The sequence below is a fragment of the Hibiscus syriacus genome, unplaced genomic scaffold, assembly GCF_006381635.1.
Source record: "Hibiscus syriacus cultivar Baekdansim isolate YM2019G1 unplaced genomic scaffold, ASM638163v2 tig00015426_pilon, whole genome shotgun sequence".
In the NCBI taxonomy this organism is placed as follows: Eukaryota; Viridiplantae; Streptophyta; class Magnoliopsida; order Malvales; family Malvaceae; genus Hibiscus; species Hibiscus syriacus.
In genome coordinates, this window is record NW_024062362.1 from 139,185 (window position 1) to 211,273 (window position 72,089).

Here is a 72,089-nt window from a genome sequence, read left to right on the forward strand (position 1 = left end):
AAAAGTCCTGTTCTGTAGCGGCATTTTTATAAAAACGCCGCCAAAAGTATTCTTTAGCAGCGTTTTTCGAAAAACACCAAAAAAAAGTCTTATTCTTTAGCAGGGTTTTGCAAAAACGCCGCAAAAGGGACTTTCTATAACAGCGTTTTCGACGAAAACGCTGCTAATACTGATATATATAGTGGCGTTCTGTACAAACGCCGTAAAAATCACGTTTGTTAGTGGCGTTTTTTTATTAAAACGCCGCTTATTTTGTACCCAATTAGTGGCGTTTTTCATCCTAAAATGCTGCTAATCGCAACTGATTTTCGAATTATTTTTTTCTTACTTTGTATACCCAAAATTAACCTATAACAATATGAAATAACAATCTTGAAATATAATTATGCTTCAAATAAAGTGAAAATACATAAAATATAAATAAGTCAAAGTTTACAAACATCCAACTAAAATGTAATGTAATTCAATAATATTCGCAAGAATAAGCAAAGTATTAACCTAAGAAACTCAAGCCAATGGCCAACCGATGGGTCATGAAAACTCTAAAAGAAATGGGAATGTTAACATCTGAGGTTATGAGCTAGTATCATCAATAGATTAAGTACTTTTGGAATTTTAGGACATAGCAGATAGAAACACAGGCAGAAGAATATATATATATATGGCCTAGGATCCAATTATATAGTGTAAAATTAAAAAGTTTCACACTTTTTAGGAGATTAACATTGGAAAAAAGAGAGAGTTAATCTCAGCCTTTGATTTCCCCTCATCCAACGATCCAAAAAGGGTGTAAAACTAAAAGTTTTATACTAGGTGTAAGTGGATCCTAACCCTCTATATATTTATTGTTGGGGAAACCAGAAAAAAAATGGAACCAGATATTGAGGAGATTAACTTACAACTGCTCTGACGGTTTGTTCCCTTGATATTGGAGAGGAATCCTAGAAGGGTACTAAAAACTCCAGGAAGCTTCTTTCTGATTTGAGTGATCTTAAATGTCTCTGATTGAAAAAGAAAACTGAAAAGGATTAGACAACACAATCAAACAGGTATTTACATTTTTTTAGAGACAAATAATAGAGAAATATCAAATTTTAAGAAAGACCATTAGCCTCCTTTTGTTAAATAGAAATAAAAACACATATATAGCATTAAATAATAGCAATACTGATGCAATCACTTTTACAATGATAATAACAGTTACAAGAACTAGAACTTGAGCTGACATCAAAATTACCTGCATGCGTGTTGTTCTCGCAAGCTCAATCGGGTAGCATGTTGCACTTGCTATTGATCTAGCCAATGAGCCAGCAACCAAAGGAACATATGGAGTTGCATCAGGGACAGGCATATGTTCTATTGCACGCCCCTCCATCCAGTTGCGGAATATGTCATAGCAAGGTAAATAGATTCCCACCTGTACAGAATGTGAGAAATCACCACAAAAGCTTTACAAATATCTACTACAAGTGTTAAGGGTGAGCATACGATTGAGTCGAGTCGAGTAAAATTTCGAGTTATTCAAGTTGACGAGTCGTATTTTACAACTCGAACTTAACTTGAAATTTTTTTCGAGTCGAGTTATTCGAATTTCTATACTAATTTTATTAGAATTATTTATAGTTTTATGACAATGATTTGTTCCAATTTTTTTACTTTCTTTAACCATAAATATATATATATATGGTTATATGTGTGTGCGAGTGCGCGTGTAACATTATAATGTTATTTAATATATCAAGAAGAATCTAAAATTATGAAATATATTCATAATATTATATTTTAAAGAAATTATTTTAAGGGTAAAATTTTGATGAGAGTATAAAAGAGTCAAGGAATTGATAGGAAGAAAGAATTTGCAAAACACTGTAGTCAAAAGACCAAATTGAGTAAAATGTAAAGTTAAGGGACTAAATAAAAAGAGAGTACAATTTTAGTAAAATAAAGTAAGAATTGAAGTTATATAGGTATTCTATTGTGGTATATGAATACGTGGTTCAAATTTGATAAAAAAATAGACTTAAAATAAAGGATGAATTGAAAAAATAAGGAAAATATAAAAAATTAAGAGACTAAATTGAAAAATAAAAAAATTGTTATAAAAAAGAGGAATTGAAAAGTACATATGTATTATAAGATGGTTTATGAGCATGTGGTTCAAATTTTGGTAAAAATAAACTTAAAATGGAGGTGTAATTGAAGGAATATTGTAACAAGAGACTAAATCATAAAAATGTCAAAATAGTTATTCAAATGTTTGGTTTTTCTAGTAACGAGAAATTTCAAAATTTTAATTCGACTCAAACTCGAAAACTGAATTTATAATTCGAGTTGACTTGAATAACTTGATTCGAATAACTCGAAATTGATTTTTTTCGATTTTCAAATAGAATCGAGTTTAGCTCACACCTAAAAGTGTACCCAAAATACTTTCTATGACTGGATAACTAATCGAAAGAGGAACTCACAGTTGGTACTGCCAATGCCAGACCTGCATTAGTCCCTCTCCACAACCTAGAAAATCCCTCCTGTAGAACATTCTCTATTAGGTGGTTGAAAACAGTGGAAAACACAAAGGGAAGCACCTAACATACAACACTCGGGTCATGACGAGCACTACACACCGACCTGGCGAATTATCTTGTTGAAGACATCGAATGTTCCTTTGTACTGAAAGATGGTGATTGGTGAACATCTTAAATCCGCGAACATCTAATCCAAAAATCAAAGATGGCAAAATTTAGTACAAATCTAACACCTAAATAGAAGGATTAAAAGAAGACATAAAAATTTCATCATTAATAGAAATGCACCCATACTGTGTTTGGCCCAAAATCTGCTATTTGACCAATCGGATTACATAGCATTGTTTCAAAACGACATTCAAACAGTGAAAGAATCAATCCTATGAACACTTGAATAACAAACAATCAGGCGAACAAGAAGTGAAATTTTAATAAAAAGAAAACGCGTATCGATTATCATTGCAAACATCGAGAGGATTAACGATGATTGCGGTCAAAAAGGCAGCACCGGCGGCAGAGAAAGCCCGGTCTCCTATACCTGGATTGGAATTGGACGCATCGTCATTCTTCTGACGCTGAGGAGCACAGAATTCACTCCCGTGTAGATAGGTTATCATTGGTTCCGTGATGGACAAATCGTGACCGTTGATTTCACATCTCGAATATTTGGTCAGATCTCAGCCACTGAATCTTTGTTCGTTGCACTCCATTTCTTTCTTCTTCTCCATCGGCAATAAGTGTGGAAGCAGAATCAACCACGAACTGATTCCTAGATAATCAAATATCACGCCATCTTAGCTCCTTGGGGAAGAAGGAAATTACAAAATAAAAAAAGAGAGGAGGGATTTCCTTTGTTTTGGCGAAAAGGAAAAGAGAGACAAACAAGACCTCACATTTTTGGCGTTCGGTATTATGCGCTTCAAACAAGGAGATTACAAATATTGATAATTAGTACAACTATATGCTAATGTTTAAAGTAAAATAATATATAAATGAATAAATGTTAATTATTTAATGTATTTCTAAATATTTATAATTGTATTAAAATTTATTAATCATTAAAATATAATAAAAAATCTTTATGTCAAATTAAAAAGTAGGGTAAAGAACGCAAATGGTCCCCCGATTACAGGGTACTACTCTATTAAGTCCCTCGGCTATTAAAAGTTACATAATGGTCATTTGAATATAGAGTGTTCCTTTGTTGAGTTCCTCGACTATTAAAAGTTACAAAATGGTCATCCGACTATTCATTATGCTTCAAACTTGTTCTTTTTCGTTAAAAAATTGGTGTATGTTTAAGTTAGATGTTAACATTATGACTGGAATATGATAGTCGTTTGAGATTTTTGGATCAATTTTTTTCATATCACATTCAATAAGTTTAACTGATAGTATCTTCTATTTTTTAATTGAAATGATGAGTTTGTAACATAATGAATAGTTGGATGATCATTTTGTAACTTTTAATAGCTGAGGGACTCAACAAAAAACACTCTTTATTTGAAGGACCATTTTGTAACTTTTAATAATTGAATGACTTAATAAAGTAATATCCTATAGGCGAGAGACCATTTACGTTCTTTACCCTAAAAAGTAAAAAAGTAAAATAAATTTTACTTTTAGAATGATGATTGGAGTTGGGATTATAAAAGATGATTTTTTGGGGAGAAAATGAAATTTGAAGAGAGTGAAAATAATAACATTGTGAAAGTTCAAGATTAAATTATAAATTAACAGTTTTAGTAATGTTTATTTTTTTTTAAGACAACATTTTTAATAATCATTATTATAAAAGTAACACTTTATTCATATATTATATTAAAATCATTATTATAAAAGTAACATTATTAATAAAAATTTCAATAGATAAAATGGATAAATATTCATTTATATTTTATATTAATTTAGATTACATTTTTATTGAAAATTAAATTATTAAAATTTATAAATAAATAGTATATTAATATAAAATATTTCACTTAAATAAAAATATTTAAATACATTAATCGAAGTAGGGGTGAGCAAAACTTAATTTGACTTAAAAAATAATATTTTTAACTCGATTCAAATTGACTCGACCAGTGTGTTATAAACTCGAATAGAAAAAAATTTCAAATTCAAGTTTAGTTATAAAATAGAACTCAAATGACTCAAAATTTTTATTAATTAGTGGATTAGTTTTCAAGTTTAAGTCAAGTTCATGTATATTACATGTGAAAAATATGAAAAAAAATATATATGTATTTTTATATGATTATAGAAAACCCAATAAATTAGAGTAAAATAGTACCGTAATATTATAAATGTTTAAAACTAAATTTAAATAAAAACTCTAACAACTCGACTTGAGTCGAAAAAATAAAATAAAATTTGAGTTATAAAATAAGACTCGTAAATCGAATAATTCAATTTTTTTTAATTTGACTTGACTAACCCTGATTAGAAGAAAACTTGTAGGTATTAATTATGAACTAGAATATGTATTTCTTGTTTTGACACCGAAAGCTTGTAGAATATCCTTCATATTCCACAAATTTCTTGTTCTGACACCAAAGCCTTGGTATCAACGTCTGTATCGTTGTTGTGTTATAAAATGGGGCGCACGATCAGCAGTGAGATAAAGCAAGCAAAAGCAATGGCCTCAGGCAACAATCTAGCGGTGCTCGAAGCTCTCGACACGGCCCAGACGCAATGGTACCATGTGAAAGCCATCGTGATCGCCGGCATGGGATTTTTCACCGATGCTTATGATCTCTTCTGCATCACAACCGTGTCCAAACTCTTGGGCCGCCTTTACTACTACGATCCTCATGCAAACAAGCCGGGAAAGCTCCCACATGGCATTAACAACTTGGTCACCGGTGTAGCCTTGTTCGGGACTCTCAGCGGCCAACTGGTGTTCGGTTGGCTCGGTGACAAACTCGGCCGGAAGAAAGTGTATGGGATTACTCTCATCCTCATGGCGTTTTGCGCCATATGCTCGGGACTATCGTTTGGAGCCACCTCCGGTTCTGTGATCGGAACACTTTGTTTCTTTAGATTCTGGCTTGGTTTTGGCATCGGCGGCGATTATCCGCTTTCAGCTACAATCATGTCGGAATATGCTAACAAGAAGACTCGTGGGGCGTTCATTGCGGCGGTTTTCGCCATGCAAGGTGTCGGGATTATATTCGCCGGCTTAGTTTCCATGATTCTTTCGGCTATCTTTCTTAAGCTCTACCCAGCACCTACTTTCAAACAAGATCAAATCTTTTCTACTCAACCAGAAGCAGATTATCTATGGCGGATTGTGCTTATGTTTGGTGCCTTACCAGCTCTTCTAACATACTATTGGCGGATGAAGATGCCGGAAACCGGTCGTTACACCGCGATTATCCAAGGAAACGCGAAACAAGCGGCGGCCGATATGGGGCGAGTTCTCGAAATCAAACTAGAAGACGAATCGGATAAGGTTTCCCAATTCAAGGCGGCGAATCAGTACGAGTTACTATCACATGAGTTCTTTAGACGCCATGGGTATCATCTTATAGGTACAATGACCACATGGTTTTTATTGGATATTGCTTTCTACAGTCAAAACCTAACCCAAAAGGACATTTTCCCGGCCATGGGGCTCACCAATAAAGCTCCGGATGTGAACGCTATTAGAGAAATGTTTGAGACCTCACGTGCCATGTTCGTTGTTGCTTTGCTCGGTACATTCCCAGGGTATTGGTTCACCGTACTGTTCATAGAAAAGATTGGTCGGTTCATTATCCAACTAGTCGGATTCTTAATGATGTCCATCTTCATGCTGATTCTTGGCGTCAAATATGGTTACCTTAGGGACCATAATAAGTTCTTATTTGTCGTTCTTTATGGGTTAACCTTCTTTTTCGCCAACTTTGGCCCCAACAGTACGACCTTTGTGCTACCGGCTGAGCTGTTCCCGACCAGGGTGCGGTCCACTTGTCATGCGCTGAGTGCGGCGTCGGGGAAGGCCGGCGCCATGATCGGAGCTTTCGTGGTGCAAACATATACATTGGACGAGGATGTTAAGAAAATCAAGACCGCCATCATCGCTTTGTCCTTTACAAATTTGTTGGGATTTTGTTTCACATTCCTGGTCCCGGAAACCAAAGGTCGGTCTTTAGAAGAAATTTCAGGCGAGGATGGCGGCGGCGGCCAGAATGAGACTCAAATGGCCGCCACCAGATCGTTTGCCTTGCAAGGAAACGACAGATTTGAAGGGTGAATTATTTGCCTGCTTTGGTTACTTAAACTAGCTAGTTTAGAAGTGTGGAGGGAGAAAGATTAAAAGAACTGTTGAATAAAAGGCGAGAAACAATAGGTTTTCTGCCTGGGTTTTCGTTTGGTTTTTAACTAAATTAACTGTTGAATAAGACCTGCAACCGCTGTTATATATCCAGGTCAATACAGAGCACCCAACGGTAATTCCTCCTACTACCTTTATGTAAATGTTAAAGCCAAGATTTCATATATATTTAAGGGTAAACTACAAGCTTATTACTTAAAAGTATTATTTTTGTTTCGTTTTATTATCTAAATTTTATTTTTTCTAAAACCATATCTAAAATTAGTTCAAGTTTTATTTTACTATCCGCCATTAACAACTTAACGATGATGTTGGCTTGTCCTTATAAGATAATACCATGTCTTCATTGGAAAAATAAAAAAATGAAACTTGAACAGTTCTATTATTTTTTTTAACAACGGAATATCGAATTAAAACCTAAACTAAAAATTGAGAATGGTTTTAAAAAAAACAAAATTTAAGTATCAAAATGAAATAAAAGTAGTTATTTAAATATTAAAAATATAGTTTAAGGTTTATGGTTTATATTTAATTATCTGACAGACTAAGTATAACTAAATGATAATATATTAATTATGGGCTTCTAACATAAAAATTGTATGTAATGTTATCTTGATATGTATATTTTCAATTGATTCTCTTTAAATTTTAGCGAGATAATTTTAATCATAACTATATATACTAAGGAATATTAAAAGTTTTTTTAGTAATATTTTTGTATCTTCTTCTTTTTTTTGTTTGTTTAATCGAATATGACACCAATTTTAATATTGATTGTCGACCGTTAGTGATTATTATTTTTCTTATTTTTTATATTAACTCCTTTTTTTCTTAAGTTTTTTTTAATTTTAAATAATAATTTATGTACTTGTGACATGTTTTTCTATGTTCTTGTGACATGTTCCTTATAACTTTTGGTACTTCTTTTTGTATATCTTTGTGGTTATGTTGGTGTTCGCACAAAGATCCTCACAACATTTATTTTCTGATTGGTTTGTCGGTGGTCACGTTTTGTCAGATCCCCTCTTTAGTAAAAAGTTGTTTGCCGATATAATTAGAATTATGTATCAAAACAGTCTGCCAAATTGTTGGTTAGCTCACCACTCCTTTATCACTTGGTAAAGTGTCTAGACAAAAAGTTTTATGGAGATTACTAAGTTCTTTTGATGTTGGATGTCATTCTCAATAGAAGGTTTCATTTTTCTTCGTATATTTCGGTTTAATAATTTTATTTTATGTATGAGTTTTTTTGGTAATCGTTGTCCTCAATTTTCTCTTTAAGTGTGTTGTAATTTTGATTTCTTCCATTGTTTTTATTAATAAAATTCATTTGTCATTATTCAAAAAAATTAGTGAAATCAAATTTATTTAAAAATAAAGTAAGAATAAATAAAAAAATATTTCTATAGAAAATAATCTTAAAATATTATTAACTATAGTAATTACAACTACGTTTAAACAAACAAGCACTTTAAATGTAACTCCCACCAAAATTAAATTATTCTTAAATGACATTACATCCACATGGATAATGTGCTCATGAAAGACACGGGATAATAGTCTCTTACTAAATGTATAATCATTGAGTTTGTATTAATATATTATATAAATTCATGATCACTCCGAATTTTCTTTAACAATCAATGGTATTTGTGTTTCGACTTTGATGTGTTCTTATCGTTATTAGAATAAAAGATTATAAATTTATTATCATTAGTGATTTTTCTATTTCATCCATAATTAGCGGCTCATATGATATAATTTTTCATTCATATGTTAATAAAATTAGAGTTTATATACCGGATGATCTTTAATTTATTAGACATTTGATATGTGAGCATGTAATATTTTTTAGGATATCAAATTAATCATTTAATTGTTATTCAATGATCCATACTCAAATTATTTAAGTATCCGGTTAATATCCCAAAATCACATGCTATATTATGCGTACAAACTTAGGAATACATTAGAATTCCCACCACTAACACATAAGGAACCGTTTGCATGTTCATAATCTCAAAATTACTCTTAGATCTCTTACTTGTGTCTCTTTTAACAACAAAGGTGTCACTTGGTTACTCCCTTTGAACTTTTGTCATCGATTAAATTAATCTCAAAACCAAATGAGAAAATCTCTTGGTGAAATCGCTAATACCATTGATCAGAGTCATGTTCAAGCTCATAGATGAATATCATTAATTTGAATATTATTAGCTTTGTATCATCAGACATAAATTTTTTTATTATATTGTATAAATCGTTTTATCAATTTTAATATTGAGGAACACAATCTTGATATCTATTTGATACAACTTAAGATCAAATATGCTATTAAAGTCGCTAAAATCTTTTAAAAACTTTTAATGTAAAAGAAGAGAAATTCTCTTTGTAATTTGTTATAATATCGAAACGATAATCGGTAAATAAATAAATACAATTAAAAATAAAAATAAAGAATATCAAGATTTACATGAAAAACCCAAAAGGAAAAAATCATAGACAAATGAGAAGAATTCTACTAATATGAAGGAAGAAAACATAAGAGGGTTTCAGATAAAGAAAAGCTTGATATCTAACCCTTGTCCTTAGTATCTATTTATAAGGATATATATTTGATTAGAAAGGAAACAAAATAAAGCAGAAATCTACTTTAATAAAGTTTTATACTTTTAATTAAACTAAGTTTCCTACTTTCCTAAATTTATATATTAATTAATTTAGCCTATTTTGTATTTGAGAAAAACTCTAACAAATCTCCATCTTGACGCGAATTCTGAAAATGTGAAGGTTTCTAGACAAAATACCTAAATTCGATGAGGCGCCCAAACTCAACAAAAACAATTTTCATTTCAACGAACAAGTTCTCAACATCTTCTATAACACCCCTAAAAGGGGTAATCTTCATTAATGGATATCGACTGAATCAAGCTTTGTCTAATCTTGGATTTAGTCTTCACATTGACATGGTTATCGTAAGTGTCAACTTTGCTCACAAATGTATCACCACAAGCAGTTTCATGACAACACGATCCTAGTCATCAATGATAATTATATCTTCAAATTCGTCATGTCCATGAAATTGAACTCTTTTCTGCTTCACATAACAGTTATGTCAATGGCTATCTTGTTCAATAAAAATTCTTCTTTTGCCAGCAATAATGTTTTTACAAGTAACATTATCTAAAATTGTTGAACCTTGTAGAACATAAAACTTGGTAGTCTTTTTTTGCCTTTTCATCACAACAATAAAACCCTTTTAAATTTTCATAGCTCCACCTTCACTAGAGAATTTGTACCCTTTTGAATCTAGATTACCTATTGAAATTAAATTTCTGCTCAAATATGTAACATGTCTCACATTACCAAGTGTTCAAACAATCCCATAGAACATCTTAATTTTGATTGTGTTAGTACATGCGACTTTACAAATGACATTATTTCTTAAAAATATATATACAACCTTATACGTCACAAACCAGTCACGATTATAACTCATATGAAAACCGCTACTATAGCTAAGTATCCACTCATCAATTGTTATAAAGTTGTTTCCAGTTGCAACAAAGAGTTCTCTATCATCACAATCCTCCAATGCATTGGCCTCACGAGATTTTCTAGATTTATGCTATTTAGCTTCTCTTTTGATTTTATTTTGTAACCTATAGCACTCCATTTTAATGTGACCTTCATTTTTCAGTAGTGACAAGTTTTACCTCAGTTAGAACATTTTGATTTGTTATTTCCTTTACTTCCAAAAGAACGCTCGTCTTTTCTTTCACAGTCTGAACTAGTCGATTTATGCACCATGAGATCCTCTACTTGAGGCTCGGAACCAGATACACGATACTTCATATTGTCAAACGAGTGTAAGATATTGTACACTTCTTTAAGAGTGAGTGTATCACGATTGTACATGATCGTGTCTCTAAAAGATGAGTAGGAAAGAGACAACGAACATAGGAGGATCAATCCTAATTCTTCTTGGTCATACTTCACTTCTAAAGTCTCTAGATCAGAGACTGTTTCCTTGAATGCGATCAGTTGCTCTTCATGAGATGGACCTTCCGCCAACTTGAGCGAACAAAGATGCTTCTTTAAGTGGAACTTGCTTGTCAACGATTGTCACACCCCAATTTAGGGGTTAAAATTTTGCATGATATTTACAGAAGTAGTTTGATTAAAATGTTGGGTTAACAAAGAATTTTGAAAAATTTGAGGATTTTATGTATACTTTTGTATTCTTTGGTTTTAGTTTATTCTAGAATTCACATGATTTATCTAGATTCTGTTTGGTACGAAATTGTTATTATTATTATTATATGAAAAAAATGGTAAACTACATATCTGAAAGATTTGTTTTAGTGTAACAATGTAAGGATTGGTTTTAAAACAATTGTTGGAGTAGGTAGAACGGACGAATTATTAGGTGAGTGGATTAAATGAATGATAATGGTATTGCGTGGAAACTATTGGTTCCAGCTTTCATTTTCAAACTCCAAAAAGAGTTTTTGAAAAGTTGCATTATCATTGTACCCTATTTTCCTCCTCTTTCTCTTCCTTTCCCTCAAACCAAACGCTCTGTATCACTCCACTGGCCCCATGAACATCCTTTAAAGCTTCGGCTTCAGAGTTAACACCAAGCTCAACCCATAAGTTATGAGGTATGTCATCGCTAAAGGTCCAGATGACGACATCTCTACTCTTGACCAGCAGTTGCTCAGTTAGGTGCTGGGTGCTTTTGAGGCGTTGAATTGGAGTTTCAAAGGGTTCTGGGTGTGACCAAAATAGAGGTCGGGTATACCTAAGGGTTCATGAATAATCCGAGTTACGTGTTTTCTGGGACTACCAACCATAATGATGTTGTGAGGTTTCAGTATGACCCTAAAGAGTGCATCTTTGACACTTTGCTTGATGTCTTTTTGGGCTCACAATGATCTTACAACTCTTAATCGTCAGATTGCTCCTCAGCATCAAGGAACACAGCAAAGGTCATGTAACGATGCTTCTCATGTCCTGCAGGTCATCTTTGAAATTCCACCATAAGCCAAGTTTTGAAAAAAGATGGAGCTCAGTTTAGTAATGGTGTCGAAAATAATTGATTCTGTCAATACTTTGTGCTGCTGTTTCGAACTGAAATTAATGCAAAGTGTTGGAAAGTGATTTGGAGAAGATGAATCGCTCTTCGTTTTTGTGTGCATGTGAGCACAATGATAAGGTTTATTAAGCATGAAAGAAGGGAGGCAAAGAGGGAAGCCATCGCCATTTATCGACCATGTATGGGTTGGTCTCGCAGCTGGGAATCTCTACGGCTTTCTCCTTGTCCTAGTTGGTTTAGTGTTTATCATTTGGCTATCTCAACTCAGGTTTGAGAGCTGGTAATGGAAAAAAATAATAAATAAATGTAAATGGGTTCAGGGAGCACGTGGGTTTGAAAATGTTATTATGAAGAAAGGGCTAATCATGGCTTCAGTCATGTATTTTCGGTAAGATTCTAATTTATTTTTCACCTAGTTTTAGTATAATTTCAACCAAGCTTTGATAGTTTAGATTAGTTTGTTTTAGCCTTGATTTTAGTAATTAAATATTCTAGTAGCATCGTCAATTTTTAGTTTTACCATTTGGCTCCCCAAATTATTATTTTTAGATTCTAATAAGTTATTTTTATGGCGATGGAAATTATTTAGATACGAGTTAGTAATTTTGATGGCCTGGATCGTGAGGAAAATATTGGAAGTTGAATTAAAGATCGAGGACATTCGAATGGAAATTATATGGTCGATCAGTATGTCACGAAAATTGAGGTAATACTTTACTACATCTTTATGCTTTATAGAACATGTTGGTATTGGTAAATGCATGAATGTAAATGTTTGGTCTCATATGTGTAATTAATGAAGATCTACACTCGATTCGAATACGGTAGAAAGTAGGTAACTGAATATGGCTCAGATGACTATTATAAGAAATTGGAGGACAGTTGGAATTAAATTACAAGTTCTGGAATTAAGTGATAAAAGAATCAACCATGGATATGCAGATTTAAGTGATAAAAGAATCAGCCATGGATATGTAAATTATAATTCATCTCATTAAAGGTACTTAGATGATAAATTATGAGAATATTTCGATTAGGTAAAATTACGAAATTACCCTTATGTTGGAAAATGACAAGAATTATCCCCGGAATTGGATTAATAAATCTGAAAAGAATTATTGATATGATAAAACTATTGATGTGCATAAGAAATGTTAGTTTTACTTGGAAATTATGGATAACTGGTTTTTAACCCCAAGAGGGTTTATGCTAGATAGTAGAAGTCTTTTAAAGAATCATTTCAAGATCAAAGAATGTTCGAGGAAGCAATTAATCATAGGATCTCTATATTATATTATTTTCTTTAAGAGCTAATATCGAAATTATCTGGTTAAGAAATTACGAAAATACCCTTGAGAGGTAAAATAGTCTGAGTTGACCCTGAATGAGAAAGTACTTTGAGGATTTGTACTTAACTCGATTAATTACGAATTTAATTATTAAGATCCTGTTTTTGTAAAGAAAATTCATGATATTTCGTTTGTAAAATCTGAGAAGGCACTTGACCAGAAAATATCCGAGTAATGAGTAAATACCTGAAGAATAATTTATCGGGGTATTCTGCTGTCAGAATTGTTCAAAAGGACTGAAATAAATGATAAGATTGAATTTAATAGTAAGATCGGACGGAAGAAAATGATTAAAATACGCTGGATCTATAAAATGACCAAAATACCCCTATAATGGAAATGAACCAAGAATATCACTAAACTCAGGAATGAATAGATATCTTCAAGCTTTGATATGAATGGAATAAAACTGAACACCAAAATTACCAAAATACCCTTATGGCCTATACCAAGTAAGTGTCTTGGATTAATTAAGGAATCCAAATAAGCATGGGTATTGGACTACCTTTAAAAGTAATGTAACACAATTTAAGTAAGTAGCTCAACCCTAAAGCTATGTCAATACCTGAATGACATAGATATTACTGGAATGCATGTTCGTCTTCTCAAGTTTGACTCGATGATAAATTTTGGAAGTATTCAGCTTAGCTCAACTCTGGATCGCATTCAGTACTAAGAATTGAACGTTTGTTCGACAAATCAACCACAAAGACCAAATTGAATGGAACGGAAGTACAACATGTGTCTAAAATTCAGGAACATTTGAATTACTCTCGAAAATCCTGAAGTAACTGGAATGGACATGACTGTTAAATGAACTAGGTAACCTCAATGACTGAGGATTTAGTAAGTGATTTGGATAAGTCTGAAAACTCTGATGAGTTTATATAGTGTACAATTATAATGGTTTATGATTAAAATAATCAAGTACGTTAGCATTACATGATAGTGTAGAAGCATGGAAATAAAATAAAAACATTGAAAGATCTATTCAACGATGATTCCGAAGATGATCTCTGGACAATAATTTTTGGTATTAAAAAGTAAATACCCTAGAAGGGTAATGAATTGACCAGTCAATAAGTATCAGTTCTGGGAGTTGTTCAGCTTGAGTTGTTCGATATTCCGATAGATCGACACAAATCGTAAATGTTTTGAATCTTTGTTTCTTCCTTATCAGTTCAAGTTATATTCTGAATAATTAATGATTCCGTTAGTTATTGAACTATTCCTCTAGTGATTCTAAATTCTGACATTCTATCGGTAAACTGAAGATCATTGTTTCTCTGCACAATAAGATTATCCAGTATCTCTGAAGAATATCTGATAAATATTCTGATCCTCTAGTGTGTTTCACATGTACTACATGACAGTTTTATATGTTTCAAATGAGTTTAACGAAATTATTGATTTATTGGTTTATGAACCATGGCAACATGGTATGTGATATCTGATTACGGTTTTCATCGAAAAGTATGAATTGTACATGATTTATGAAATAATGGAATTTATTGGTTTATGAACTATGGTTACCTGGAATGTGTTATCTGGTTTCCTGTTTTCAATGGAAAATATGAATTGTTCCTGATTTATGGAATCATGGAATTTAGTAGGTGTGCAGGTGGGTGTAAGGTTCTATGGAACCTACACATTATGGAGTGTTGGTTGGAGGGAATAATATGATTTTTGACAAACGTTTATTGGAAGGGTGTTGTTGGAGGAAGTTATCGTTACTGCGGGCTCCTCTGCTTTGTGCTCAAGATAAGTCTTTACTTGGTGTATAGGTGGGTGTATGGTTCTGGGGAACCTACACATTATGGAGAGTTTGGTTGGAGGGATTAATATGGTTTTTGAATAAAAATATGTTTTTAAACTACTACTGTTTAAAAAGAAAAGATTTGTATCTCTTCACTGGTTTTATGGGAACACACTAGATAATCTATTCTGATCTCCTGAACCCAGTCATCTGAAATATTTCTCTAAACTGAAAGCTCATTGTCCGTTACCACATGAAATATCAGTAGGATCTCTGCTCAGCATAAAAATCTGTAAATGTTCGGAAACAATAAGGAAATATATATTTATCTGTATCTGCACGTTCATTAGCATCATCTGGTAGTTCTGTATTACTGAGCTTTCCAAAGCTCACTCTATTACTCAACATTGCAGGTTAAAAGAATTGTACTAGTGCAGCTATCGACTTCAGTAAGGAAGTTTTTCCAGTGCTGTTTGCAGAGTATGGTACATGTGATTAGGGGGCATGTAATTGTATTTTGTTTTATATACGAATATGAAAATCTATTTTATTTCGAATATTGATAACTTTTATTTTGTACTCATAAATGATTTTATGAGTTTACAAGTATTAAGAAAATTTTCAAATTTTCCGCTATTTTTACAATGGGTCGCTTCGGTGGCCCTAATATGACACTCCAGATTGGACCGGGTTATCCGCATCGGTCTGAGGGGGTTACAACGATTTTTGCATGCATAATTGCTCCAATTTTACTCACAAAGAAGTGATTATTTTTTCTTTAAACACATCCTGAAAGATTTGATTTAATACGTGTGAATGGGTCTGAGATAGGGCCTTACGATTCTTACATTTTTATTTGTTCGTTCAATCTGACGATGTCTTTTTATCAAACTTCCAATGTACCATCTAAGTCGAACTATGCAAGAACGTCCTGAATCTATACTTGCCATAATAAGAACATGATGTTTCGATTCAATAACAAAATACTATACTTCATTGTTGCCATAATCTTAAACCCGAAGCTCTGGTACCAATTTGTTATAATATCAGAACGATTATCAACAAACAAATAAACACGATAACAAAAGAAAAACAAAGAACACCAAGATTTACGTGGAAAACCCAAAAAGAAAAAACCACGAACAGAGGAGAATGATTTCACTAATATAAAGGAAGAAAATGCAAGATGATTTTGGAGAAAGAAAAACTTGATATCTAACTCTTTATCTTTAGCATCTATTTATAGGGATAGATACTTGATTACAAAGGAAACGAAATAAAATAGAAATCTAACTTAATAAAGTTCTCTACTTTTAATCAAACTTAGTTTCTTACTTTTCTAAATTTATATATTAATTAATTTATGCCACTTTGAATTCGAGGCAAACTCTAACATAATTAATACATTCTTTCTATGTAAAAACCTCAACGAAAAAAATGTGCTTTAAGGATTGTTAGACTTTATTTAATAGGTGATAGATTGAGCTATGTCTATCCATGTTGGTGTTGATTTAAGGGTGATGAAAATAGGCTTTCCACAAAGAAAATGAGAACAAACTGGCTTATGAATGACACAATTTGCCAAACACATTGGTGCATAGACAATCCATATATCTTATGATATTGATGATAGTGAGTTGCTATGAAATGATAACTATAATATCTGATTTTCAATAAGGATAGTTTAGTTAGGATATCAAACATCACATTAATTATTGAAGTGAGATTCACTCTTAGGGTTGTTATTTTTTAAAATTGGTATTTAAAGAATTTTTACTCCTTATTTAAATGATTAATTTACTCACATACATTATTTTTAATATTATTTATAAAAATAACACCCTTCCAAAATTATTTATGAAAAGAACATCAATTTCTACCACATAAGACAAAGATAAAGATGTATCCTATTAGTTGTAATTTTAAAAGACACATTTTTACCATACACGTCATCCTTGTCAACAAGTTTCTTGATTAACAAGAAATGCACACTTAGGGTGAAATTTAGGAGAATGTGGATTTATTTTATACACTTAGGGTGAAATTAAAAAAAAATCGAGAGAGAAATAGTCACGTGCTATGTGGGGAAAAAAAGGGGTCAAAGTCTTTATTAGTTGTCAATATTTTTTAGCGACGACAATTATTGATGACTTTGATTGGATTATAATTTTGTTCACTACAAAGGTCAAATTAAAAAGAAATTAAAATTATAAAACCAAAATGAAAAAAAATAAAAAAAATTATAGTTAAATTATATAAGTCAAATCCTTATAAATAGTGATATATTTATATATAAAAATTCTCTAAATCTTAAACCCTAAACTCAGTTCTCCTCTTGGCGAGAAGATATGCAACAATATTAGCCTCTCTAGTAATACGGTGAACCGAGACATTCTTAGATTGAACGATTGAAGCTATTTCCTGTAGCAATGCGATACCACAACGAATCATTAAGCTGTCTACGAACTGAAGATACATTACGTTTATCAAACTTTTATTCCGACCAACTAAGAATCCTGAGAAAAGCCCTCGTAGGCAGTCTTGGAAAGCATTCTATTCAGGCTCTCCCCTACAATGTTGAAAAGCATGGGAGAAAGAGAGCATTTTCGTCCGAGACCTCACGCTATCTTAAAGCGATCTATTCGAACCCTATTTACTAGTATCGAGATCGAGGTTGTAGAGATGCATTTCATGATCCAATCATACCATTTGTTACCGAAATTCATTTATTTCGTAGTTCGAATGAGGAAAAGCTAATCAACTGTGTCATAGGCTCTCTTAAAATTTATTTTGAACACTATACCCTTCACTCCTCTTTTGACCATATCATCGATGCATTCATTAGTTATGAATGAGCAGTCTAGTATTTGTCGTCCTTGAATAAAAGCAAATTGAGTCATGCTGATAATCGAATCCGCACAACACTTTAATCTGCTTACAAACACCTTAATCCTACAAGAAACTTAATTTTATTTAAATATTTATATTTTTAAATTTTGAGAGATATAATCGATCAAATATAATTTTTGTATAAATCAAATTATTTATTGAATGAGTTGTCACATAAAACAATGAACACTCTTATCTACATGATGAAAATAAATAATTTTGATAGAATGTTAATTTGGTAAATAAAATTAAAATATGTAAATTGAATTAATAAAATTTAGGGTAAAGTATATAAGTGGTCACTGAACTTTTTAGATGCTTGCATTTAGGTCCCCAACTTTTAAAACTTGCAATACAATCACCAAACATTTAGTTCACTTGAAATACGGTCCCTGACGCAACGATCGTCTCACTGTCGTTAGGGTAAATTATATAAATGGTCACTGAACTTTTCAGGCACTTGCATAGGCCCCCAACTTTTAAACTTGCAACACAATCAACAATTACATTCTAAACCCTAAAATTCAAAATATTTCAACTACATTCTAAACCTCAAATTTTAAAATACTTCAATTACATGCCCAACCCCAAATTCACAATCTATTCTCAAAATATGTCATAACAAACTAGACTTGAAACAACAACCCTAAACCCTTAAAACATAATAATTTCGAAAAAAATTAACCAACTATAAGTGAATAATAAATGGTTATGTTGGGTTTATGGTTATGTTGGACCTAAATACTCAATTCAGTTTATAAAATAGTTGACTCAAAATTTTTTCGATTTGAGTTTATAAAATTTAAATCAAGTCGAATTGAATTGAATTTTCGAGTTTCTATTTAAATTTAATAATAAATATTTATCATATTATAATATTATTTGATTATAATTCAGTTCAGTTTATAAAATAGTTAACTCGAAATTTTTTCGATTTGAGTTTATAAAATTTAATTCAAGTTGAATTGAATTTTCGAGTTTCTGTTTAACTTTAATTATAAATATTTATAATACTATAATATTATTTGATTATAATTTAAATAGTTTTTAACCATATACAATACATATATTTCTTCATATTTTTTCCATATGTGATATACATATATCATACAGAGTCAAGGGACTTGACTCAAACTTAAAAATTAGTCAACTAATTACTAAAAATTTTGAGATATTCGAGTTGTATTTTACAACTCGATTTTAACTTGATTTTTTTTAAGTTGAGTTTATGAAATTACTACTCAAAGTCGATTTGTATCAAACTTTTTGAATCAATTCAAGTCGGAAAATAATTTTTCCGAATCGAATTGAATATTGTTCACTTATAGCTGGTTAAATCTAACTTTTAAATCATAAACCCAACATAATCACTTATTGTTATGGTCCCAAAATGAACTAAATGTTGTTGATTATGTTGGGTTAATTGGTAGGGAAATTTAATATTTAGGGTTATGTCTTGAGGGTTTAGGGTTTTTGCTTCAAGTTCAATTTGTTATGGAAGATTTTGAGAATGAATTATGAATTTGGGGTTAGGCATGTAATTGAAGTATTTTTGGAATTTGAGGTTTAGAATGTAATTGAAACATTTTGGAATTTGGGATTTAGAATGTAATTGATGATTGTGTTATAAGTTTTAAAAGTTGGGGACCTAAATGCAAGCGCTTGAAAATTCAGTGACAATTTATATAATTTACCCTAATGATAGTGAAACGTAGTTACGTTGGGGACCATATTGCAAACGAACTAAATGCTTGGTGACTGTATTGCAAGTTTTAAAAGTTTGGGACCTAAATGCAAGCATCTAAAAAGTTAAGTGACCATTTATATACTTTACCCTAAAATTTAATTTCATCAATTATTTTAATATTTTTTTATTAAATTGATATTTAAAACTAGTGGAATCAATCTGAAACTTGTTCTCTCTGTGAAAAGCTATAGAGGATGAGTGCAGAGAGAGACAAATGAAATAGAATAATTACAGCCCAAGCACCACGGAAGGATGAGTCAGCCAACAAAGCTAAAAAGAGAAACTTATAGGAAGCAGAAGTAAAGAGGAAGGGGTAGGTCGGCCATCTCAAACCTTCGATGTCCCCCACAGCCAACAACAGCCCCACCGGAATCAACCACTTCGGCGGCGGCGGCGGGTTCTGGTCGACTCTATCGGTGCCGCCCTTAAAAACTGCCGTCGCCGTCACCGCTGTCGCGGGCCTCGCTGTGGTTGCTGCCGTTTTCTTCTCAACTACTAGGTAAAATAGAATTTTTATAAAAGAAAGAAAACTGATCTATCATTCAATGCTTAACGGTAAAAATAATTTCCGAAAACTCTAGTAACGGTATGTAATACGACTAGTTGATATGAATCAAATTCGAATAGATGAGAGCTATTAGGCGAAGTCAGACTTCATCTTCATCTCCAATTTCTCCCTCGCCCACCTTGTCATCGTCTTCGTTGTTACTTCTTCACTAGTTTCTAGTTCTTCCTCTGGTCGGTGAGTCCTGGCCTCTTTCTTCTCCCTCTTCCCCTCAAAACACTCGTTTGTTTTCGTTGCTCTTGTTAGATTTTCGATTCCGATCCCGATCTCCTTTGTTTAAGTTCGAAACTTCCTGTTTCCTCATTTGATCTACTTATTTTTTTTCTATTTATTTAGGTTCTTACTATTTCCCTTCAAACTTCTCTTTGACTAATTAGGTTTTAAGCTTCTTTCTTAGTATTTTCAGCCATTATTGCTTGTTTATTTCAAATCCTAATGTTTTTTTTGCTTCACGTATTATTACTATTATTATTTGATCTGTGTTAGACTTGGAAACTTTATTATAACCCTTTTTGCATTATTTTCTTTTATCGATGACCAAAATTGCCTTTAGATTGCTTCAATATGCGACTTTAATGTTGCAATAATTGAATATTAACTCTCATAATCAAATGAAACAGATAGATTTTGAAAGAAAAAAAAAATAACAATCTCTATTTTATGATGCGAAATCAGATTATTTTCTCCTTTTTTCTCAATCAGCAGCTGGATAAAATTGGAAAATTAGAGGCAGACAAGAGTCACTCATGACTTGCTACTTTATTTTTTTCTTCTTTTTCCCCCTCCCAAGCAAAATAGAATTGAAATGTAAATCTTTTCCTTCTGATGGGATCCTCATTGGTGCAACCTAGTATTCTTTGCTTGAGCCAATAAAAAAGAAAAGGGTATTATTTTCTTGTGAGAATGGCATCTGCTCTAAGGCTTGATGTGGGAAGACTAGACAACCTCTTGGTATTATGATGATTTTTATTGATAAATTGGTTCCCTTGATGCTATAATTTTGTTTACTCATCTCATATTCTTGTCATATTATTATTAATTTCTCATTTTCTATTTGTAATTTGACCTTTTCTAGTGGTCGTCTCAGATCACCCTGGTCTCGTTTTAGAAAGAAACATGCCCTCACGCCTCAGCAATGGAGAAGTTTGTTTACACCTGATGGTCGACTCCAGGATGGTGGGGTCAAGTTCTTGAAGGAAGTTCGCTGCAGAGTGAGTTACTGCTAAAACTAACCTATTGGTTTTCTTTTTTATTTGTTATGTTGTAGTTGCAATGCTTAATCTTGTACACCATTGATGCAGGGTGTTGATACTAGTATTAGGGCAGAGGTCTGGCCCTTCCTCCTTGGTGTGTAAGTACGCTGAACCTCTGTTACCCTTGTTGCTACTGCTTCAATTGCTGCTTTTTTATTCCTTCAAGCGGACATCAGAGGAAGTTTCTACTTTTTTCTGTAGAATGGTTTTTTTTTCTGGGGTAGCATCTTGGCCTACTCTCAACCCGTGAGTTTTCAGTCTCATGTCATGACATTTCTATTGTTCTTTTTCTCCGTAACAGCTATGACTTAAACAGTTCCAAAGAAGAAAGAGATGCTGTTAGAATTATGAAAAGGTTAACATTCCTTTTTCTTTATGTATTTTTTACGTTGTTATTCATTGTAGCTATACCAGTAAAACGCTACCAAGGATATCCTCTTTGGTTTGCTTCTTCACCTTTTTGTCAACCTTTTGTTTCAGGAAAGAGTATGAAAAACTTCGCAGAAAGTGTCGACGGATCCTAAGACACGACAGTGAGAGTTGTAAGTTATCTGAAACTGGTGGAACTTGTCAAAATGGCGACAGCGGAAGTCTTATTCAGGAGATGGACACATCTAGCTCTGAAGATGTTGTTAGTGCCAGAGAATCTCTCTCTAGGGAGGAAAGGAACCCGGTTGCTGAGTTATCTGATGAACCTTCGAGCACATTGTTGACAAATGATGATGTGTCAACATTGAACTCGTCAGATTCCGACTCTTCAGAAGACCCCGAAGTGACTGAGGGTTCCCACTCCTTGGATGGTAGAGAGGAGAATGATCCTGACATTGCTTCAGAAAGGAATGTTCCTCTCTCTTGCACTGAAGGGATATCAAAGCTGCGTGCAACTGAAGACTTTTCCACCTGGCAGCGAATCATTCGTCTAGATGCTGTTCGTGCCAATGCTGACTGGATGCCATACTCTCCTTCTCAGGCTTCAGTATCAGATGATAGGGCACGCCATGCTGCCGAGGCTGTTGGGTTAAAGGATTATGATCAACTAGAGCCCTGCAGAATTTTCCACGCTGCACGTTTGGTTTCTATCCTCGAAGCTTACGCACTTTACGACTGTGAAATCGGCTACTGCCAGGGCATGAGTGATCTTCTTTCTCCAATAGTTTCAGTCGTCCCCGAGGATTACGAGGCATTCTGGTGTTTCGTAGGTTTCATGAAGAAAGCTCGACATAACTTTAGGCTCGACGAGGTCGGAATCAGAAGGCAACTCAATATCGTTTCCAAGATAATCAAATGCAAGGACTCTCAGCTTTACAAGCACTTGGAGAAGATGCAGGCAGAGGATTGCTTCTTCGTTTACAGGATGGTGGTGGTCCTTTTTAGGACGGAATTGACATTCGAACAGACAGTGTGCCTTTGGGAGGTAATGTGGGCGGATCAGGCAGCCATTAGAGCCGGGATTTCGAAGTCGGCGTGGAGCAGTATGAGGCAGAGGGCACCACCAACAGATGATCTGTTGCTGTATGCAATTGCAGCTTCAGTGTTGCAGAGGAGGAAATGGATCATTGAGAAGTACAGCAGCATGGATGAGATTTTGAGGGAGTGCAACAGTATGGCGGGGCAACTTGATGTATGGAAACTCCTTAACGATGCGTATGACTTGGTGGCAACTCTTTATGACAAGATCGAGTCGTCCTTTTGATCATAATTTTTGTCCTCAATTTGGTCACAGTTAATAATATTTTTTTTCACACAAATGTTGTTTAATATTTAAAACATATTTATTAATAATTTTTGTTAATATGAGTAATTATTAAACACATATATTAGATAATTAAAAGTTAAAAATAAATATATTTTCAATATTTTAATAACTACAATTTTCAAAAGTAATAATACAAATGGAATTAAAAGCTTAATAATATCATCTTTAAACAATATAAGAGTAGTAATAAATAATATAAAAAGTAATTAATTATTAATATTTATAAAAAAATTATGAATAAATATATTTTAAATATTAAATAATATTTTTATGTAAATAAAAATGAAATTATATTAATTATTTGCAAGAATTAAATTATCTTAGTGGTTAAAAGAATCATTGTTATTCTTAAATGGATGAGAGTATTTAAAACATATATCATTTTATAATCATCTTAACTTAATAAAAATAATTACATTAATTATATATTAGTTAAAGTTTAAATTATATGTAATATATTTTAAATTTTAACCCAGTCTTGACTTAAATGTTTAATCATTCTTTCCTCTCAATAATCTGAGTTTAAATCTTCAATTTATTTTCAATTTTTCATCAATAAGATAACTTTTAATAAAAAAAAATATTATTAGATTACTTGTTTCAAGTTCATTTTGTTAATAATTTAATGGTTAATACTCCTTAATTTTTTGAATCAATAATCAGTTGGTCTAGTGAAATGAGGCATTAGATCCCTTAAGCAAGATCATATGTTCGAATTTTGACATTTACGAATGGAGCAAACTGAGCTAGGAGGGTCGCATTCGCCCTCTGCAGTACCCAATCTAAATTAATCGATCAATATATTAGATACTAATTCAAAAAAAAACTCAAATTTTTATTTGTTACAATGGTAGGCAGGAGCCTAATAAGCTATATCCTTTTTAACCTCCTGTTCCACTACAACAGGTGACATTGAGTTCATGCAATCACTTGGTGAGGCTCCACGCGTACTTTGCAAGCCCATCTGTTACTTTATTGCAGTTCTTGTCTACTTTCGCAACTCTTAACTTGCCAATCTTTAGCCAGGTAATCTTCCCTATGGTCTTAGGTCGTCTTCTTTTCTTCGACTGGGATTCAACAAGCAAAACCCATGTTTCAAGCAACGATTGCAGCGACATTGATTCCAACTAAGGGTAATGATTCCAGCGATCGTTTGTTGAAATCCGGGGTGTGGATAAAAAGGTTTGGCATTAGGATTTTAGGGGGTGTTTGGTTCAAGGATTGTGGGATTCTCATCCGATTCTCATGGGATGAGAATCCCACATTCCCATGTTTGGTTGGCCGGAAATCTCATTCCCGGTAATGTTTTATTACCAATAGTAAATTTTTTGGGGTATATTACCGGGAATGTCATTACCTCCATTCTCTTATGTATTATAACATTACCAGTGTTTTGGACTAAAATGCCCTTAAATTTTTATTTTTTTTTCAAAAATATCATTCTTCTGTCATTGAATAATAAAAATTCTACGAATGTTAAATTACAAATTTATCCTTAAATTATTTTAGATTTACAAAAAAAAAAATCTATAATTAAAATTTTATATGAAGTTCAGGGGTTAAAATTTTTTTTACCCTTTCATTAAACCTATTTTATATTTTTAATTTTGTAAAAAAAATTATATAAATATTATGAATTTAATTTTTTAAAGAAAATATATAAATATTTTACAATTTGTAATATTATACAAATATATAATAAGGACAATTTGGTCAAATATACATTCAAATAATCTTTTATTCATTTAACCAAGCACAATAATCTTACATTCCTGCTAAACCAACCAAACAAAAAATACAACATTCCCAGTAATCCTATTCCCTGATAATCTTTTATTCCCACTGGTAATCTTACATTCTGTGAACCAAACGCATCCTTAGAGTTTTAAGTTTTATTTATATTTAAGAAAAAATGATTTTTTAAATAAATAAATAAATCATATATCTTTTATTTTAATTTTTTTAAATTTTTATAAATTTGACATGTCATTTAACTGTTGAATTTGACTATAGACACTTAAAAGTATAATGTTAAAAATGTTGGACTCCAATTTTAATAAAAAAATTCTTTAAACACGTAAAGTTAACTTTGATTATGTTTTGTGCACTTATCATTATATTAAATCTTAAATTTTAACAACAAAATTGAAAAATAATATTATATATAATTTTAAAAAATATTATTAATGGTTAAATAAAAATAAAATAATGAACATGTGACTAAATATACTTTTAAAAAATAATTTTGATATATAAAAGAATTGTTTAATTAGTAAATTTTATTTATTTTACTTAAAAATGTAAAGATAAAATATACAAATGGTCTCTAACTAGGTATTATTTTGTTGAGTTTCTTCATTATTAATAGAGAAAATAATTTCAGTGACCGAAATTATTTTATAATATACGATTTTAACCAACTTTTTTTTAGATTTGTAAAAATAACCAACAAAATCGCAACGCGAACTCATATTTCGCAACACAGTTTCCAAATTCGCAACGCGAACATAGAAATTTTCGCAACGTGAATTTCACAACGCTAATTACCGATATAGGTAAACACAACTATCGCAACACGAATTTCACAAATTGAATTCGTCAATTTCGCAACTCAATTACCAACGTAGGTAAACACGGTAGAAAAAAATCTGAATTCAACAATTTGAAAATTGAGTTGCGAATTTGGCAAATTCGTGTTGCGAAATGTAAAATCTCGTATTTTAAAGAAAAAATTAAATGACATAAAATGCAAAGTAGTGGTTTTCAACCTGGGACATCCCAGTTGCTAAGTCCACATATGAATCACTCAGTTAAACCTACGCCTGTAAATGAATTGAACAAACACGAATGAGGGTATGTTCATGTTCGTTCGTTCTTTCGTTTAACTTTAACCAAACAAACGAACTGTCGAAATGATTTTTTCTTTAAGAGACGAGATTTTATATTTCACAACACGAATTTGCCAAATTCGCAACTCAGTTTTTAAATTGGCGAATTCAGATTTTTGATACCGTGTTTACCTATATCGGTAATTAAGTTGCGAATTTGGCGAATTCGATTTGTGAAATTCGCGTTGCGATAGTTGTGTTTACCTATATCGGTAATTAATGTTGAGAAATTCGCGTTGCGAAAACGAAATTCGCGTTGTGAATTTAGAATCTGTGTTGCGAAATAGGAGTTCGCGTTGCGATTTTGTTGGTTATTTTTGTAAATAAAAAAAATTGGTTAAAATCGTATATTATAAAACATTTTTTGTCACTGAAATTATTTTCTCTTATTAAAAATTATAAAATAATTCTCTAACTATAGTGTGTTGTTTTGGTGAGTCTCTTGACTATAAAATTTACAAAATGGTCACTATAAATACTATATATTATAAATTCATTCTTTGTTGTTAAAAATTCAAATTTGTTTGAGCTGAACATGAACATTAGCCTACTGATTGATATATGATAAAATTTGACCTTAGAACCATTTCAACTATATAGTCGTTTAAGATATTGAGATCATATTTTATCGTATCTCAGTCAATAAGTTAACATCTAACTTAGTCTACTATCTTTTTTAAATATAAAAGGACGAATTTGAAACGTTTGAATAATCGAATGATATTTTTTTAACTTTTATTAATCGGATATTCAACAAAGCAACACTTAGAGTTGAGAGACTATTTTACCACTTTTAATAGTTTGATGACTAAACAAAACAATACTCTATAATTAGAAAATCATTTGCATACTTTACCCAAAATATAAATGTAAAATATTTCTTATATAAAATAAAAGTGGAAAACCTGTAGAGAAAACCCAGTTTGCTTGTGATTCCTTCGTCTGGAAGGAACTCACAAAAACGAAGCAGAACCAAATAAAAGATCTCTAATCTGATCTTTTTATTTTTCCTCAAGACCAAAATATTTTCTCTCTATCATTAAACCGAAAAAACCCTAATTATTCTATGCATAAATGCTATTATTACTAGGTTTTTAGAGATACTTAGAAGCAAAAGATGGGTTCTTCTTCGTCGGAGACGAAATTCCTGCAAGAACTGATTTTATACGCCACCAGCGCCGCCCCTCAGTTGCTTGGTCCTCATCGCGGGGCTCAGACACCTCGATCCGAACCGAGAAGCTTCTAAAAAGGCACAAGAGCACAAGAAGGAAATTGCCAAGCGATTGGGTCGTCCTCTAATCCATACAAATCCGTATGAGGTACTTTTATTTGGGAATTGAAGCAAAAATAAGCGAATTTTTTTTTGGTTTTGGATATATATATATTCCTTTTAAAAGTCGGCTTATTTAGGTCAAATTCTAATTTCTCTGTAAGAGAGATTAGTTTCCCTAGTATTCTGTTGACTATTTAGTGTGTTTTTCACTTGTTTTTATTACTTGCGACACTGGAATTTGTTATTCAAAACCAGAAAATTTTTGCTGTCTATTCATTAAATATTGAAAAGGGTTATTAGGGTACCAACTACAACCAGGGGAAAAGGAAGAATTTTATGTTTGGGGCAAACTTATAAAATTTTAACAGGGTACGAAAACAGATTATAAAATACAAAGAAAATATCTAAAATATACTAGAATTTGAAATTTTAAGCAGGCAACTGTCGCATCCGCCCCTTTTGGTCCATCCCTGATTACAACTGTGGTAAGATCTTAGTGAACAAAGATTTCTTCCATTTCAATGGAGAATACATTAGCCAGCCAATTTCTGATAAAATTTGCAGAACCTGAATAGCTCATGGGGCATGCCTTTTTTCAGCCTCTGTTGCAGTCATTAGCATATATCTGATTGATGTCTTCTATATGCCAGTTTTTTCATTTTTTATTGAGGTGTATAGCATTAAATATAGTATCTCAGAATGCATGCCTTTTATAATAAATTTCTAATTCATGCATGGCACCTGCAGTAATAAAAAATATTGATTGTTGGAATATTTGCTTTTAGATATTGTGTAGCAAAAGCAATGGTCCCAATTGTTAACATCTGTGGTTGCCGCATGTGTTTTAAAAAGCGCGCCTGACTGTACTTATTTCATTTTTTAACAGGATGTAATAGCTTGTGATGTGATAAATCCTGATCACATTGATGTCGAATTTGATTCTATTGGAGGATTAGAAGCCATTAAGCAGGCCCTTCATGAACTAGCGATTCTTCCATTGCGGAGACCAGAGCTGTTTTCGCATGGAAAGCTTCTTGGTCCTCAAAAAGGGGTTTTATTATATGGACCCCCAGGTACCGGAAAGACCTTGCTTGCTAAAGCCATTGCAAAGGAGTCTGGTGCAGTTTTTATTAATGTTAGGATATCAAATCTGATGAGCAAGTGGTTTGGTGATGCGCAGAAACTTGGTATGCACTGTAACTTGTAACATCTGCACTATCCTTTTAGTTAGTGATAATTTTAGATTTCTTTGACTGTACTGGAATGTATATGGTTATACAGGATTACAATTGTACTGCAATCTGTTTTCCTCTCCCCTGCACAGTTCAATTCTAGTTAAAAATGATGAGATGTTATTTAGATAGAAGGAACATTTTTAAGAGAAGGTTAACTGATTTGACCAACCTAAGGTCACGCAAAGATGGTTTTGAACCATCTCTTTTGGATGAGGCCCAAAAATGGTTTTGTAATCACAACTACTTTTTATAGATTCTCTAATGGCTGTAATATCCATGCAAGTTTGTTTATTTTATGTATCTCAGATTGAATTGTTTAGTTACTCTTGTACATTTGCAGTGGCTGCCATATTTAGCTTGGCCTATAAACTCCAGCCTTCTATTATATTTATTGACGAGGTTGACAGTTTCTTGGGCCAGCGACGTAATACAGATCATGAAGCAATGGCAAACATGAAAACTGAGTTTATGGCTTTATGGGATGGATTTACCACTGATCGTGAGTATTTTTCTATCTAAAAGGCTGTTATATAATACTATCAATTCTCCAACAAAGTGCTGTATTCTATTTGTTTTTTTGATGAAGGGCTCCCTGAAGAATGTTGTAGGTTTTCTTATTAAATTTAAAATTGATGATTATATAATGTTATGCAGAGAGTGCACGAGTTATGGTTCTTGCTGCAACAAATCGTCCATCAGAACTAGATGAAGCAATACTCAGACGTCTCCCTCAGGCATTCGAGATTGGAGTACCTGACCGCAGGGAGAGGGCTGAGATTTTGAAGGTAATTTTGAAGGGTGAGAGGGTTGAACGAAGCATTGATTTTGACTACATAGCCAGTTTGTGTGAAGGTTACACAGGTTCAGATCTTCTTGAACTCTGCAAGAAAGCAGCCTACTTTCCTATCAGAGACATACTAGATAAGGAGAAGAAAGGAAAACCATCCAGAGTAAGTATATTTCGTGTATATATGTATAAGTTCTCGCACGTCATCTCAAATGTGAGATGAGAGACCGAATCAAAGTTTTTCTTGGTCAAGTACGTGATTATAGTTGGAATGAGAGATTCCAGGAAGATCATTTTTGTTATACCTAAAGCAATTTGCATGTGGAATTGATGAGAACTTGGGTATTTTAGCTCTAGCATTTTTTTAAGCTACATTATCATTCATATCAAGGTTTTTATTCATCTTCCATTTTTTGTTTTTCAGGCTCCAAGGCCATTATCACAGAATGATTTGGAGAAAGTTCTTGACACATCAAGGAAGACTGGGGTTGCTGCAAATTAATATAGCAGTTTAAGTTCACAATTATCAGGATGGTCAAGGCGAAGTGAATCAAATGATTATCAGGTTCAAGCTGCAATTAATGAACTCTCCAAGCTTGTAGTTTCTCAAATTGTTAACCTTCAATCAGATTCCCAGGATACCTGAAGTTCTCAGTTATGTGCTCGTGTGCTGCCCCGCGATCGGGTTCTAGCTTGTGAAATGGTTTTACTCACTAAGTTTAAACTTTCCAATTGGCTTTTGGGAGCCTAGGCTCCAATTCACAGAAAATTCAAGGGTGCTTGTGGAATTTAGGAAGTGAAATATTTTAGCTGGTTTGTGTTATTTATAAACTACCCTGTTCATTCAGCTCAATTGGGATGTCATCTGGTGGATCACTTTTTGAGACTGATCTAGTTATTGAGATCTCTATTATCCTATGTGTCATAACCATTTTTAGAAAAAATGATTAATTATTATTTTAAAAAGCGATTATGACTTTTATTTTGAAAAATTGGGTGATTTGGAATTGATTTGAATGAAATTGAATAGGAGTCGCCATCGATCTTTAGGTTAGGTAGGTCGAATATCTAAAAACGTTATTTAAATTTTTTTTAAGAAAAATCATTTTTTAAGACGAAAACTGGTTTGTGTTTACCGAAGATTTGATTTAAAATGGTTTTAGGAGTCGGTTATGCGTGGGAAATGATAAGTATTATCGCAACGCTCAAAATTGGTACTGTGTCATTTACTTATCATTATAAAATAACCCGCAAAAGGGATTAAAACAAAACAATAAAAAATTTAAAGGATCAAAATATGATTAACATAAACTTGAGTACTAAAATAAAAATATAAATAAACCAGATCCACAATCACCAAACAACAAATAATATAAATATCAGAAATGGAAATATCCCAAAAATAATTTTCATGGACTAAAATAAACTAAATCAGAAACATAGAGGAGCAAATAGCAATTAGTCATAAATACAACAAATATTAAACAGTGAACAAAATGAAACATGCATAAATTATGCGATCATATTTGAATATCAGTAAAAACACAACACATAAAATCATTGACTAAAATGAAAACTTTAAAAATTATGTGCATAAAGTAAAATATTAACATACACATATTTAACATTAAAGCTAGGACGAAAATACAAAGAAAAAAAACATGAGGCTCGAAGTCAAAGAGTTCAAAATTTCATTAATGACCAGTTACAGAACATTACAAACGTGGGGACTTAAACTGCAATTACCCCACGCTGAAACTCACAGGCCCCAGACCCTTAAACGATGTCGTTTTGTGCACACCATATATACCTAAAACATAAGTCAAATCACGCCATCCCCTCATTTTTGTTTCTATTTTTTTCCTCGAGAGAAAACTCCCTCAATTATTTCTTCCCAGCCCTCCGCCGAAGAAGAACCCAAAGCACTACGACCTTCGTAAGTCGGTGGCCATGGGGAGTGAGCATCTCCAAAATAACCCCTCTTTACTCTTCCTCTCTGTCTCTATCTAAAAAACCCACAAATCGAGCCCCCAAAACCACAACCAGCTTTTAAAAAACAAGCCTTTACCTTTGAAAACAAAGGGTCCTCGGTCTGATGAAGCAATGACGTTCGGATCTTGTCACCAGGGAAAGTTTCCTTCTTTCTTTCGAATAGGTTTTTTTTTTCTCTTCGAATGCTCCCACCCTCGTCTCTCTCTATCTTATTCTTTCTTCCCGAATGGTTGTTGCATGTGTTTTAATGTTGCCTTTTGGTTGAGATGATGATGTCTAAGAATAGGGGGAATGAGTTTATGATTTTAGGTCAAAATCTCAAATTTTAGGGATTTATTGGTATTTTAATTTAGGGTTTGGATTTGGTATTGTTTTCTCTGATTTTCTCTGTTGGAAGGCTATTGTGGATGACAACATCAACAACAGGATGATCGGCAGCAACAAAAGTGACTGCGGAGGTTCCCGGTGAGGTGCACGCGCTGGTGGAAGTTGAATCATTGTGCGCGTGTGGTACACGCGCCGGTGATGGGCGAATCATCTTTAGCAAACGACGATGGTTACTGTTGAGATGATATTTAGGGCTTAGAAACCCTAATTCAGATAGTTTAAATCCAGGTCGGATCTAGAACTAGGCCTCGAGTCTGGATTCGAGTTTGTTGGGTAGTCGGATCTGGGCTTGTGATCTGCTGGGCCCAATCTTGAATGTTGGGCTATTGTAAGCTGGACTTGGGTTGGTGTTGTCTGGGATCTGGGTAAGGTTGGGCCGGATTGGTTTGGGCTTCGGGTTGTACTGGGCTTTGGCCTACAAAATGTAACATAATAATTAATAATAATATATAATATATAATAATAATGATAATAATAATAATAAAATAAAAAATAAAAAAAGACCCGGACAAAAACAAGTGTCTACAGTTTTCTCTCTTTGCACATACTTGTGTTAACAAGAATAGGGCAAAGATGACAAGACAACACGTTTTTGTCTGGTTCTTTTTTTGTTTAAAATTTGATGTGTTTGTTGGTGGGATGACACGGCTCATACGCGATGAAAAGGTCTGGTCGTCTAAGGGTGACACGGCTCCTACGTGATGAGGAGATCTGGTCGATGGATGACTCGACTCATACGTGATGAATAGTTTTGGTCATCTTTATTGATAAGGTAGATAACACGGTTCCTACGTGATGAGGACCGATGGTTATCTAAGGGTGACACGACTCCTACGTGATGAGGAGGTCTGGTCGGGGGATGACATGGTTCCTACGCGATGAGGACGACAGACCATCTTTATGAGGGTGATAACACGGTTCCTACGTGATGAGGGTAACAGGCTGTCTAGGGTTGACACGGCTCCTACGTGATGAGGAGGTCTGGTCGGGGGATGACACGACTCATACGTGATGAAGAGTTCTGGCCATCTTTAGGAATGATAACATGGTTCCTACGTGATGAGGACAACTGGTTATCAGAGGTGACACAACTCCTACGTGATGAGGAGGTCTGGTCGGGGGATGGCACAACTCATACATAATGAAGAGTTCTGGCCATCTTTAGGGAGGGTGATAACACGGTTCCTACGCGATGAGGACGGTTGGTTATCTATGGGTGACATGGCTTCTACATGATAAGGAGATCTGGTCGGGGGATGACACGGTTCCTACGCAATGAGGATGATATGCCATCTTTAGGGATAATGGTTTTAAGGGAAACCGACTCATAGATGATGCTTTAAGAGAAGCTGTCTCAAGAGAGACAAAATTCGTTTCAAGGAAATGACTCAAAGATGATTGTTTTGTTTCAAGGGAAACAGACTCACAAATGGTAAATTGTGTTTCCAAAGAAATAGACTCAAAGATTTTTATTTCAAAAGAAACGACTCAAAGATTTTTCTCACGAAAAACTGTCTCAAGAGAGACAAAGTTTTGTTTCAAAATAAATAGACTCAAAGATCTTTTGTTTCAAAAGAAACGACTCAAAGATGATGGTTTGTTTCCAGTGAAACAAATTCATAATTTGGAAAATTATCTCAAGTGAGACAACATTTTTTTTAGAGAAATTGTCACAAGCGAGACAAAATTTGTTTTTAGAGAAATTGTCTCAAGCTAGACAAAGTTTGTTTTTGAGAAAACGATCTTAAGTGAGATCAACTTTGTTTAATGTGAAACAAATTTGAAATTTATATCTCAAAGGAAAAATATCTCAAGCGAGACGAAATTTGTTTTGAAAGAAATTGTCTCAAGCGAGACGAAATTTGTTTTGAAAGAAATTGTCTCAAACGAGACATAATTTGTTTTTAGAAAACTGTCTCAAGCGAGACAAAATTTGTTTTTCAAAAGAAGTTGTCTCTAGGGAGATGACATTTTCTTTCGAGAGAAACAACATCAAATGATACTGATAATATGCTTGTTCTTGCTGGTGGAGGAAAGACTTTCAGAAGATCTGATCATTCACATTAGGATGTTGAATCCCTAAAGATTCTCCAATATTCGATGTTGATTGCTTCAAATATGCCCCAATATTCAATATTGATTACTTCATCACTGATTCTAAGCATGAGCTTCGTGTCTGAGAGCCACATATCAGCTACCAAGATGTACTCCAGAGAAATTGTCTTGTTTGAAAAACATTTTTTCTTCTTCTTGTATTTTCAAAAGTATGAAAATATCAATTAAAAGAGTTTTGAAAAATATTTAATCAAAAGTTTGAAAATATTGCCCCTTTCGAGGTTTCACAATTGACAACTCATAAAACAATATCAAAGAATTAATTACACTTTTAATCCTTTAATAAATTATTGTTACTTGACAAGTGTCAAGATTATTGCTATCTTTGAGGTATGGTTAAGTAAGGAAAGGATAAAAATAGTCTCAAGCTGTTATTTTTGGTCAATGGTTTGGCCTGCTTATTTCTTTGGTGTTCAATGATCTAATCAAGGCATGCCCATCTTTATGGGTTTGACATTTTGATCAGAGGCGGACAAAATGACGCAACTAGCATAGTCAATTGCTAGACCTTTTAGAACACTTTTGCTTCAGTTCTCTGAAATCTTCCCTTTGTTCAAGCCTCGTAGACTCCTCTAGCTAAGGTAGTGCAGAAATATCGATCTTAAAAATGAGATTTCTTAGTGCTTGTGTGAAGTTGACTATAACAGGTGTTCCTCAACTCCCTTAGTCCATATTCACCGAAACTCTTTATTTAATAAATTTGATTTAATTTGCCAATGTTTGGCTAGCTGAATTCAGCTTTATTGTACATATATTTTATAATTTCCTTTATCAGGCTACCTGAATGATTCATGTCGTCACAAAGTCTTCGACTTGACAACCACAGTGAAGCATACACCGGATTGCCAAGTACTCGATCGATGTCATGGTTTGAATGTAATCTATTCATAAAGCCATGATTTTCGAGTTTCCTTTATAACCAATTGCTTTAGCGGAATAGCTCAGCTTTATTGTATACTATGCACACACACACACACACACACACACACACACACACACACACACACACACACACACACACACACACACACACACACACACACACACACACACACACACACACACACACACACACACACAATATGTTGGGTATACGGATTCCATTTCTTAAGATCGCTGAGGAAAACCTGTTATAGTCTCGGTGTTTGTTGAAGGTAAGAAAATCTCACCATTAGAGTTTGATTCCTAAGCAACTGACCTAAACTAGATTCACCTGCTTGACCATTCCATCTAAGAAGATTATGATCATCATTGAACTTCATCAATAGAAGTAGAAACCAATTAGTTTTGCAATATCATGTGCTAGTTGCCCATTTTGTCCACTACTAACACATACTTAAATGCCAAGATGATTGATTGTACATGCGAGGAAAGAGCTAACTTGGTTTCTTCAAGAGAAGGGTATATAGTCTGGTGTACACTTAGATTAGGATTAAGGGGTCCTTGTTTTGCTGGGGTTTAATCTTGTCATTTGTCAAAGATTTACAACCTCAATTATTAAAAAGCTTTTAATTAAAATGATATTCAAATAATTTCAAGATTGAAATTTGCTCATTGTTTATTTCCTAAAAATGAAGCATTTTATTGGAAATGTTCGAATGTCAAGTGACTTACAAACATTTACACATAGATAGAAAAACAAGTTCAAACAAGATGACATGTATGAGAATGCAACAAAACTCTTGATAGATGCCCCAGCCGACTCCTGATCAGAATGCCCCCATCATACATTGAACGTCAATGCCCCCTGAATTGATCAGATCTTGGACCTTGCGCTTCAATGCCCCACAATTCTCAGTGGTGTGCCATGAGCTCTCAATATGATAGCTGCATATGGCGTTAATATCATGGCCTTCAGGATATGAGGCTTCTCTTGGTTTGGATTGAATTGGAGTCACAAGGTTCTTCTCAATTAGCGTTGGGAGCAATTCCTCATATGTCATCGAAATTGGACTGATGCAAGATGCCTCACATTGCTTATTATGGTAGGAATGTTCATGTTTAAGTGAACATCTTGTACTAAATGTCTTAGGTTTTATTGGTAGAAAAGTGTTGGTTTTACGTCTAAGAAGACGATGGTATGACTTTATTGGCTCAATAAAAGGTATTTGTATGACTTTTGGGTCTCAAAAAAAGATAAAGGTAATATTTCAAAGTCTCAAAGATGGATAATGTCAAAATTTGGTCTTTGGTAGTACTCATGAATTATTTCGGGTAAAGAACCAAGAGATTTTATTTCTAGGGTTTTAGCAGGATAAGAAAGGTATAATCTCTCCATATGTCAAAAATCTATAAATCTTGAAGAAGTAAAAGAATTTGTAATTCATTTGATATTATAAGAACTAAAAATTAAAACTCGTTCAATTATTTAACCTTAGAAGGTAGCATAAATTCAGTCATCAAAGATTAAACAAATATAAAAGAAAGAATAAAACCGAGTTCAAACAAAATAATCTCTCTTAATGCAATGTGTTAGATGCAATTCCCCCATCATTCTTCGGTTGTCCATGCCCTTGAATCCATCAGGTTCTGGATCTTGTGCTTCAATGCCTTACAATTTTTAGGGGAATGTCTGGAGCTTCTTATGTTGTAGTTGAATATGATATCAACATCATAGACCTCAGGGAACTGGGACTCTTTATTCAGATCATCTTGGAAGGCTTAACCATACAACTAGCTGAACAAGCTCCCACCATATTGATTTCAACTTCTTCTTTTAATTGTCAATGTAGTTAGGACCACTTCATCAAATCCTCCATGGATTAATTCCATGTTTTTATGAATGATGCATGTGAAAATGCTTAAAAATGAAATACATATGCAAAATGCAAATGTTGATCCCAACGATGAATATCTTAGAATAATTTTCACCATAAATAAAAGCCTTCACATTACAAGACAATCCACTTTACAAACATGCCTTTGCTTAGGTGGTTAAGTCTGAAGTGGATCACTATTTCGTCTCGGATCTTCGTCCTCGAAAATTATGCCCCTCAAGCATTCTGTAACCTAACTCTATTAATGCCCCGGCGGTGCTGAAGCTAGTGCGTCACTCCTTGATGGTTAGTGATGGAATGATCGTAGATAAAAATCTACTGTTGGGTTACTCCTCGGATTAGTGGATCATCATTTTAGTCTCGAATGCTACACGATCTTCGAGCAAGTCTTATTCTGGTACTCTGAACTTCTTTTAGCCCTCGGCGTATGTTTGTGTACGCGACTGCTTGATTGAAAACTTTCACCACTTCTTGTGAAATTTCTCTCTTGAATATCCCCTTGCTGATCAACATTGTTGCATTATGTTATGACGATGAGATGCAATGCAAAAATGACACAAACAACGGAGAATAAATAAGTTAGTGCATACAAAGAAAAAGAAAAGAAATTAGTTAATACAAGTAAGACAATCGATACATATAAAAATGTTATTCAAAGATGAATATAACACCTACCTCGTCATGATATCTACCCGAACATGCTTTAATTTAATAACATTCCTACCAGGACATGCTATCTACCCAAAATGATTTTTCACGAAATTAATCCTAACAGCATTATATCTAGTTCACATGCTTTTATTCAACAGATTTAAAGCAAAAAAGGAAAGGTTTTGAAATGCTCTTTATTTGTGTACACGTAATTTGGGTACCTACTGACGGACAGAGGTTCAGTATGACTATACATAGGGTGACTGTTCTACGGTTCACTATATGTATGGTTTCGGCTCTAATAGAAAAAAGGTACTCGAATTGTCCTTGATGTCGGTGCCCCCTTGGACTGCTGAACCCTCGATCCTTACCCATTACAGGTTTTGAATGGAACGAGTTCAATTCGAGGGGATTCATTGCCTTATACCCATACGAGGAATAAATCCCTACGAAGGTATAAAGTATGTATCCCATGGGTTATTTGCTAAAACTCATACGAAGAATAAATTCTTACGAGAGTAAAGCATTCATCCCGACTAACTTGGATCGAAGCTCATGACTAGAGCTTATGTTATGCGAATGCACGTGATGTGTGTGAGGAGGAACGTACATACCTTTGACTAAAAAACGAAAAAGAAAACTCTCGAGAGAGACTTGAATAGAGCTGAAAACAAAAATTGAAAAGTTAGTACGATAATAAAAAATGAAGCAATTAAAAACTTCAATAAATGGATCATAAGTTAACTAAAGACTCGTATTAATAATTTCCACCCAGACGACAATGTGTAAGTGACTTACAACCCGACTCTTTAAAACAAAGTCCCCAACGGAGTCGCCAAGTTGTCATAATCATTTTTAGAAAAAACAATTAATTACAATTTTGAAAAATGATTATGACTTTTATTTTGAAAAATTTGTGATTTGGAATTGATTTGAATGAAATTGAATAGGAGTCATTATCGACCTTTTGGTTAGGTAGGTCGAATACCTAAAAACGTCTTTTAAAAAAACAATTTTAAGATGAAAACTGGTATGCGTTTACCAAAGATTTGATTTAAAACGAGTTCGGGAGTCGGTTACGAGTGGGGAAGGATTAACATCCCCGCAACTCCCAAAATTGGTAATGTGTCGCTTACCTATCGTCATAAATGGTGGAAATTATAAATCAAATATAAAGTTAAATTATGATCCATTTATTAAAATTTTATTAATTTGCTTTGAATTAACTAATTAAAGAAAATTCTTTAACTTGAAAAGAAATCTCGAGATTAACAATCCTACGTCGGGAAAGTTAAATTATGATCATTGGGCGCGTGTGGTATACTCTACTGTTGAGATGATATTTAGGGCTTAGAAACCCTAATTCATATGGGTTAAATCAGGTCGGATCTGGAAATGGGCCTCGGGTCTGGATCCGATTTTGTTGGGTAGTCGGATATGAGCTTGTGATCTGCTGGGACCAATCTTGAATGTTAGGATGTTGTAAGCTGGACTTGGGTTGATGTTGTCTGGGCTCTAGGTAAGGTTGGGTCATATTGGTTTGGGCTTCAGGTTGTACTGGGCTTTGCCTGCAAAATGTAACATAATAATAATAATAATAAAATAATATATATATAAAAAAAAACACTGACAAAAACAAGTGTCTACACTATGTAATAATAAAGGCAAACCTTTTATTTTTAAATGCAAAAATTTCAGAGAATTCATGTATATGGATGAAGTCTAAAGAAATGTTTGACTAAAAGTTTAAGGCCTATTGAAAAATGCTCGGGCTTAGAAAATAATGTTGAATCGAGCACAAAATAGGGTCAAAATAAAGTAAACAAAATATGGGTAAAGTGTCTAAATGGTTCTTCGATTATAGGGTGTTGTTTTGTTGAGGCTCGCTACTATTAAAAGTTAAGAAATGATCTCTTGATTATATAACATTACTTTGTTGAGTCTATTGACTAATACAAATAATAAAATAGTCATCCGACTATATTCATATGCTCTAAACTCGTTTGTTCTATTAAAAAATTAACAGTAATCTAAGTTGGCCGTTAACCTATTAATTGAGATATGATAAAATTTGATCTTAAAATCTTAAACGACTATCATATCTTAATCAAGATGTTAACGTCCAACTTAGACTATCATCGATTTTTTAACAAAAAAAATATGAGTTTAGAATATATAAATATTCAGGTGATTATTCTTGTAACTTTTAATAGTCGGGATTCAACAATGCAAAAAGGATCATTTCATTCCTTTTTAATGATTGGAGAATCAACAAATATAGATCCCAAACTGCAGTATCCGATATCAATCTTTGCTTTCACTAAATTATTCAACTCATCCTCAATTTTGACACTTTGATCTCATCGTATCAGCATGGCAACTTCTCACTTTCATTCGTTTTTTTCGGTTAATTCGACTGGATTTCCACTTAGATTCCAAAATGCTGTTTATTGAATGTAATTCGGAATTGTTCTTTTTTCTTTTTGAAATAGAATTTCCTGATCGGAGCCTTCAGGCCGGCATGTAATATCCCCGTCACATTTTCCGATGGAAAATCTCGGAAGCAGGTGTTTCGCTGGACCGTCTCAGGTTTAGTATTATTTCAAAAGAAAACTAAAACTAGAGTTCTATTTTCATTGTGATTATTAGTTATTTTTTTTCACGAGTCATGGTGTAGAATCTGGATTATTGCGATGTGATTAGGTCCCGATTGAAAAGGAAAATGGCAGAACGGTTATGGTTCCACTTTTCCAAAGTAAAGAAAATATTGCTGGGAAGTTATTTACTCGCTTATTCGCTTTTAAAAGATTTTAACAGATTAGGATCAGGTCATTGAAGTCTTATATTCATAGCTTTGGTGTTGCATTTAACTTTTGAAGAACTTTCTATTTTCTGCTGCCTTTAGAATTCCTTAGAACCACTTCAAGGAAAGAAAATTTAACATTTTGGTGTCAAAATTGAGCTCCTTGGTCAAATAGGTTTGCCCTTTCTCTTTGATCAGTGATTCAGTCCAAGCTTTAGATATTATTCTGACATGGTAACTGAATAAGATTGAACATATAAGTGTATTCGTATTTGTTGTTGAAATGAAGTTAATGCTTAACCTTTTTTCCCCCCTCTTCAGAGATGTATTTTGACAGGGGCAACTTTTATGATTTTACCTCCCTTGGTGCGTACATTCTGACTTTACTCTGTTTGCTTTGCCTAGATGTTCTTTTAAGTAAACTTCAGTGATTAATTTTCACTCAATGCACGTGGCATATTTTCCTTGCTGGTAAACATAGGAACTTATGACTACGAGTTAGCTTTGCCATTTATGACCATTCATACCCTCATTTTCTCTTTTAGAGGCTAAATGATTTGCACAAAAAAAACTGGTTTATACTAATTTTTGTGGATGTTCGTATTGTTCACCATATTTATATTATTGTTATTTACAGTACGTGAATTGGATGTTCCTGGGGATATACATGAAAGAAAAACGTACCCATTTGAATTCTCTACAGTCAAAATGCCATATGAAACTTATAATGGTGCAAATATGTGGCTCAGGTATGGAATGCAGTACCTACTGCATAAATTCTTTAAAAGATAAAATTTTATTCACATATTGTTGGTCAGTTTGAAATTTGAATGGAGTATTTCCTAGATCATTAGAAGTTTGTTGTCCAAGTGTTGTTAAGGCTTATAAATCAGTAGATTATCATGATTTAGTAAATTCCTTAATAAATCTCAGAAATCATTTATTTATGTATTATTAAAAGATGCTACTTGTGTACTTCTGAAATGCATTAGTTTTGTTGGTCCATGGCTGAGATTGATGATTTGAGGCTATATTGTGATAACCCATTTTGTAACTAATATTTTGATTTTTGCTTTTCTCAGACATGTCCTGAAAGTGACAGTTAGTCGTAATTATGGTGGAAGCATAGTGGAATACGTGGACTTTATGGTACACATTTTTATTTACATCCACTTTTATTCTTTTCAATTTTTTGTCCTCTTCTTTTCATCTCTCTTTTTCTTGCATACTATGGCACCTCACTCTCGTATGCACTGGCTGCATTGTGCAGTTTAGCATATATAATGTGTACCACTAAAGGCAGAACTTGAATTCTGCCTTTCTGTAAAGAGTGCTTTCCCCCATGTTCTTATATTTTATACACATATACGAGAAAGCTAGCATCAATCTATTTGGCCTTTCATTAGAGTTTAAAGTCATTTACTATATTGATCATTGCATACACTTATACAGGATTCAGTGCCTTCTGAAATTGTTGTGGCTGTAGCAACTTATCTTTTACTTGGTTTATGTGTATAAGGTTCACAATTATTCTCCACCTCCATCAATCAATAATAGCATCAAGGTGGGTGCCCTTGTGTTAATATTAATATGGTGATTGCTCTGTGATTTCATTGCTACCCGAACTGATTCTTATGAGCATTACATTGCTCATTTTTCTGTTTGTAATGAGCTGCTCATCACATATTCATTTGTAATATTTAATTTTAACAACTATCAATCCCATCTGCAGATGGAAGTTGGAATTGAAGATTGCCTGCACATTGAGTTTGAGTACGATAAAAGAAAATAAGTTGAACATCTACGGATCTTGCTTAAACCTGCCATCATAGGTTGGCTTAGCCGCTTAGGTTTGTGCAAGTTTAGGATTTAAGCTTGCTAGCTCACACAATTATAAGTAGTGATTTTCCCAGCTACTTTCTGTCATGTAGGTTTTGACTTAGAGACTTGGAATCCGAATTGCTCAGGTATCACATGAAAGATGTTATTATTGGGAAGATATATTTTCTTCTTGTGAGAATCAAGATTAAGAATATGGATCTTTACATAAGGCGTCGAGAGTCAACAGGATCAGGAGCAAATACCCATGTTGAGTCAGAGACTCTAGCTAAGTTTGAGTTAATGGATGGTGCTCCAGTCCGAGGTTTGCTCGTAACTTAAGATTTATTGATATTCTGAGACCTGATTTGAGTTTATTTTTATGAAAGGAAGTTGATTTTGGCAGTCATTTAGTTTTGATGCACCAAATATTTTAATTGTTACTGATAATACATATCAGTTTTCTAAAGCGTAATGCTCGAAATCACGTGCTTGGTATTGTAGGTGAATCAGTTCCAATTAGGCTGTTTCTTAGTCCATATGTTTTACTGACTCCAACATATCACAACATTAACAACAAATCCATTGTGAAATATTACTTGAATCTTGTTCTGGTGGATGAAGAGGATCGTCGATACTTCAGACAACAGGGAATTACGATATACAGGCAGCAGGATTCCTGATTTTGTAAACTTGGCATTCCATCCAGTAAAGAAGAACAAATGATTTACTGCCGAGCGGCACCTCCCTAAAGCCTCGAAGCCTAAGGTTAAAAACTACCGGAACACGGTGGTCTTCTTTTGAAGAGCTGTACTTTTTTTTGTGTAGACTTTTGATTGATTGTAGCTTTGACATGGAATTGGTGCAAGGATGTAAATTATTCATGTGCTGTTGAGGAGAATATAGTTGCTTTTCGCCGCTGTTTTTGCTAGGGCTGCCATTAAGGTTGGCGGGGGTGTTCAAACCGTCAACCGAACTTTGAAACTTTTTTTAACCATTAACTGAACATCAAATTAATTGACCGATTAATTGAACTAAATCTCGGTTCAGTTAATTCGGTTAAAACCAAAAAGTGAACAACCCTAAAGGTTGGACATTGTACTCTACATATTATCAGTCTCCATTCTTTGTGGAAACTACATGGCAATGGCATGAACCATGATCAATCAAGATTGCCATGGTTTTTCAGTGATTTCCAATGCTTCATGGCTTGTAAACTACTTGAATGTGTTAAATTTGAGAATTTAGTTGTTGCTATTGGATGCAAATCCTTGAAATTTGATTCCCATTTTCACATTGAAGACCAATAGAAAAAAACGTCAACTTAAGATGATACAAGGTACCTGGTAGGATTAAAATGTCCAAAGGAAATCACATTCAAAACCAAGTGATCTCGGTAGTAAAAGGTTTCAGGTTCAAGAACCATTAATACCAGGGGTATAAGCATTTAATGTCAAATAATTTTGAAAGTTGTTTTTGAACATATATAATATTATCTTATACTTACCCATATTAATAAAAAAATAAAAGGGGAGAAATCAGTCTTGAGGGCAAAACTTGAGCCTCTATGGAAGCATCATCTAATCATTTGATATATCACTCCTCGGATTCTGATGGCAGTCCTCCTTTGAACCCTTCTAAGTGGAAAACATTTTACTTCAATTCAATGTGTTATTTATCATAGAAAAAAGTCCATCTATTTACTAAGTGATACAAGCAGAAGTGATTCCTCGCTTTGTTGAGTTCCTTGAGAGGGAAGATTTCTCTGAGCTTCAGGTTGGCTTTCCTATCAGCAAAGCTTCTACATTATGTAATAATCAATTTAAGATTGTTGCTAATTTAATAATCATTTAGTTTGAGGCAGCCTTGGTACTCACAAATATTGCTTTTGGGACATCTGAGAACATGAAGGTGGTAATTGATCATGGGGCTGTTCCAATATTCAACAAGTTATTTGGTTCCCCAAGTGATGATGTTTGCGAGCAGGAATGCATATGAAATGAATTGATTGTAGTTTTTTAATCTTACTTAGAAAAAGCTGGTCCGAATCATATATATGCTCTTTTGTGTTTTTGGAATTCAGTCAATCTGAGCATTAGGAAATGTTGTTAGTGATTCTCCTGTAAGTCGTGATGTTATATTTGGACATGGTGCTTTGCTTACTTTATTGGCTCATTTGAATGAGCACGTTAAACGTTTTGTACTAAGAATTGCCACATGGACCATGTTAAAACTTTTGTCGGGGCAAGCCCCAACCTCCATTTGATCAGGTTTGACCCTACCTCTCCCTGCTTTTTTGGTCCACAATTGTTTATAATTCAACATGAATTATTCTTCAAGTTTTGAATTGGAAGTTGTTGCATTTACACAACTTATGCACATGTACTTTATTGAAGAAATGAATTATTTTGAAGTATACTTTAGGTGCCAATGTGAATGCAGGGACAAACACATAATTTGCCAGGGGTTACGATCTTAAGAATTTATATTAAAAATTTTAGGGTTGTAGAATTATAAAATTTTAGGAGGTGCGAAATTATAACCATCTAAAATATAAGAGAATATAAAAATGCTAGGGGTGCGACCGAACCCCCAACACCCCGTCGGTCCATCCCTACATGTATGTGTTTTCCCTCACATACCAGGATAGTCTTTACTATAGTCTAGTGACGGATCTATAAATATTTTTTAAGATGAGTACATATATTAATAACATAAACTTTCCGTATGAAATTGACACAAATAAAATTTCATGGTTGACACCGTTATTGTCATCCCATTGTTCTAACTTTTTAATTTTAACCCCACAAAAATTAGAAAAAGTGATGAAAAAAATAAATTAATCTCATTCATCCCACTAAGCATTCCAAAAACCCCAAATCATTTTATTTTTCTTTCAAATTATCATTTTTATCCTAAAATTCTCTTATTCTCTCATATTCTGTTTGGAATTTTTATAAGATAAGTAACCAATCTCTCAAGATTTTTAAATGTCTCTTTCTAATTTGATAACAACACTTCTTTCTTTTTTTTCTTTCAAATTTTATCGATTAAACCGTAAGAGTTTTCAACAAAATACAGAAAGATAGTAATTTATAGCTCCGAAGATTTTTAAATGAATCATTCTAAAGTGTAGTTTAGGTGGCAACATGTATGTATGTCTTTTTACTCACATAACAGAATTGCCATCCCCAATTAATTGTTCCATCTTTCTTTCAAGCTCTTTGTTTTTACACCAATTTCTTCTGCTATCTTCTTTGATATGGGTAACCAACCTTGCAGCGAATTCGGTCGCTCTTCTTCCTATAGATATGTTTAGAAGGTTGAAGGGAAATGTTGTCAAGGATGTGGAGGGAAGATCTCGGTTTCTGATGGTGCCTTTTCTTGTCAAGGCTGCGATTGTAACCCCCAGACCGATGCGGTTAGCCCGATCCGATCCGGGAAGTCACATTAGGGCCACCGGAGCGACCCACTATAAAAATAGCGAAAAATTTAAAACTTTTTATCAAAACATGTAAACTTATAAAAATCAGTTTTCACTATTTAAAAATAAAACAGATTTCCAAACTCGTATATAAATCAAAATACAATTATATGCCCCCTAATCACATGTACCATACTCTACAACAACGCCGGACGAACTCCCTTACTGAAGTCGATAGATGCACTGGTACAATTCTTTTAACCTGAAAAGGTGAGTAATAGAGTGAGCTTTGGAAAGTTCAGTAATACAGAACTACCAGATGATGCTGATGAACGTGCAGATACAGATAAATATATATTTCTTTATTGTTTCCGATCATTTACAGATTTTTATGCTGAGCAGATATCCTACTAATATTTCAGGTAGTAACGGACAATGAGCTTTCAGTTCAGAGAAATATTTCGGATGACTGAGTTCAAGAGATCAGAATAGGTTTTCTAGTGTGTTCCCAAAAACCATGTAACTTTTCAGATCTATTTAAAACATATATATATACCCCCATCCGTCATGAACAAAATGTGTAGGTTCCCCAGAACCATACAACCCCGTCACGTCCAGTAAGGCCTTGAGCACACAGCCGAGGAACCGGTAAGTAAGGCCCTGAGCACACAGCCGAGGAACCTCCAAGTAATCTTCCTCCAACAATACCCCCCAATAAAACATGTTCCGTCCGTAAACGGATATATCAAAAATCAAAACATAATTCAAGTCAAGTATCATATCAGAATCCAAGTCATGTATCAGATCAGAATCCATGTCAATATCATATCAGAATCCAGGTCAGGTATCATAACAGAATTCAAATTTGAAATCAGATAAAATATTCATGTAATTAGGGAACACACCAGAGTTTATAGGTATTGTATCAGGCAGAGAAACACAGTTCTTCAGTATGTCGATAGAATGTTGGAATTTAGAATCACTATTGGAAGAGTTCATTAACTGAAAAAATCATCAGTTATTCAGAATGTGAATTATCAGGATATTATCTTATTCGGACAGTTTTCAGAAGTTGTACGTAATCAGAAGGGTATTCAAAATCTTTTATATCCATGTCAACTGGTCAATTCATTTTCCTTCTAGGGTATTTACTCTTTAATACCACAAATTCTTGTCCGTAGACCATTTTCGGAATCATCGCTGAATAAATCTTCCAATGTCTTTATTTCATTTCCACGCTTCCACAATATCATGAAATGATGACGTGCTTGATTAATTTGTTCATAACCCATTATAATTGTACAATACGTAAACTCATCAGAGTTTCCAGACTTATCCAAATCACTTATTAAATCCTCAGTCATTGAGGTTACCTAGTTCATTTAGCAGTCATGTCCATTCCAGTTACTTCAGGATTTTCCAGAGTAATTCAAATGTTCCTGAATTTCATATACATGTTGTACTTCCATTCCATTCAATTTGGTCCTTGTGGTTGATTTGTCGAACAAACGTCCAATTCTTAGTACTGAATACGATCTAGAGCTGAGCTGAGCTGAATACTTCCAAAATTTATCATCGAGCCAAACTTGAGAAGACGAACACATGTTCCAGTAATATCTATGCCATTCAGGTATTGACATAGATTTAGGGTTGATCTATTCACTTAAACTGTTTTCCATTACCTTTAAAGGTAGTCCAATACTTATGCTTACTTGGATTCCTTAATTAATCCAAGACATTTACTTAATTTAGGCCATTAGGGTATTTTGGTAATTTTGATGTTCAGTTTTATTCCATTCATTTCAGAGCTCGAGGATATTCAATCATTCCTGAGCTTGGTAATATTCTTGAGTCATTTACATTACAGGGGTATTTTGGTCATTTTACAGATTCAGTGTATTTCAATCCTTTCATTCCGTCCGATCTTACTATTAAATTCAATCTTTTCATTTATTTCAGTCCTTTCGAACAATTATGACAGCATAATACCCCCGATAAATTACTCTTCAAGTATTTACTCATTATTCGAATATTTTCGGGTCAAGTGTCTTCTCAGATTTTACAAATGGAAAATCAGGAATTTTCCTGAACTAAGTCAGGATCTTAACAATCAAATACGTACTTAATCGAGCTAAGTACGAATCCTCAAAGTATTTTCTCATTCAGCGTTAACTAGGACTATTTTACCTCTCAAGGGTATTTCTGTAATTTCTTAACCAGATAATTTCGATATTAGCTCTTAACGAAAATAATTTTAATTTAGAGATCCTATGATCAATTGCTTTCCCGGACATTCTCTTATCTTGAAATAATTCCTTAATAGAATTCTAATATCTTGCACAAACCCTCTAGGGTTAAAAACCGGTTATCCAAAATATCAAAGTAAAACTAACATTTCTTATGCACATCAATATTTTTTGAGAAAATCGCCTCAGTGACCAAAAAAAAGTTATAATATACGATTTTAACCAACTTTTTTTGGATTTGCCAAAATGACCAACAAAATCGCAACGCGAAATAAAAATCGCAACGCGATCCCCAGAATCGCAAATCAGTTTCCAAAATCGCAACGCGATTCTTGAAAATCGCAATGCGATAGTACAAATTCGCATTGCAATTTTCCAAAATCGCAACGCGAATATGAAAATCGCAACGCGAACACATAAATCGCAACGCGTATCCGTAAATCGCAACGTGTATCCGTAAATCGCAACGCGTATGGGTAAATCGCAATGCGTATCCGTATATCGCAACGCGTATCCGTAAATCGCAACGATAATACATAAAATCGCAACGCGTATCCGTAAATCGCAACGCGATATTTAAAGCGCCATTATAATCGCTACGCGTATTTTATTTTCAAATTACAAAAAGAATATTAAGACAAAATCCCGTAATCGCAACTCATAACCTAAAACCTAAAATCACAACTCAGTCCCATCTCCATCTCTCACTCTCTACGGCGAAGAAATCCGTCCCCATCTCCGGCGAAATCCCTCACAACCATTCACGGTCAGAAATCCCTCACAATATTCAGAAATGGAAAATCAACCTCCGAGGGTTAGTTTTTTTAATTATTTTTATTTTGAAATGTTTGCATTATTGTAGGTTTTTCATATTGAAACTGATGATAAGTTTACTGGTCATTTCAATAATAGATTAACCATTTCACTTAGATTTCATTTCGCGTTACGATTCTGTCGTTGCGATTTTCATTTCGCGTTGCTATTCTCTCGTTCCGATTTTCAAGTTAGTATTTGTCTTTATCTTTGTTCTGTCTTTTGGTTGAAGTAATGCAATCCATTCAAGTTTCAATTTGCAGAAGAGTCGCAACGAGATAAATGAAAATCGCAACGAGAGAATGACTGTCGCAACGAGAGAAATGAAAAGCGCAACGAGAGAATCGCAACGCGAAATGAAAATCGCAACGAGAGAATCGCAACGCGAAACCAAAATCGCATTGCGATTTTCATTTCGCGTTGCGATTCTCTCGTTGCGATTTTCATTTCGCGTTGCGATTCTCTCGTTGCGATTGTCATCTCGCGTTGCGATTCTCTCGTTGCGATTTTCATTTCAACCAAAAGACAAAACAGTGTTGCAAATTTTAGTTTCAAGAATAAACTACTACTTTTTATGTTTATTGTTTTTGGTATATCTTCACAGTGTAGTTTTTGGTATATCTAACTTGGTATGTTTATTGTTTTTGTAGAAATTTTTTTCGGCTCAATTGACCTTGAAAAATAAAGTCAGCCTGGCCACTACAATTGCAAAGAAGCTTTCACCTGCTCAAAGACAATTGTTTGAGGAAACCTGCTTCGGGCCATGGCTGAGAGTACAGCATCCGGGTGGAGATGCTAATTTGACCCATTTGTGGCTTCAGACCATGACATCAAATCTACCCGACAGTATACAACGTGGTGAGGAAGAGATATGGTTTCATTTTCCACCAGCGTATACTTGTTTTGGGCGGAAGGAGTTCTGCTTAATCACTGGTCTACGATTCGGACACGATGATGTAGGCCGGTACACTCGTCATATCGCCCGCCCATCATGGTTATCCCGGGTTTTTCCGGATGAGTCAATGGAGAAGCCGAACCTACATGTCGACGACCTGAAGAAATTGTTTAATAAGAAAGCTGGTTTCACTCGGATGGATGACGTCGATGTTGTCCGAGTATGCCTTCTACTACTTGTGTATGCCAGCTTTTTAGGCAGAGAGGCCAGACAACCTATTCATCGGGAGCTAATAATATTGGTAGAGGACCTGAATGCATGGAATCTGTTTCCGTGGGGTTCGTATATATGGAAAGCTACCTGGACTAAGTTGTCGTCTGCCTTTGATGACCGCAAAAGTTTGCGGGGCGATGGGTCCAAATACACTTTGTCAGGCTTTGTTTGGGCCTTTAAGGTAAGAATTTCTATATAATGTTTCTAAAATTATAATTAATTATTTAACAATTACTAATTTTGTTATTATATTGTTTGTAGATTTGGATATTCGAGGCTTTCCCCAGCATGCGTACATATGCAATAAAAACGTCAAATGATATTCCCAGGGCTATTTCCTGGAAGAGGAAAACTCTGTTGGATTGGGAAGACTTAATACCATATGCCACAATAAATAATGTAAGTTAACACAAATACTTTCATATAATATATAAACAAGTTATTAATAGTAGACGTTTAACTTTGTTTGAGTTTTTATATTTTAGGAGGCTAACATTCCATTACAAAGACTGACACCCACGGAGGAAGAGCTTGCCACTGATTGGTGGCAAGCTAGTCAGAATTTTTTTGATGGCACGGATGATGAGCAGCATCCACTTCCTCTAATTCGAGAGCCATCACCTCACCTAGAGCCATCACCCGATCGACCCGACTATACACCTCTAGAACGAGAGCCATCACCTATCCCGTCACATCATCGAGCCTCTTCTCCACCATCACCTCATGATAGGCGACCGGCAAAGATGCCACGACTCCTATCTCCCTGTTCTCCACCTCCACCTCAACGGGATGAGTCAAGGGAGTTACGTGATGAGGTCAATGCCTTGCGTGAGGAGATCGGTACTCTACGCGATAACGATGGTGCATGGCGTGTGGAGGTGTCAACTTTACGTGGTGAGGTTGCCGCTCTACGTGAGATGATAGTATCGTTGCAGAATGAGGTTCATACTCTACGCAACGAGGTAAGTTTAAGATTTTCCATATTTAACTTAATGATAAATTTACTCGTAATTTCACTTAGATTAGCCATTTCACTTAGATTGCTTAGTAAATTTATTCGGTTGCTGCCAATTCTGCTAAACTGTGTATTCTTTAACACTGTGAAATAGTATTTGTCTTTGTTTTGTCTTTTGGTTGAAAGTAAATTTGTTCGGTTGCTGCCAATTCTGCTAAACTGTGTATTCTTTAACACTGTGAAATAGTATTTGTCTTTGTTTTGTCTTTTGGTTGAAAGTAAATTTGTTCGGTTGCTGCCAATTCTGCTAAACTGTGTATTCTATAACACTGTGAAATAGTATTTGTCTTTGTTTTGTCTTTTGGTTGAAAGTAAATTTGTTCGGTTGCTGCCAATTCTGCTAAACTGTGTATTCTTTAACACTGTGAAATAGTATTTGTCTTTGTTTTGTCTTTTGGTTGAAAGTAAATTTATCCATTCAAGTTTCAATTTGCAGAAGAAGAAATAGTTTACTTTCGCAACACGAAACTTAAAATCGCAACGCGAAACCAAAATCGCAACGCGAAATGAAAATCGCAACGACAGAATCGCAACGCGAAATGAAAATCGCAACGAAAGAATCGCAACATTGGGTGAATTTCGCAACGAAAAAATCGTTGCGATTTTCATTTCGCATTGCGATTCTGTCGTTGCGATTTTCATTTCGCGTTGCGATTTTGGTTTCGCGTTGCGATTTTAAGTTTCGTGTTGCGAAAGTAAACTATTTCTTCTTCTGCAAATTGAAACTTGAATGGATAAATTTACTTTCAACCAAAAGACAAAACAAAGACAAATACTAACTTCAGGGTATTAGTTTGAAACATATTTTTCTTTGTTATCTGATGCATTTTGTGAACTATGATAGAATAATGACTTGGGTGAATACAATGCAAGTTTGAAACATATTTGTCTTTGTTTTCACTGTTTAAATATCATGTCTGTTTATTTACTGATTTTTGTATTTAATTATTTAGCGGCCCGATAGAGTGGATGCTTTACGTCGGGTTATGCTTGCACGACGGAGTTCACGCATCAGACAGCGTGCACGTGCTATTAAGTCTCCGTACACCCCAATAGTGCGAAGACACCGCAAGAAGAAGCCCGACTCGCCTGTCATCCCTCAAGAGTCCACTCCTATCGTTGAAGAGGCCCCCCTATCATTCCTCGAGAGTCCCCTCCCACCGTTCAAGAGGCCACTGTCATCATTGAAGAGGTCCCTCCCACCATTCAAGAGCCCGATTCACATGGCGTCATATGTAGGCTTCTTGAGAAACCCTCTGACGTGCCGGACATGATGGATTCAAGTTGGCTCTTGTATGAGTTACCGGCCAGTACCATACCGGTATCTGAAGAGGAGAGGGAACAACTACCGGACACAATTCTGGATAACACCCTTTGGGCTAAGACCGCTGTTGATTTTTATCTACATGAGCGGAGCCAGGGGTGTTTCACTGACATATGCAAGCTCACCGATGATATCTATTTGTTGCTTGATCGGTCTTGGTGGGGCGTATTATTAGGGGTCGAAGACAATGGCTATTTCGATGGGGGGGTAAGTCTTATATTTTTCTTATATTTCAATTTGATTAATTTTTTTTTAAATTTATGTAAGTCACTAATATTTGTCTTTTTTTGTAAAACAGCATATCGATGCGTGGGTGACACGTCTTCTAATAATAAGAAAACTTAAGAAAAATAAAAATATACGATATACAATTATGCCGACGTCTTTTCACGCCGTTCACTTGAAGAATGCACGAAATGAATCATTTGATTTGGGCAATGGACAAACTAAACTTTATCCTGCATGGTGGGAGGTCGATAAGGTTAGTATTTATTTTAGATTGAGTTTAAAGGTTTTATGAAATAAGTGCGCAAATGAATGAATTATTACTTATGATTGCAGGTGTTTATCCCTGTTTTGGAACGTAAACATTGGATTCTCGTCGAGCTTCAGCTCCCATCCCTTAAGACAATAGTGTATGACAGCATGATAAATTACATATCATTGGCTGATTTAAGAGATGTTATTAAGGGATGGAGCTCTCATTTGGCTAAATTCTTGGATGCGATCAATTATTGGACTCGTTCTGGAAACAAGAAGCCAAAGAAGCTCAATATTACAGTTATTAGAGACGAGACCGCGCCACAACAAACGAGCGGAGCCAGAGGAGATTGTGGTCCTCTCGTATGCTTGGCGTTGGAGCGTTTGACGACGGGAAGCATCAAGTATCTACCTCCCACCGATAGAGATAGAGCTGCAGTAGGCTTGTGGTTTCGGCATTATATGGCTAAATCGATATATACGAGACGCTGCCTACCTGCATCCGCGTTATAAAAATGTCCATAAACAATTGGTAAGTTTATATACTTTTGGTTTGAAAATGTTTGGTTAAGTACCTAGAATTCAATAATTTGCTGTTTGTAGGTTTTAGATGTGTAGAAAGTGTTGTTTGAGCAAATGTTTGGTTTCTGCAGGTTAATCTCAGAAGTGAACTGCGTGAAAATGATGTATGGCTGCAAAAGTTGATTCAATAGTTTAATTGATTGTTTTTTTATTGTTTAATTGATTTGTAAAAGTTGATTCAATAGTAGATGATCGGAAATAAGAATTATTGCTTATTTTTTGATTGTTTAATTGATTTGTAAAAGATGATTTGTAAAAGTTGATTTGTGTAATTGATGCGAATATAATTCTTATTTGTGCTTGTTTAATTGATTGAAATGTAATGGTTGATTTTGTTGATTTCAATCTGCATTATGTTGAAGGCAAAATTGACTATCGCAATGCGAAATGAAAATCTCAATGCGAAATGAAAATCGCAACGAGAGAATCGCAATGCGAAATGAAAATCGCAATGCGGAAATGAAAATCGCAACGAGAGAATCGCAATGCGAAATTCATTTCGCATTGCGATTCTCTCGTTGCGATTGTAATTTCCGTGTTGCGATAGTCAAATGCATGCCTAATAGTGATAACAACTGAATAACAAGAGTTGGTTAAGTCAAAATGGTTGGCCTGAGTCATTAATTCAACTGAAAATGTTAAAAGTTCACACATAAAATCCACATAATACAACGTTTGCATTTAAAAATCACCTAAGTTAACAGTCCCAAAAGATGAAGCCAATTGTGATTGGGATTTTAAAGATGGTTGCCTTTTTCTTGACACCATATGAGCTTTGGATTTTGATGAGGATCCATATTTTGGTAGAGGAAAAGATGATTTTGATGGCACTGGTGATCCACATGTCAACCTTGTATGACCACTTTCCTTGCACCGACTACATGTCGATCTCTTCTTCTCTTCACCCTTAGACGGTATACGATCGTGACTTTTTGGTCGGCCAGGTAGCCTTCTGTCCATGGCTGGTGGCAAAACTGTTTGTAAGTCATCTAGTATGTCCCACTCAGAAGGATGTGGAATATGGTAGACAATATCGGCATAAGTCTGTCGATAAACTTCTGTAGTGTAGCAATCCATAGCGTATGCGCTTGAATCATCTTGGTTTAAATGAAGAGCAACTTTTATAACATGGCCACACGGATAACCAGATGTTTGCCATTTCATACAACTACACGTCTTTGCATTTAGATCGACTAGCCCATTTAAGTTATTATCCAGTACTTGAAACAAAGTGTTTGAACATGGTTCAACTCTCCATGACGTTGACTTCACAACACGTTTCGTTATCTTTTTTTCAGTCCATGGTGTAACACGATGTTCCAATGTTCCTGTAAATTTAAATAAACAATACTTAGTAAAATATATAAATATGATAAGTTACGAATTCAAAGAAATAATACCTGCATGGTTTCTTTTCTTGTAGTACCACTGTTGAATAGAGGCTCGAAAAAACTCCATTAACATAGTAATGGGTAATTTCCGGGAATGACGACTTAGAGCGTTGATTGATTCTGCACTATTAGACGTCATGAAACCATATCTTGCTCCAAGTTGATGTACTCTTGACCATCTTTCAAACCCGACATCTTCTAGTGTTTGAGCACACTGAGGCAAAACACGTCTTAAACAATTTATATGCTTATTGAAATCCACTTCCCGATAAGCTTTTACAGCCTTCCAGTATGTCCATTTGTGCTTTTTTATACCAGCAGACCTTGATTTTAGATTTCTATACAAATGAACACCACAAAGTCCATGAAAAGCATCTGGGAAACACCTTCTAACAGCGTTGTCAATTGAGTTTGCCCTATCGGATATGATTGTCAGATTGCTAATAGGACCTATGCAATCCCTAAGATGCCCCATAAACCATGTCCATGAATCAGAGGTTTCAGATTTGCCAACCCCGTAAGCTATTGGCAATATCCCATTGTTAGCATCCATGGCTACTGCTAATAAGTTTACTCCAAGGTATCGACCTTTCAAATGTGCTCCGTCAACTATAATAACTGGGCGCATGCAAGTAATAAACGAACGAATCTACAAAATAATATACACAAGAAATATAATCATTTAAATGTGAAATGCATGTAACTAACAAAAATGAGTCAACAAAATTATATTGATTTACTAACCGTAGCACCAATGGCGATAAACAGCAACTCAAAGCGTCCATCTCTATCTGTTTTGATATGAGTTACCGACCCAGGATTTTTCAGCTTTAAATTGTGACAATAAGCCGGAAGTTGGGCAAACGATGCTTCTGGCGACCCCCTCAACAATTCCAAGGCATAACATTTGGCTCTCCAAGCTTGAGAATATGATATACTAATCTTGAACCGAGCATTCATGTCAGTCATAATTTCATGTCCCCGATATACCCTGCCATTCAAAAACATTAACTCAGCCAGAAAACCACCCAACACCTTTTTGTTTGCCTGTCTATGGTGAGGAAAAACTTGGGTTCTTGAACATGTATGTTTATCAATAAAAGTCCTAACTTGAAACATTTTGCAATCTTTTATTCTCTTTGCAATCATACGCCACGTACAGTTTTTGTCAATCATACACCTTGTTTCGAAACGATCTTTGCTTGATTTGTTAACTTTTAGTTGATAGCCATCTTCCACACATTTCGTATACAAAGCTATCTTCAAGTCTTCCTTTGTATCAAAACAATCATCTTTCTTGACACGAATAACTTTTTTGTAACAATCAACTGCTTTCTTTGCCAACTCTTCTTCCGGTAACTGAAGTAATTCTGGCATATTCCAGTTATACTCTCGTGGCATTTTCTTTTCTTCGGGGACTTTTTCTTCTTCTTTTTCTTCTTCAGGATTATATGAATTACAGAATGGATGTTCAACATGTTCATTCACAGTCGTAACTTCCTCCTCATTATCATCAACAACATCTTCCTCGGCAACGGGTGTTTCATCATCAAAATTCGGGTATTGACCAATATTAAAATCATTACACACATGGTCTGTTTCTTCTTCTGAAACATCATCAAAATCCGTGTATTGACCAATATCAAAGTCCGGATATTGACCAAGACCAAATTTCGAATACTGACTAGTACTCACAATTTTTTCTGTTGGCTCATCATCGTCTAACTGGTCAATACGAAAACCGGAATTTGGTGCTGAAAGTTGATTGGGATTTGGATTAGAGAAAGGTTGTGGGTTTTGAGAAAAACTTAGTTGATTACTACCCGCTACTGACCCAACAATACTACTTCTAGGTTCAACAACATACAATGTAACATCATCTTGTGAAACACTAATGTAAGCAATGAATCGTTCAACATCTTCATTGTCGGTTAACAAATAAACTTTACCATTTCTCTGATAAGATAGCCTAAATCCACTTAGGGGCTCTAAATTCAATTTATTTGAAACACGTAGCATTAGAGTTTCATAAGTTAACTTTGTAAAGACAATTTTAGTTGAAGATTCATGGGTAAAGGCATATATTGTAAAACACCATGAACATTATCCCATGACCCTCCAAAACACAAATCTATCCAAACATGATCAACATTAGATGATTTCATGGTTGTAAATTAATTTACTAAACAGACGAGCTGCGAAACTAAAACCTGTTGCCGGATTGGGAAGGATGTCGTTGGATATAGGAACGGATGTCGCCGGAGAGAGTGATAGATGGAGATGGAATGAGTTGCGATTTAGGGATTTAGTTTATGATTTCAGTGTTATATACCCAAAATTTCAGTGTTGTGATTTACAGATTCTCGTTGCGATTTACGGATTATCGTTGCGATTTACAGATTCTCGTTGCGATTTACGGATTATCGTTGCGATTTACAGATTATCGTTGCGATTTACGGATACGCGTTGCGATATACGGATACGCATTGCGATTTACCCATACGCGTTGCGATTTACGGATACACGTTGCGATTTACGGATACGCGTTGCGATTTATGTGTTCGCGTTGCGATTTTCATATTCGCGTTGCGATTTTGGAAAATCGCAATGCGAATTTGTACTATCGCATTGCGATTTTCAAGAATCGCGTTGCGATTTTGGAAACTGATTTGCGATTCTGGGGATCGCGTTGCGATTTTTATTTCGCGTTGCGATTTTGTTGGTCATTTTGGCAAATCCAAAAAAAGTTGGTTAAAATCGTATATTATAACTTTTTTTTGGTCACTGAGGCGATTTTCTCATATTTTTTTATCAGATCAATATGTCTGTAAAAACCTCTTATCCAACTTCCATATTCCAATCTTGTCTTTTTATAACACAAGGGTATTTTCGTAATTTTACCCTACCGGAGTATTCTCATAATTTCTCATCCAAATACCTTTAACATTTAACCTTTGATGAAATAAATTATAAGTTACAGATCCAGGTTGATTACTTTATCACTAAGCACATAACTTGTAATTTAATTCTAACGATCCCTTAATTTCTTATAAAAGTCATCTTAACCATAATCAATTACTGAACCTTTTTACCGTATTCAGATCGAGTGTAGAACTTCATTAATTACACATATGAGACCAAATATTTTCATTCATGCATTTACCAATACCAACATGTTCTATAAAGCATAAAGAGGTAGTAAAGTATTACCTCGATTTTTGTACAATACTGATCGACCATAAAAATTCCATTCAAACGCCTTTGATCTTCAATTAAACTTCCAATAATTCCTCAGATACATGACAACATAAATTATATAAAAAATGGAGCTTAATTACGATAAACGGATCGAATCGGGTGATAAATCAGTGAAAAACATATTACCGGGTTAAAATTGGGCAAAACGGACTTCAGATTCGGATTCAGGACGTCGAAAGCATAAAATATGACTTTTCGGAAATTTGGAATTTTCGGTCAAAATCAAAGTCAACGGGTTTGACCGGCAATTTCGAGGCCTTTGGGTTCGAATTTAGAAAAATGGACTGCGGAATCGGATTTGGAACGTCGAAAAATGTCAGGATAGGTATACTCGGTCAAAGTTAAAGGTCGTTTAATGCCCGGTCAAAGCTTTGGTCAACAGTGGTCAATACCGGTCAACGGTCAACGGGTCGGGTCAACGGGCCGGGTCGGGTGAACGGGTCGGGTCGGGTTGTGACCGGTCAAACCGGTCAAAAGAGTTCCAAAACAGGTCAAACCAGTCACTTTTCCCTTCCCCACGTGTAGTGGCGGCGCGTGAACAGTGCTAAATTCCCGAAAAAATTTCTAAAAATTATTTTGAGCGATTTCGAGATACTTACAAAGCTCGGTTCACAATTTTGAACGGCGGAGAGCTCGATTTCAACAAATCAGAAATTTTGACCGCTTCACCTCCTCACGCGCCGCCGTAGACGGAGACCAAGGATGACACCGGCGAACTCGAAACGATGCAACGAACACGATGGTGCGGGAGGTGTCTTAAACGGATGACCCGATCATCGTGAATCGATGAAAAACAACTAAAATCGAGTTATTACCAACGGTACTTCCGACTGAAATTAACGACGAACGGCGACGATTCACGATGAAAGATTTGAGGGGTTTTGTTCCTCAGTCGACAACGAACACGATGGTAGTTTCGGTTCATCGATCGGACGTCAGACGGTGAGTAGATCGGAGTTGAAAGGAGGGTTGTTGGAGAGGAAAATCTGGGAAATATGTGCAGAAAACATACAGGAATGAGTTTATAATTCATTCATTTGTGATAAATGTTTGTATATATCTGCTGGCGAATGCAACAGATACAGCTGTGTTTCCTGCGATTTCGTACTTGATTTCACCTGTGCTTCTTCGGCCAGGGGTACTAAGCTTCCTAAAGATGAAGAGCCGCTGAGGTTTAAAGATGGGAAGAAAAAGACAATCCAGCATTACAGCCACCTTCACGAGCTTAGCTTCTTCAAATATAGGAAGATAATTAAACGTACGAGACTTGGATTGTTTCTGGCGTGAGAAACATCTATCGGGAGAGTGCTATGGTTGTATAGGATGCAAGTTCTGTCTTCATCAGGTGTGCAAGGACACTTGCTCATCCTTTTCATCCTGGTCACCCTCTTCGCTTAATCTATGCCCACGAGGATTGCTATGCTTGTAAATCACGCATTTCTTATCAAGATGATCTTAATTATATGTGCGAGAAGTGCAGCTTCAACTTTCACCTTCGCTGTGCTAAACTCTTGCCCACCCTAAAACTTGCCTGCCACCCTCACCTTCTCGCTTACTTCAGAGGTACTTCACAATTGTATTGCCTTCCACCCACACAAAATGTATGAGGTAACCGAGGAGTTGAAAGGCGAAAAATATTATCGTCTGGTACTTAATGGTGCAAGCTATATATTTCAAGGTTGTCGTCTGGTACTTAATGGTGCAAGCTATTTCTGTAAAGAATATGGTGATGTTTACCTGCATGAAAAATGCACTAAATTGCCGTACGAGATACGACACCCTTTTCATTCTCCCCATCCTCTTTACCTCAATACTTCACTCCTACGCCTTACATACACACCTAAGAGCTGGAGAGATAGATTCATTACATGTGATGGGTGTAAAGACTTTTGTCGTGGCTTCATATATTTGTCTGAGCAGTGCAATTTCAAGCTTGATGTGAAATACGCTGCTTTAACATCTCATAAAACTGGGGTTTCACATGAAAAAAAGATGGATAGAGTAACCGAGTTGCACCATTTCAGCCACCACCATAAGCTTGTCCTTGGCTACTGTAATGACCATATAAGAAAAGCAAAATGCTCAATTTGTGAATTGCCAATCTCTGGTCCAGCATATTTTTGCTCCGAGTCTTGCGATTTTATTATTCACGAGTCTTGCCTTAGGTTACCACAAAAGATTCAAGTCCCATTTCATCTAAAACACTTGTTGGTTATCCAACAACCAAGGGAACATTCAAACCCACAATGTTATGCCTGCCCTATGGACATATCATCAGATAGCTTTGCATATAGTTGTGAAGATTGTCAACTGGACCTCCATTCTATATGTTCTAATTCCTTAAAGAGACCCTTGAAATGTGAGTCCCACTTAGATGACCTTTATTATTTCGGTACAGATTATCAGTTGCTTGGTGCAGATTCCTCCGATTCAACATGGAAAACACATTTTGCTTGTCATAAATGTAAAAATATCTGTAAAGGAGAGCCCTTTTATCTCTGTCTACGGTGTTATATCAACTTTCATTTGAAATGTGTTCCATACCGGATACTGTCAAATCCAAATATCATCGTCATCCTCTAACCCTGACGGATTCTTTTGTTGAAGATGATTCTGGATTGTATACTATTGTAAAGAATGTAATGGTCAGACGATCGCTCACATAGAATGCTTTCTTCAAAGAGAAGTAAGTTAATTACATCCAAAACTTTTTAAATATAGAGATACAATGCATTATGTGTCAAATCTCTATAATGATTTGCTCTTGCTGTTAGGAAGAGAACGTCAGCTATGAAGGGAGTTTTCTAAAGAAGCGACGTGAAGGGCTTCAACCACAGCCAATTCAGCTAGAAAATGTTCCAGCCATGGTTATTGGTGTTTGGAGCGATGATGCGAATTTGCAGCTTAAGGCAACCGCACAGTTTAGGGAATTGCTTTCAGTTGGTAAGGAATTCATTTTGAAATATATTTTCATTTGATAATCATATAAGACTTAAATTATATACTTCAATTCCTTTTGTTATTTATCATAGAAAAAAGTCCACCTATCGACCAAGTGATACAAGTTGGAGCTGTTCCTCGCTTTGTTGAGTTCCTTAAGAGCGAAGATCTCCCACAGCTTCAGGTTGGATTTCCTGTCAGCAAAGCTTCAACATTATGCCATTCAATAGTTTAGGATTGTTGCTAATTTAATAACCATTTAGTTTGAGGCAGCCTGGGTACTCACAAATATAGCTTCTGGGACATTTGAGAACACGAAGGTGGTGATTGATCATGGGGCTGTTCCCATATTTATCAAGTTACTTGGTTCCCCAAATGATGATGTTTACAAGCAAGTATGCGCAGGAAATTCATTTGCAGTACTTTTGTAATCTTACTTAGCTAAAGCTGATACGAATCACATATATTCTTTTGTGTTTTGGAATTCGGTCGATCCGGGCATTAGGAAACGTTGCTGGTGATTCTCCTTCAAGTCGTGATGTTGTACTTGGACATGGTGCTTTGCTTCCTTTATTGGCTCATTTGAATGAGCATGCTAAGCTTTCTGTGCTGAGAATTGCTACATGGACCCTGTTAAACTTTTGTCGGGGCAGGCCCCAGCCTTCATTTGGTCATGTTTGACCTTACTTCCCTTCATTTTTGGTCGATAATTGTTTATTTAACATGAATTAACAAGTTACTTCAGGTTTAACATTATTTCCTTACAATACAAAATCATTGTTTTAGAGCTTTGATATCTAATACGGTGACCAATGAATGTATAGCGTTACTACCTAGATATGAAATTTTTACGTACTGGATTCACTAGCAGGGCTGAATTGATTATAGTTGTACAAATTATTCTTTTTTTAGGTTAAGCCTGAACTTCCTATATTGGCACTCCTTATTCATTCAAATGATGAGCAAGTCTTACCTGATGCATGTTAGGCACTCTCGTATCTTTCTTATGCCACCACAAATGACAGAATCCAAACTGTTATTGAAGCAAGTGTATGCGGGCGTCTGATGGAACTTTTGCTGTGAGTTATGCTATTTTCTGTTCATCAATTCTGAAGGTCTTTCCATTGGTGAGTTCTTTTGTTCATTTCCTTACCATGCTTAATAAATTATTTGACTTCCATAGGCATCCATCACTTTCAGTGCTGAAACCTGCTCTTCTCACAGTTGGAAATATCAGGGTATCAAATTGTGGTCCAAAAAGGTGATAGCGGCCGTGATATTGCGGTAGCACCATCGTCCAAAACCGGTTTTTATGATTTTTGAGGTGGGTCACGGATTCACACCAATCTCAGAATTTCGCGCCCGCAATTTAACGGTAAACGATCGATTGTACCAATAACGGGACGCAACAACCGTTATTCCGAGCATGATTCCAATTTCCAACCGTATTTTTTTTGTTTCAAAAAATGAAAGGTCGGGGGAAGGAAGAAGGGGAGGGAGGAATTGAGAGTGAAAGCATAATTTTTTTTTTCTTTCCAACAATGAAATCGGGGGTGAGGAAAGGGGAGACAGAAGGCCAGAAAGGTCGGGGAAGGAGGGAGGGGGTTGATTTATTTATTTTTTAATAATTTTTAAAATATAATTTTAAAGTATATATTAATTTAACATCCTTTCCACTTTTAAATTTAAAATTTGATCCCTAGTTTAAAATGTATACTTTAATTTTTATTTAATTTAGTATTAATTTCAATAATATAAATTTCTACAATTTAAATTTTACAATTTTATTTTAATTATATTTAATTTAGTCATTTTAGGGTAAGTTGTGCGACATTTAAAAAAATTCACGACCGCGATACCCGCAATTACCACAATGACATCCGTTATGTCCGCAACTGTGATAAACGTGACGCGACGCGACCGAAAACGTGACCACGAACGCTATTTAAAACAGTTGGAAATATTGCCTCTGGAGATGATGTCCAAACCCAGGCATGAGACACTTTGTTTTATTTTGGGTTCATTTCGTTTATATATAATATGAACCATGTCGTCTTTTTACATTTATGGTAAGTCAACAGGCATTAGGGATGGCAAACGAGCGGGTCGGGTGCGGATACCCCTTCCCCCATCCCCATACCCACCTACTATTTTTCAATCCACCACCTGCCCACCACCCATGATGGGTACAAATTTTCAAATTCACACCCGCCCACGCGGGTACATTTTCAAATCCATCCCCACACCCACTACCCACTAGCGACATACCCATCTATACCCGCCTGACAACAAGCTAATGAGATGTTGGAGTTGGTTCGCAGACAGTTCGTGATGGGGTAGCAGCGCATGCTTCAATTTGTCAGAGGAGTGGCTCTACGAATGTTATGGAGACATATTGTAGGGAGCATGTAGTCGCAGAGCTGGATTGTTGTGTTGCTTTCGATGTTAATGCTCATAGTGCGCCTAATATGGGTTTTGAGGGACTAAAGAACGTGGAAACTGATGCTTTTGATGTTAATGCTTATAGTACGGTTAATTTGTGTTTGGATGGACAGTATGGGCTAAAGAGCATGGAAAGTGACGTGGTTAGTGGGATTATAGATTTAATCAAAGAGCCGAATATTTCCCTAATTAAATACCAGATTAAAGACTAAATATCCTTAATATTTAGTTAAATTATATGTTATATATTATATATTATTAAAATTTATAAATTAGTCTCTAAAATTACACCTAAATTCATAATGGTCCAAAATTTAATAGATATTTAGCTGAGTGGGCGGATGTGGGGCGGGCGGATGCGGGGCGGGTAATGTCTCAAACCCATTACCCGCCCACCACCCACGACGGGTACCACTTTATAAATCCACACCCGCCCACTACCCGCTAAAATTATACCCATCTCCGCTCCAATTGGAGCGGATGCGGTGCGAAATCTACGAAACTGTACCCGTTTGCCATCCCTAACCGGCATTGCCATGCCTTCTGAAACTTTTGACAAATAACTATAAAAAGAGCATCAAGAAGGAAGCTTGCTGGATCATCTCAAATATCATAGCAAAACATAAGGAGCAGATACAAGTAGTAACATTTAGACCAATTTTCTTTTCTTTTTTGCCCTTGATATCTATTTCACTTGGTTTTATAGATTTTGTACTTAATATTGTGTACCGGTATGAAATTTACAGGCTGTGATTGAAGCTGATGTTAGCTCCTCTGGTTCATCTACTACAAAGTGGTAAAACACTTGATCTTAAAGGAGAAGCAGCACGGGCCATCTCACATATCACACCTCATGGGACTGATGATCAGATCAAGTATGGAAATGATTTCCGATGTATATTTGTTGTTTGCAATAATTTCTTGGTAGACAAGCATTGATAAATTACCTCACACGGGGGCATTTGTCACAATGTTTCAGGTTTCTTGTAAGTCGAGGCTGCTTTAAGACGTTGTGCGATCTTCTTGACTGTCGCGGTCCAAGTATAATTGAAGTTAGCTTAACAGGCCTTGAAAACATTCTAAGTATAGGAGTAGGAGGAGCTGCAAGGGCCATTTCAAATGCTATTTCTCATGAGACTCGTGATCATATCAGGTATAAAAATAGCTTCGTTGTGTGGAAACATGTCTTGGTAGAGACAATCGTTGATAAATCACAATATTTCAGGTTCCTTGTTAATCATGGTTGCATCAAGCCGTTGTGTGATCTTCTTATTCATCCTGATCCGAGTATAGCTGGGGTTTGCTTACAAGTGCTTGAAAACATTATGGAGGTTGGAGAAGATGATAAAATTAAGGGTGCGTTTGATTCACGGAATGTGAGATTATTAGTGAGAATGTAAGATTACCAGGGAATAAGATTACTGAGAATGTTGTATTTTGTGTTTGGTTGATTTAGCAGGAATGTAAGATTACCGTGTTTGGTTAAAGGAATAAAAGATTATTGGAATGTATATTTTACCAAATTGTCCTTATTATATATTTATTTTTTAACAATTTTGAAAATATTTATATATTTTCTTTAAAAAAATTAAATTCATAATATTTATATTTTTTTACAAAATTGAAAATATAAAAATGTTTAATCTAAGGGTAAAATTTTATTTTAACCCCTAAACTTTATATAAAATTTTAATTATAGATTTTTTTTGTAAATCTAAAATAGTTTAAGGATAAATTTGTAATTTAATATTTGTAGAATTTTTATTATTCAATGACAGAATAATGATATTTTTGAAATTTTTTTAAGGGCATTTTAACCCAAAACGTCAGTAATCCAACAATACTTCAGTAATCCAACAATACTTAAGGTTAGGGAGATAATGACATTCCCGGTAATATATCTCAAAAAATCCACTATTGGTAATATAAGATTACTGGGAATGACATTCTCGGCCAACCAAACGGGGAATGTAGATTCTATTCCTATAAAAATCTCACATTCCCCCAACCAAACACACCCAAAACTAAAATTAAAGTGAATCCGTATACAAGAATGATTAGTAATGCAAAGGGTCGAAATGACATGGACCATTTACTGTATCATAAAGTTTTCGGGTTTATACACCCCTTGCATTGTAGCGCTTATGGAGATGATGGAAATACACTTGATCTAGTCCTGGCTTGATATACAATAACAAAATTTAGGAATCAAGACTGTTTCTATTTGTCACTACTCACTACTATCAATAACATATTTTATTTACTTTAATTCTACTACATTAATATATATTTTTATTTATTTTAATACTACTACACTATGTTGAACCAACTTTTGATTTTTATTTTTAGGTGTTTTTAAATTGTTAAAATTTAAATTTTACGATTTTATAAATAACTAGTCATAAACTATTTTAAAGTAATTTTAAATGTAAAAGACAATTATAAGTGTTCTTGAGAAAATTCACATTTTATAAACAATGTTTTAAAGCTCAAAACACTTGAATTTTTTCCAAAACCACTTCCAGTTAGGGATGGCAACAGAGCGGTTTCGGGTCAGGGATTGGTCTCCCGTCCCATCCCCGTTTTAAAAACTTGTACTCATCCCCGCTTAAAAAATCGCAGGATTTAAACGAGGATCCCCATCGGGTAATCGGGGAAAACCGCGGGGAAACGGGTATACCCGTTTAGCATAAACGGTTTTTTAAACGGGTATCCGACCGAGTATCGGACTGGGTATATATATTTAAATTAAATATATAAATATTATATATATATTTTTAATTTAAATTAAATTTATTAATATTATATATATATATAATAATTATTTTTAATATTTATCGGGCCGGGTATCGGGTCAGGTATTCGGGTAATCGGGGCAGAGATTACCAAACCTGTCCCCGTTTAAAACATTCAATTTTCCCCCCTCCCTGTCCACGTTTATCATCCCCAAACCCGACCCATTTAATTCAATTTTCAATTTTCCCCGACAGGTTCAGTTTTTTATGCCATCCCTACTTCCAGTCTCGAAACCAACTATTCAATCTCGATACCAAAATCCCATAAGATCTTTGGTATCAATACCATAGTGTCGGTATCAAAACCAATGGCTATAAATTTAACTGTTAGGATGTTCGGTCTCTATACCAACATCATGGTATCAATATCAAATGTTCAGGTGAGCATTAAATGCTCAAAAATAATGAATCCAACGGCCCTATTCAATCCCCAATGACTCCAAACGACTAGATTAATGTTAAAAGATATAAAAGGGACCAATATTCAAATGGAAAACAATAGGAAAGTCAACTGTAATATCAAACCAATTTCAATAGAGTTTTAGAGCAAAAATTGTCAAAATTCTTTGTAACACACTTGCGAGCACTAATTGGGCAAAAACATTTGCCTTAATGATATTTTTATTTTGTTAGCTAAATTTCTAATTACTCTTTGGGAGAGTATGTAGACACTACGTTTTATCTGAGCATTTTAGTTTAATATTATTATTATATTATTCAAGGTTTTAATTTTTAATTATTTGTATTTCAATTACTATTAGTATGTGAATTAAATATTAACCACAATTAATTAAAAGCTTGTTTGTAATTATTAGGTAGTATTAATATAATATAAAGTATATATTAAATAATTAAATATATATTTACTAATATTTTTATTTATATGATTATAGGTTACAAAAACAGATCCAACCAAGGCCAGTACACTGCCAATCCAAACAATAAACGGGCCATGGCCCAAACAGCAAGCCTAATCAAATTCAAGATACAATGGGCCCAACGGTCCAGATGAGAAGGTTTCTGGAACCCTAGACCAGTTACGCCGCTGTCGCTTAGGCCATCAGATCCAGCCGTCAGATCCTGCGCGTATGATGCATACACCAATCTCATCAGCCACTGCCACTATCATAGGACACCCTCGATTCAAATGAAAATAAAAAAAGTAAGAAAATGATAGCATCCCATTAAAAGAGATGCGACCGGTCATAGTAAGTGGGCATTGGATGTGACTGGAATCATCTCCAACCTCCTTGGCGTTTTTCCCAAAAAATCACCAGTGACCGGTATATTTACCGATCTAACACCGGTCAGACTATATTTCTCGATCTAACACCCTTTGCAGTAAGGCGCCCCCTGCAGCGCGCTATACGCTGATTTGGCACCACGTGGGGTAAGGCGCGCCTCCTGCGATATGCCTTATGCTGACATGGATACACGTGTGTATGGCGCGGCCCCTGGGGCGCGCCTTACACCACGTAGGGTATAGCACGGGTCAGGGGCCGCGCCTGACCTTTATAATTATATATAGCGTGGGGCAGGTATTGCGCCTTGTATAATTGTTACAATTTTTCTCGGCTATAAATACCCTTCTCCCCCGGGTTAAGTTCCTCACATCTCCTCACATCTCTCCTCTCAAGTAAATTAATACAACAATTCCGTCAACGAGTCAATAATTCTGACAATTTTCTCATATTTTATTCAGAAGTTCATACGATTTTTGTTATAAGGTAATTTTGTGATAATTTCTTTTATTTTATTTATTGTTTATTATGATTATTTGAAAAAAATATTATACTAATTGTTGTTAATTAATTTCTGTGTTTGTAAAATTAGAAAGCGGGAATATACGACGAAATAGTTTTACGGTATAGATAATAATATAAAATTATATATTTAAATTATTTACGTTTATGTGTAAAAATTTTATTCTGTTATATTTTTGTTCATATATTATTTATTTAATCAACATTGTTTCAGTTGTTTTTTTTGCATATATAATATTGACGCACTTTTAAACTCAAAGAATGACGCGACTTTCAGCTATTGTTTATTATCATGGTGAAATTCGAGAAGATGAAACCGACGTTGTTTTCGTATCAAATGAGCGTGTTAAAATATCATTGAAGAGAAACATAACTCTTGAGGAGCTGATAACGAAGATTTCGAGGAAGATTGATGTTGAAAGTAGTAGAAGAATGTCGTCGTTGCAGTATAGATTTCCAACATCATTCGGGGTTGAATAATGATGATGTTGAAATGATGGTTGAAGTTCAAAGTAATTATTCAGATGCCTATATTGAGATGTATGCAAATTTTATTCAAGTGCGTGCCGTTCAGGGTCAATCATTAAGCTCCCACTATGGGCTGGTTGAACAAGTTGACAACCCGACGATAGTAATGTGTAATGATTTTAATGCCATAATGGAGAGACATTCATCCGTAACTCCTTACGATATGTACCGAGGTGGGTCGACGAACAATCCGTATGGAAACATCGCGTCCAGTTCAATGGGAAGGCATTCATCTGCAAATCTGTTTGACCTTAATATGGAAATGCCATCAATACAACCATTTTTGCAGTTTTCATTTGACATGATGGCTTCAAGCTCCAGGAGGAGGCATTCGACTGCGAGCTTTTTCGATCTGAATGTCGATATGCCTTCCAGTTCAAGGGGAAGGCGTGCAAGTAGTAGGCTCTTCGACCTAAATGTGGAGAGCATGGAGGAACCATCATCTCCACCAGAAGAACCGCTTCGTGAGCCTGGCGCGGATGGTGCTGAGACTGGACTATTCATTCACCCAGAATCACCGTAATTCAACTCCGATAATGATGATGATGTGGATGAAGTTCCAGCAAATGTGACATAAACTGACCCTCCAACACACATGTATGAAGCTGATTATGGTGCAATGTATGGGCCAGAATTTACGGATATGCCTCATCTCGGTGACTATGGATATTACTCATCAATAAATAATGGTGAGTTATATTTATGCATGGAGTTTTCAAGAAAAGAAGAAGCGATGATGGCTATAAAAAATTACAATATCCATAATTCTGTTCAATCGAGAGTCGACCGCTCCACGATAAAAATATATGTATGATACTGTGCACGACGCGAAAACGGATGTAATTGGATGGTTCGCGTATCAAAAAAGAAGAGGAAAAACAACAAATGGGAACTAACAGTATACAACGGTCCTCACACATGTTGTGCTGGAGGGGGTCAACCAAGATCATCCTAACTTGGACTCTGAAGTGATATGCCAAGCCATCATGCCCATGGTAAAAACAAGCTCTCATATAGCTGTTGCTGTGTTGATTTCAGCTATACAATCGTAGTATAGGTAAACTGTCTCCTATAAAAAAGCTTGGTTGGCAAAACAAAATGCCATTGTCAAATTTCATGGCGATTGGGATGCATCTTACAACGAACTTCCAGGCTGGTTTAGGATGGTGCGGAGGTTGAATCCTGAGACAATTGTGGACTTCAAAACCTCCTATGCATACCATAATGATCGAGTTCTCCGCGATCGATGCCAATTCTACCGGGTTTTTTTGACTTACCCACAGTGCGTTAATGCTGTCAAATACTCCAAACCTGTGGTCCAGATCGACGGAACTTTCTTGTATGGAAAATACAAGCAAGTTTTATTATTGGCAGTTGTCCAAGATGGCAATCGCAACATTCTTCTAGTTGCTTTTGCTCTTGTCGAAGGAGAAGATACATATTCTTGGGTTTTTTCCTTCGAAATTTACGTGTATGTGTTATCACGAGGGAAACATCTGTGTCATTTTAGATTGTGGAGCTGGGATCAAAGCAACAATGGAGTCTTTGGGTCATTGTGGCAACCACCCTTTGTCCAACATAGGTATTGTCTCCACACATTGTTGCAAACTACCATGGAAGGTACAAGAAGAATGTTGAGCGTCAATTAATTATGCGCATGTGTAATTGAAACTGATGTAGTTTGTTTTCTTTCGATCGTTTTAATTTTGAAAAGAAAGCAAGTTAGTAAGTTATACATTTTTTGATCAGGTTACGAACTACTTCCTGGAACGTTTGAATCAATGCTTCAAGATTTGCGGGCGAAGAATGAGGAAGGATACGATTACATCAGCCTCATCGATAAAGAAATATGGATGAACATATATGATGGTGGATATCGATATGGGCACATTACGACCAACTTGGCAGAGGCAATCAATTCAACTTTAAAGGGTGCATGTCACTTACCAATAGCGACTTTGGTAAAGACTACATATTTTCGTTTGGGGGAGCTTTTTGCTAAGCTCGGGGGACAAGCTCAAACCTGGATGCAAGACAGTCATGTCTATCACCCTAGATTAGTTGCAGATCTACAGAAAAAAATTTATGCATCAAATGGAATGTCTGTAACAAGCTTCTCTAGAAGGCATGAAATGTTTCCTGTCACAGAGTTGCCGCGACCTCTTCAAGGGATTGCAGCTGTGTCGTTAAGAGTAAATCTAAGGGACAGAACGTGCGACTGCGGGTTTTTTCAAGCTCTTAAGTATCCATGCTCTCATGTGATAGCATCTTGCTCGCATACACGTCAAGACTATAACCATTTTGTGGATCCCGTATACCTACTATCTGAAGTTTTTAAGGTATACGAATTTGAGTTTCCCCCCATAGGTAATGTCAAAGACCCTAATGAGGTTCAATATTGGCTTCCGATTGTACCACATCTGAGTTTATTGAGGGAGCATGGTCGTCCAAAATCCATTCGAATTCATTATGATATGGATATTCGAGAAAGATCTAGACAAGAGGGAAGATGTGGGCATTGTAGAAACCCATGACACACTAGAAAAACATGTCCACTTCTGTTGCCATCAAGTAACAATTGATGAGGAAATGATGTATTTGTTTATCAAATAATAATTCTTGTACTTTAATTTGCATTTACTTCAAGTTAATGTTATTCGATAATCGCTGATGAAGATTAAAAAAATGATACAATAATACGAGATTGGACGTTTGCGTTATATTTGATTATAATAAAAGAGATAATAAGTGACAAACTTAAGAAAGTTATCGAACAATTTGGTATTTCAAAATAATTTTAAATACAACAAACTTACAATAAGTATTAAATGGTAAATGATAACCAAATTACAATAACTGATATTAAATGGTAATAAACAAAATTAACTTAAATACATTAAAAGAAGTCAAACAAATTTAACAAAATAAAGTAAGTATTAAATGAGAAATAATAAAAAAAGTACAATTAAAAAGTCCAATAAACTAAATAAAAATATAATAAAAACAAAATCTATCGATGCCTGCGACGCGAATGTGTTCCACAGGGCGGTGGCTGTCGGTCTCGAGGAGGATTTCTTCGTTTTACTGGTTGTGACTCCTCGCTGTCATCATCATCGTCATCGTCGTCGTCGTCCTGAGTAGGTACATTAGGTTGATGAGGAGCTGATGACGATGAAGCACCTTCATAGAATAAGGACCCTGAGGTGTATGACTGACTCACCGGCCTGCGAAAACTGGGAAAACTCATAAAACCCAGACATCGCTGAGTATGAAAACTGTACATAAGGTGTCTGTGCTGCGGCCATGGGTGATGAGGCTGAACCCGCCAAATATCTAACATATGAACCCCAAGTCAGATCTACAAACATAGACCCATAATAGCCTCTGGGAAGGGTCATCTGTGACTGTGGCAGGGTCATAAAAGTAGGTGAAGGCAGCGGTGGCGACATCTAGTAATGGAAAGGCGGTGGCGGCATCAGATATGGCTGCGGTATGTAAGTAGCTGGATACAGTGGCTGCTGTGTAGGTCCTGCTGGTGCAGCTGAGGATGAACCGGGAGCACCTGCTCTCCGTCCATGAGTCGGGGGACGATGGTGCTGTGTCAGTGAACGTCTCTATCGATGTCGCGAAAAGGTCTGCCCTCATGCATCCTCGGGAAGTAGAAACGGTTTCCCGTTACTGTTGAACAACTCGTAATAACCTTCAGCAACCATCAATAGGTCAAGTAAAATGGGCTCTTTACGGGAAAGGCGCCGATGTCGATCCTCCCACAACACGACCTACGCATGATGCCTCACCAGCCAATCTATATCTGTCTTTTTGCGTCTATCTGTGCTATGTAACTCGTCCATATTGCAAGGTGCTTCCGGAATTGGTTGAAAACAACCAAATTGCCAGAGCACACGATCAGTGGAGTGCCACTCGACGGTCGTATAACA

At 35.0% G+C, this 72,089-nt stretch overlaps 3 protein-coding genes and 2 pseudogenes across 3 annotated transcripts; 4 read left to right on the forward strand and 1 right to left on the reverse strand.

Annotated features, from left to right (window-relative positions):
- Window positions 1-880: 880 nt before the first annotated feature.
- LOC120207831 (mitochondrial carrier protein MTM1-like) lies at window positions 881-3,427 on the reverse strand. The gene is made up of 6 exons (XM_039207251.1): window positions 3,064-3,427; window positions 2,814-2,905; window positions 2,629-2,712; window positions 2,469-2,528; window positions 1,238-1,417; window positions 881-1,001 (listed from the first exon to the last, which is right to left on the reverse strand). Exons 1-6 carry the CDS (start codon window positions 3,140-3,142, stop codon window positions 942-944), a joined length of 555 nt encoding a protein of 184 aa, XP_039063182.1. The 5' UTR covers window positions 3,143-3,427; the 3' UTR covers window positions 881-941.
- Window positions 3,428-5,163: 1,736 nt separating this feature from the next.
- Window positions 5,164-6,762, forward strand: LOC120207812 (low affinity inorganic phosphate transporter 4-like). Its single transcript, XM_039207237.1, has one exon. The coding sequence runs from the start codon at window positions 5,164-5,166 to the stop codon at window positions 6,760-6,762; it is 1,599 nt and encodes a 532-aa protein (XP_039063168.1).
- Window positions 6,763-19,855: 13,093 nt separating this feature from the next.
- LOC120207836 (small G protein signaling modulator 2-like) lies at window positions 19,856-33,354 on the forward strand. Its single transcript, XM_039207257.1, has 7 exons — window positions 19,856-20,181; window positions 21,323-21,458; window positions 21,549-21,598; window positions 21,802-21,855; window positions 21,981-23,195; window positions 26,225-26,234; window positions 33,344-33,354. Exons 1-5 carry the CDS (start codon window positions 20,021-20,023, stop codon window positions 23,191-23,193), a joined length of 1,614 nt encoding a protein of 537 aa, XP_039063188.1. The 5' UTR covers window positions 19,856-20,020; the 3' UTR covers window positions 23,194-23,195; window positions 26,225-26,234; window positions 33,344-33,354.
- On the forward strand, window positions 27,082-30,270 carry LOC120207837 (annotated as a pseudogene).
- Window positions 33,355-40,299: 6,945 nt separating the features above from the next.
- On the forward strand, window positions 40,300-42,822 carry LOC120207838 (annotated as a pseudogene).
- Window positions 42,823-72,089: the final 29,267 nt, after the last annotated feature.

What these genes read in the sequence shown, in the direction of transcription:
- LOC120207831 (XM_039207251.1), bottom strand. Translation starts at nt 3,142, where the DNA reads ATGATAACCTATCTACACGGGAGTGAATTCTGTGCTCCTCAGCGTCAG. An exon ending in TCAACAAGATAATTCGCCAG is followed by an intron (nt 2,529 to 2,628) that starts GTCGGTGTGTAG and finishes AATGTTCTACAG; the next exon opens with GAGGGATTTTCTAGGTTGTG. An exon ending in TGGCATTGGCAGTACCAACT is followed by an intron (nt 1,418 to 2,468) that starts GTGAGTTCCTCT and finishes CATTCTGTACAG; the next exon opens with GTGGGAATCTATTTACCTTG.
- LOC120207812 (XM_039207237.1), top strand. Translation starts at nt 5,164, where the DNA reads ATGGCCTCAGGCAACAATCTAGCGGTGCTCGAAGCTCTCGACACGGCC.
- LOC120207836 (XM_039207257.1), top strand. Translation starts at nt 20,021, where the DNA reads ATGTCCCCCACAGCCAACAACAGCCCCACCGGAATCAACCACTTCGGC. An exon ending in TGGCCCTTCCTCCTTGGTGT is followed by an intron (nt 21,599 to 21,801) that starts GTAAGTACGCTG and finishes TCTCCGTAACAG; the next exon opens with CTATGACTTAAACAGTTCCA. An exon ending in GCTGTTAGAATTATGAAAAG is followed by an intron (nt 21,856 to 21,980) that starts GTTAACATTCCT and finishes CTTTTGTTTCAG; the next exon opens with GAAAGAGTATGAAAAACTTC.